The sequence below is a fragment of the Mesoplodon mirus genome (assembly GCF_964341445.2).
Source record: "Mesoplodon mirus genome assembly, chromosome: 3".
In the NCBI taxonomy this organism is placed as follows: Eukaryota; Metazoa; Chordata; class Mammalia; order Artiodactyla; family Ziphiidae; genus Mesoplodon; species Mesoplodon mirus.
The window spans coordinates 103361470-103429221 of NC_138978.1; the positions used below are offsets into that span (position 1 = coordinate 103361470).

A 67752-nucleotide genomic window follows, 5' to 3' on the forward strand; every position below is an offset into this window, starting at 1 on the left:
ACATGCACGGCAGAGCTGGGGGGCTGACACACAAAGTTCTCAGACAATGGGAGTTTTAAAAATCAAACCCAAAAGACAAAAACACCTTTTTTTCCCCAAATAAGCTAACCTAAGTCACATGTTTTCCTATTCAAGGGATGTGGAGTTTTCACCTCTGTTCCAGCTGGCCCTGCCTCTGTTCTCTAAGCAGGCAGCTCTGATCCCTGGACTCTGACAACAGTTTGGGCGAACTTACAGGATGAAAGCTATTTTAGGCCATATGTCCAAAGAGTCCTGGGCGAGCAGGCATAGCTCCTGGCCCCAGCTGGGGAATAAGAAGAAAAGTGCCAGTCTGGTACCCTTATGGATCAATCTGGTATTCTGCTCCCCCATCTCTTTGTCGCTTCTGCTACAGGAATACTTCTGAGAGGGAAGTCAAGGTGCAGAAGAGAGAATCCTAACAGTTAAAGATGAAGATCTGCAAAAGTGCATCCTTCCAGGCACTTCCACAGCCTACTTCAAACAGACAGCCTCATGGGGCTGGGTGGTTGGAACATGGGATTCTCTAAGAGTTCTTGGGACCCCAGAAGCAAGTATTTCACACTCTTCCTAACCTTGAATGTAAACCAGTGGGGAAAACGTTTCTTCATATCACAACTTCTTTCTTGAAAGAGCTGACCCTGCCAGAAACTTGCTGGGTTTCTGGATATAAGAAGGTGGGATGGGAGGAATTTAAGAAAAGGGCCCTGGGAAGACTGGAACACTCAGCAGAGTAGAGAGGAATCTGGTTTCCCAAAGTCAATCAAGGAGGGGAAGGTGAGGTGGAGGGATGGGAAGGGAGGAACAGGAGGAAGGGAGATGAAACGACCATGGGCCAGGGAGCTTTGTGGGCGGTGTGGCTAATGAGAAGTCCCGGGTGACAAGATAGCCAAAATAACTTTTCAGAACATTTCAGAAATGTGACTTCAAATTGTTTGTGGTGTGATGTAACCTCTCCCCTGTGGCCCACAAACTTTCATTAGAAGTTCTGCTACATGTTACAGCATTATTTTTGTGGTTGTTTTGGAATAGGGGTGCGGGTTGAAAGGAGAAGGGACTGTTTTCCATATTTGAATTGACAGCAGGAACTAAAGAAACAGCCACAAGACCAGAAGAGTGACTAAAACTTCAGATGAGGCAGAAAACTAGAGCCAGAGGTAACCTTGAAAGATCTAAGTCTCCCCAGTAATTCACAGAAATCGGGGGGGGGGGAGCATTGGACTTTCCACGGGACGTGGGAATTTCAGCCAATGTCATTTGAATGTCAAAGGACAAGCAACCTTAGCTGACATTGCCTTGCCAGCTGGACTAAAGCTTAACGAAACATAAAATGTATTACACACATCTGTACTATCCAGGGCCTTAGCACAGGGGTAGCACATAGTCGGGCCCAGTAATAGCACGTGAATAGTCCATGAATGCCCTGGTGCGGCCCTGGAAGCTGTCAGAGTATAATGCTTGATCCGGGGAGGGAGTGGGGGGGACACAACGACTTCTCTTCCCCTCCCCCACCCCTCCTTCTCCATCCTCTGACCCATCATTAGCCTTATCCCATCAGCTCTGCGGCACGAAGGTCCTGTAAACAAGCAAGGCCCAGCGGAGACGGTGGTGGAGGAGGTCACAAAGAGTTGTGCAGAAACCACACTGCTCTGGGTCTGTTCTACCCACCCTTATGGTGTCAAAGAGGCAAACGCTGCCTCTTGGGAAGGGGCTTCTGTTTCAAAGGGTCTGGGGAGGGGGCAGTGAGTGAGTGGGCTATCTTGGGCCCCGGAAGCTTCCTAGGACTGGCTGTAAGCTGTGTCATGTGGGGCTCTGGTCTGCTCACAAGCATCCCTACGCCCTTCTGAGACCGTTCCTGGAACCCTGCAGTCCACAGGCCCTCCAGCTCCGCGGCAACCTTGCAGGAACCACGCGCCGCTCATAAGGCTAATGGCGCCACCTGGCGGTACAAAGGGCCCGGCTCACCCCTGGAGCTTCTTCCTGAGCGAGCTAGGAAAAGGGGTGGCTTCGGCGGCCCAGTCCAGAGTGGTGACGTCATGACAGAGCGCCGTTTCTCCCCGCCTCTCCCCAGCCCGCCGGGAGCTGCCAGTACTCGACGTGGCGTCACCGCCCTCTACCCTTACTTTGCGTACGTGTTTGCGTGCGGCGGAGGTGGTGGCGCGGGCCGGTCGGAGCTTCGCGTTGCTTGCTTTTGGTGCTCCTGTCGCTGCCGTCGCTGTCCGGCTGTCTTGGACGGCTGAGCGGACGAGGCGCCGGCCCCAGCACCTCAGCACCGGACGCGGCTCGGCGCGGGGCCCCGGCAGGAGGGTGGGCGAGCGCGTGTCGGAGGGTGCCGCGCGGGTAGGCGGGCGGGCGCCCGTAAGGGAAAGAGGCGGGGGCGGCGGGTCAGCCGCGGCCCGGGCCGGCCGGGGGATGTCGATGCCTGACGCGATGCCGCTGCCCGGTGTCGGGGAGGAGCTGAAGCAGGCCAAGGAGATTGAGGACGCCGAGAAGTACTCCTTCATGGCCACCGTCACCAAGGCGCCCAAGAAGGTGCGGGGGGCTCTGGGTGGCGGCGGGGGTCCGGGCCGGGGCCTCGCGGAAGGGGCGCGAGCGAGCCCCGGGCCCGGGTCCAGCTAGTTCGGGACTTCAGGGGCAAGGTTTGAGGGACCCGGGACGACGGAGGTGGTGTGAGGGGTGGAGGGTGAGCGGCTCCAGGCCTATCCCGAGCTGGAAAGGCAGACCCTGACCTCACTTTCCTTTGTCCCTCGGCCCAAGTCCTCCGGGATCTTTTCGAAACCCGACAGGGCCGGGCCTTAAATTTGCGGCTGACTTTTCCTGGATGAAGGGCCTCGAAGACGGGAGTGGGAGGGGGTGAACGAAGTGACCCCAGTGACCAGTCTCGGGATGAGGGTGTACGGGAAATCTCCTCTCAGGTGAGTGTGAAAATCTGATAGTGCTTCTTTGGGAGCAGTGGCCGGCTTATCCAACAACTGCGTGCGATCTTGGAGGCAAGATGAAAAACATGCGTGGAGCTAGCTCTTTTATGCAGGTGAAAACGATGAGGGCAGCATGAAATTGAAAAGAAAACTGTGATTTTCATCTTCTGTGGTCGTCTAGTTTAGACATATTTAAGAAATTAACAATTGGAGGTTGGTGACAGCAGATACTGTCATGGATACAGGTTGATCGTAGAGTCATGTGAATAGATCACTTAGGCATCCCTTGAGAAAGGAGCTTGGGTGGGTTGGAGGAGTGGGTGGGAAGGAACGATTGCTCATTCTTTACTGCACTTATTGAAGCAGAACAAGTTTAGTCTGTTGTGCTGTGGGTTGAGCTCAAAGGACATCCTTCTAATTCTCTTATTGCGGAAGATTAAATGACAGCCTTTGGAGGTTTTAATCTAACCAGCTCTCTGAGTGGTGGAATTAGGATCCCTAGTGCTTTCTGAGCATTTTCTGCCAAACACATCTTGATTTTCTACATAACTGGTACCCAGTTAACAGTAGACCAGAGAACCTTTGCAGAGAGGTGACCTTTCTGAAACCAGTTAAGAACCTGGATAAATATTTCCCTCCTATATAAAGACAGAGTTTCAAGGCTATCTCTTCCTGCAGTGTTTGAGGGGATGCACTGCTTGTATAAGCTGCACAAAGCAAGGTTTGCAGGAATAGTTACAGTCCTTCAGGCTGAACTAGGTAAGCTGTCATAAGTGGGAGAGATTATTTTTTTTTTCTTTTAAGGAAATTAACCTACCAGTCCAGAAATCAAATGCAGGGTTGAAAAGACAGGTCACCATTGTGTGCTTTAGCTCTGTCTTCCCACAAAATTTAAATCTTACCAATAGAATGCCTAAAAAAACTTTGTAGAAGATCCCTTGATCCTAAGAAGTCTGACTGACCTTATTTTTAGTGCTCTCAGTTCAGCTGACTGCTTTGTTGGAGCAGTAAACCTTTGTAATCTGCACTATGTGGAGACAAAGTCACAGTCTTTATAAGCTAATGGAATATGGATAGTACCTGTGATGAGTTAGGGGAAAGAATGGGAAATCCCTGGTAACCTAATTCCCTGAACTCTTCCTCTCCCCATTAGTCTATTGTTCGTCTAGTTCTTCAGGGATTAGGCATCTTTTTTCTTACTTGCCTTTATTTTAGTAAGGCTTTGTTTCTGCAGGTGCCACTATTAATAAGACAAAGTTTGTATTGTAGATTGTAGACTCCATAAAGGCAGAGACTTGTGTTCACCATTTTATCTGTCATGCCTAGCTCTGTACCTAGCATATAGTAGGTACTCAAATAGTAATTGTCCATCTGGCTAACTAGTAATTGAGATGTCTTTATGGCTGCCTACCAGGAATAAATTTTCTTTTCTTCCGAGGAGAAATGTTGCTAATGTGAACTATTGTCAGGCCAAGTGCTAATGATTTTAGAGACTCATATTCCATTAGCTGAAAGGAGTGGTCTCTGCCAGGAATGTGGGGAGACCCTGTTGTAAGTTTCCATTTTCTGGTAAATGTACCCCTGTGTTTCTTATTAATCTTGCTCTTTCTGAGCTTTGTTGTTTAGTATTTACACAGCACTTTGTATTAAAGTGCTTTATGATGACTAATTACCCTTCCTGTAGTGATGATGGAAGGCATTTATCTAGTTAACGAATTGATTGAGGACTAGTCAAGGTCACATTGCAAGTCCTAAGTAATCTGTTTTTTCATAACTTCAGCTGAATCAGACAAAATGACTTAAGTCACTTTTGTACCTCTGCCATGTGTTGATAATGTGAGAAAGCATGAGCAAAGTAAGAGGAAAAAATTTTATCTTGGCTTGTATTGAATGGTGTGAGAAAAGGCCTCTTCAAATAGTGCTGTCCTTTGCCTGTGAGGATTCCAGCGTAGCTCTAGACCAAGTAATCCTTGGATCATTCCAAGCCCTGAGGCCCCTCAGGAAATGCGGACATTTCTAGTGCCAGTTTCTGGTGCCAGTCGGAGGCTATAGGTTACTTCAGGGTCACCTTGATGGTCTTCAGTCAGATCAGATTCCATTGTAACTAGTGAAGTTTTATTCACTTTAGGATAGACTAGATGTCGTTTAACTAAAAGCATAAATAGCAAGATTCTTCAACTGTAATCACAACTTACTCATTTTTGTATGCCCCGGGATCTACCACAGTACTGTGTACATAATAGGACTTGTTTTGGTTTGATTCAGAGCTTGATCTGAGTGTCAAAAAGCCAACTAAATGGGTACCACCTTGAGCAAATGAGCTTCTGTGCCTCAGTTTCCTCATCTGCCAAATAAGTGCTTTTTGTTTGGAACAAATGCAGATAGGTGTGTGTTGGGAGCTAAGATAGCAAAAGTGGTTTTTAAAAAGAAGTCCATTAGCATACTTACACTCCCTGTCTTTAATGAGCATTTGAGATGGCTTATAACACAGGACACACACAATATAGATGGGAAGTCCAAACTATAGAAAAAACTAAAGAAAACATTGTTAACCCTGAGGGCTAAGACAGTGGACGAGGCTGATCATCACATGCAACTCTAAGCTTCCTAGGAGCCAGAGGATAAAAGGAATCAGAATTACAGTCTCATTAGCAGACATGGGAAATGATACACACCACTTCCTCAGGGAGACAACTTCTGCTGGTAGTAAGTTCTAAAGGAAATTTTCACAGGACAGTATTAATAGCTATAGTATTGATTCCCCTGTTAAGGCTTGTTCATGACTGTCACTGGTGCTTTCAGATGGAATTGCCAGGAAAATTTGGGAGAGAAAAGGAGTCCTTGAGTTGTAAGGGCGTTGTACATTGTACCACAACTGAAGAGAATCCTTGTTTAATGTTGTCAGTTATCAATCAAACCAAACAAGTCAGCTAGTTCCCCATCGTAACTGGGTATTTATCCCTCTTTTTCTGGTACTTTGTGTTACAGCTGTGATATTTGTCCTTGGGCCTTTGGAAATTGACATTGTGTCAAGTTTTTTTTTTTTCATAGAATAAACCCAAGCTTGTTGATGAAACCTCGTAAGATAGACATGCTTCTCTGGAAGGTCTATCAGAGCATCTGTACTGTTGAACATTTGGGGTGACTTTCTAGAGTGATACATTAGGCATTTGACCTAGGATCTATACAGTCAGACCTTTACCACCAGCACAATAGGGGAAAGGAGGAAAAAAACACAACAGAACAGTTTTGTTTGTAGGATATTATTTGTAGGATATATTTGAATAAAGCATGTATAGCACTAATTCATCAGAAGGGTCAGCTGAGACTTAGGAAGCATACCAGGTAGAGACCCAGTGGTAATGCTTAGATGTTTAGGATGATCCTCTTCTTATCAGGATTATGTTATGGCTAATTCTTGGTGCAGTTTTTTTTTTTTTTTTTCCCTGTTTTTTGTTTTTTTGTGGTACGCGGGCCTCTCACTGTTGTGGCCTCACCCGTTGCGGAGCACAGGCTTCGGACGCGCAAGCTCAGTGGCTATGGCTCATGGGCCCAGCTGCTCCGCAACATGTGGGATCTTCCCAGACCGGGGCACGAACCCGTGTCCCCCGCATCGGCAAGCAGACTCTCACCACTGTGCCACCAGCGAAGCCCTTGGTGCAGTTTTATAGAATTTACACCTGTACTTCTTAGATTCACTGAGAAGTGATTTGATAGGTTGACATTTCCTATCTTCTCCACATCATTAGTATCTCTTACTTCTGTTTAGAATGACTACTGTTTTAGTGCCAGTCTTTGAACAGGAGTCAGAGGTGTAAGAAGATCCTATCAGAGGTGTAAGAAGATCCTATCTCTTTTAGATTTCTCCCCAGATATTGATTACCTCTCTTTTTCTTGTTTGATTCTGTTTAGTTCGTTAGGTACAGTTTCCATGTTACTTTGTTGTAAATTCCTTTAGATTTTTAACTTGTAACAGAAATCTGTTCATTGTCTAGATACTTTGCTGGCAAGATTATAAATGTGTACCTTTTGTTTCATCAGGAAGGTATCATTTGGATCCAGTGTGTGTTACCCAATATAATATTCTTGTAAAGTTGTTTATAAAAGATACTTTGATACATAGAATCATGTCGATCTTTAGTTGCCTGTGACTCCTAAAAGTTTACTCTGTCACCTCAAGTAGTTATAATCTGTAAATAAGCACCTTAATGCTCTCTTGGGGCTGTTATTTAAAGGAACTGACCAATAAAGGAGAATCATTTATACCTATCTGTTTCTCAAGTTTGGAATTTTGAATATTAAAATTTTACGAAGATGGGCCAACCTTATACTGGGTGTAATAACTCAGAATACATCACATTGAGGTGGCTCAGAGGCATCCCCCTCATGTATGAAGAACAGTACATTTGCATAGAGCAGAGTTTTTTCCTGAAATCCGAGAATCCAAAGTTAAAGACAGGTTCTTACCACAGATTTTCCTTCCAACTCTCGTCAGCACCATCAGTGCCTTGCATATGGTAAGTAGCTGAAAATTCACATTGAATTGTGAATTCTATTCTGATTCTGTACTTCCCTTTGACTCATTCAGGTAGTTCTCTTGCTATCCCACTGTTGTTTGGCTGTTACCTGAGACCTCTTTAACTTCCCCCTTTTTATTCTTAAAACTGTGAGGAGGAGGAGGAGTATGATGTGAGTTAAGCACTTGGTTTTTGGAGTGAGGTTTGCCTTCAGCCTCTACCATCTCAAAGTTGTGTGACCTTTGGACAAGCTGGGTGACTTAACCTGTTTGAGCCTCCATTTTTCTACCTGTGAAATCCTACAAGATTGTTGAAGAGACTAGCATTTAGTAAATACTAATTAGTGTACTTATTCCTTTATAACTTGAGTGACCATATGTCCTGGTTTACCTGGTACAATTCAGGTTTATGCTGTTATCCCAGCATGCTAGTCAATGAGTGCCTTCTTACACTCTGAAGAGTACCCTGCTTTATATAGAATTTCAATATATTCTCAAAGAGCCAAAACAAAGATGTTTCTATTGGAATATCTTTTCAACAGGAAATTTCCCTGACAAAAATGTTATTTTATGTAGAGCTTACTCCTGTTGAACACTAGACTATTTGTTGATTTCCAGGAAGTACATAGATAGTGGGAGAGTTTAGAGCTTGTGATGGAAATGAGATATGTTCTACCTGACCACTCCCCCACCTCATTCCCCATAATGCACAGTTTACCCATAGAATGTGGGTGTTTGTCAGACATTGGCCTGAGTCCAGGAGGTTATTTCCTCAACCTGCAATAGTTTGGGAGCCTTTCCAAACTAGAATCTTTGAATCACATGAAACAATTCCAAAGGCTCATCTGAGCTGTGACCTTATGTTTGTATATAGTCACCTTCAGATCCCAGGCCTGTGTACTCCACCTCCCTCACACCCACTCAGGTACTGTTCCTCTCTGCTCTAAACAGCCTGCTCTTAATTACGTGTAACTGATTTTCTCTTGTAGAAATGTGTGGCCTTTGCTCCATATCAGTTACAGATCTAGGGTGGAGCACCCTTTGCCTTTGTTAACACTCATACTGGTTTCATTTTTGTTCCTATCTCTGTTCAGTTTTTCTAAAGGATTCAGTCAGGTGCCTTAATCTCAGAATGTATATAATGATTGGTAGTGCTTAGCAATATACAGTGGGGCTTAATCATTTACTACCCAAACAGGACACAGAATAAAACAGTGTAATGAACTACTGGAAAAAGGTATTATTTGGAATGCTGGGGAGAGATTGGGAAAGCACTTTGACAGAACCGCAAATCTAGGATGGCAAAGCATGTTCCTGCTTTCTTGTCTTGAAAGCCCCAATGCCTCAGCTAATGTGCCTCTGTACTTAACTTCTAGGGCTTAATGGGCTTAAAGTGTTCTCCTTTACCAGCCCAAACCAGTTCAGTTCTTTCAAAATGGACACCCTGTACTTAGTTGCGTGCTAGCAGTCAGGCTTTAACGGGAAGGGTTTGGGACTGCTCACTGTTCCATGCTGTCCATCTTGGACCTGCCTCAGGTTTAGTTCTTTACAATCTGAAGAACTGCCCAGCTAGAGCAAGCCCTGTTGTTTATGTATTTTTCTCTCCTTTCCTGAGCCTGTGTGTGTACAATGGCATCAGTGGAATCCCACTGCGCCTGTGTGCTCAAGGTGCCAAGGAAAATGCTAATGTGCTGACCTGCAGTGTGCTCAGCCCTGTGAGCTGGATGGTGAACTGGTGAGTAGCAGAATGAAGGGGCTGAAGGCCTGGAGCAGATGAGCGTAACCATGTTCCTTTCATTTCGGCCTCCTGAGTGAAGCTGTTCATACCACTGTGTTGTGAGCAATGTCAGGAGTTTGGAAGTTCTGTTTTTAATAAATGGCTCCTACTCTTCTGGTACTTATTAATTGTATTAAGGTGAACCTTTGAAGGACAGATTTCCGTGGGTATTATAATGGGAATTACTTTTTCCCTTTACCCCAGGACTGGCTTGACTGCAAGTCAAAGTTTCTGGGCTATGACCTATTCCAATTATGGTTTTAGGATCCTGAAATCAAAAAGGAGACCTGTCAGGAAAGTCAGTAGGACAGATTCTGCTCTGCCCTCTTTGACCACCCCCACATTGTATCCTTACTCAAAGGCTTACCTTTTTGGGCTCTCATAGCTTTATTTTGGAGATGTAGGAAAGAGCTATTCGCTTTGAATTCTCAAAGTGCAACACACACACACACACACACGCACACGCGCACACACACACACACACACACACACACACACGCCCCTGGTCTCTGTTGCTAACTTCAGAAGGGAGGTCAATAAGTAGACAAATCTGTGTGAAAGGTAGATAAATAGGTTTCTCTTTTGCCAGTTTGAGGGAATGCTCCTGAGATATTCACTGGATTGGAGACTCCAGAACAGTGGTTCCTAATCTTTTGAGTCACAGATCCCTTTTTAAAAATCTTATAAAAATCACTGTTCTTTTCTTGGCAAAATTCAGGAGCACAAAAACTTGTACTTTCAGAGGATTTATGGGACTCCCTGAAACTCATCTCTGGATCCTGGCTTTAAAAGCCTTGATTTAGAAGGCCAGGCCTCTAAGCCATAGTATCTCTCTCCCTTACAGATCAAGAAACAGCTGAGATTAACTTTCCAGCTTGCAGCGTGTCCTTGGAACAAAGCTGAGGTTGTTGGTGTTCTTTTCACCCCCCTCTTTGGGATGCTCCTCAGCTTCCCAAGAGACTCATTATCAATGCCTTGAGGGTTCAACTGAGGAACTTAGGCACACTGAAACCAGCGTTTCAGCAACTTTTGGCAGTTTTTGTACTATCTCAGCCCCATTGCTCTCATAAGAACTGTTGGTACTCCTAAATCTCCAGAGTTGATTCCATAGCAGTGTTTAGAATAGGGGACTCACTAGACTGAGTATCAAAACTAAACAAAATAATTTGCTCCTCTGCGTCTCTCAAAAATAGGTTTGATTTCAATGTAGTACTTCTCAGACTGTTTTCAAGACTGACGGTGATATCTGAATCTTACTTTTCATTTGATTTCTCTAGACCAACAGTATTAAGGACAAGGACCATATCCCATACATATGTATAGTATGTAGGGCCTGGTACATAATACTGACAATAATTGTTTACTGAGTAAAGTATTTTGAGATGCTTGTCCCTAGGAGGAAGTGAGTTGGACTCACAAGGTGGCTTTGCCTCACTTTCCCCTTCAGCTGGCCAGTGTTGTTTTTCTGACTTAGACCCCCTCCCACGTGAGTGATAACAGAGTACCAAGAACTGCAGGTGAGAAATTGATGAGAATTTCTAACAGCTTAGTAGATCCCTTTATAATGCCAGAAATAGGTAAGAGAATCTTTGGGCTAAGATTTGAGAATCTTAGCCCAGTAGCATGAGAACCACAAAGCAGTAGGCCAGAAGCTTAGAGGTGTCCTTATGACATAATGGGAAAGGTAATTTGAATTTCCCACCAAGTTTTAAACCCTTAGCATTAGGGACACTGCCCACAGTTGAAACTGGTATTCTGGTTTACTCTTGATTTAAGCTTACTCTTCGGGTGTTTGAGATTTGGGGGCCAGTGATGAGTTGAACAGTTTCATTTTGGAATCTGTGTTGGAATCATAAAAGTAATAATCAACAGCTCTGCCTGGCAGTGCTGAGCAAACTTCTGATTCTTCTCATTCTGCAACCCTGGCGGCCTCTTCTGCACCAAAGGCTGAGCTCAGCACTCAAAAGCTATATGTGCCCTTGTCTTTGAAACACACCTTCTTCGGAGTCACAGTCTTCGGGGAACTGGGCCAGTGCTTGCCCTAATCAGGAGCTTGGGCTCTGGTTGGCGCTGAGAATTCTGTGTAGGTCGTTTCCCCACAGTATGTAACCTAGGCAGGATTCAGGGGAATGGGGGACCTCCAGAATTTTGCTGCTTTGGAAGTAGAAGTCTGTGCTTTGTAGAAATGGCAAATGTGTTCAGTTGTTCCGGTAACTAATTCAGTTTCCTGTGGGTGGCCAGGTGGCATCCAGCCTCTAATTCAGTACTTGAGTTTTTAGTGTCCAGAGCACCAGACTTCTTTGCAGGCAAGGCATGAAGATTCCCAGTGTTCAGCTCTTACAGAGAATAGCCCAGCTGGCTTGTCATGCTGGACTAGATGAATTGTGAATGTTAATTATACTGATCAATACAGTGGCCTTGGTAACAGGCTTGTAGCTGCTGTAGAATCTGTTTACTTCAGGTTTGTAACAGAGAAGAGACCAAGCTGGTTGGGAACATGGTGTTCTAAGTTTAAGTCCAAGGAAAATGCATACTGGATGGACTGACCCTATGGCACCCCTTCCCCGGGACTTCCCAGAGGGAAACATTACTCTGGTGGTGGTTTCTGTTCTTATTTGCCAGTTGAGAATTAATTGAGGTTGGAAAAGGCTTGGTTTTTAATTTGGTGGAGTAAAGAATGTTTACAAATCAGAAAGGTTAAGGAGGAGAGCACGGGGTGGGTAGGGGGGATGAATTGGGAGATTAGGATTGACATATCTACACTAATATGTGTAAAATAGATAATAAAAACCCTGCTGTATAAAAAATAAAATTCAAAAATAAAAATAAATTAAAAAAGAGCACCTATGTTGAGAAGGCACCTCATTTCTCTAGTTTGTAATTAGGAGTGGAGAGTTGATGGGATTAGTTTCAACCCTTGCATTCAGGAGAAGGAACCTCTCCTATTTGGGGAGTAGAGGGTTCAGAATTCTGCACATTCTTTTCTGACTTCACAGGGAGGGGATTAGCTGAGCACTGGGCATGTTTGGAATGAGAGCACCTTGCCAATTTTTACTGAATTTGGACCAACCCATTGTAAAAAATACAGTCTCTCTTCCTCAGACAGGCTCTTTGTCATGATCTCCTAAACCCTTGTGGATCCATCTGAATGATTGTCTGTAGCTGACAGATGGAGTTGGTATTAAAAGCAGATTTTCTACTTCCTTGGACTTATTTGTTTTATTTCTGTACAAGACTATCTAACTCATTTGTTTCCTGTGTTCCTTGAGTCACTTTATCAAGAACCTGGTAAACTCCATGTGCTTGTGTTTGCTTTTTCAGATCCTGCTTAGATTGTCTCAGATCAGTCCTCCTCATGGAGTGGGAAGGAATAAAAGCTAGGGAGCTAGCTAGGGAGTCACCTAGGGAGCTTTTTCAAAATATTCGTAACCAGGGCCCTAACCTAGACCTACTTAATCAGAATGGGGAGGGGTTGAGAGTAAGGGGCAGGTGGAAAATGGGGTGGTATGTGCATTTTGGAACAGCTTTCTCAGCTAAACTTGAGAGATCCCAGATTTAGAACCACTCTTTTAGATTATCTAGCAAGGCTAACCAAAATTATTGTGAAATCTGCTGTTTGGATGGTAATGCAGCCACCACCTATCTCGGATGACTTTGGCCATGAGGGAAATCTTGTGCCCCATAAAAGAGGTCCTGAAAATAGCCTGTACTTACTCTTCTTTTCCAGGGTATACAGAGTAAGCCATAACCAGAAATCATGCATCCCTCTCAACTGAAGGTTGAGCATCTACTGTGTCCCTGGACCTGTGCTGGCTGCTTAGGATACATCAGTGAACAAGACAAAGGTCCATATCTATCCTGTGGCATTTACATTCTTATGAGGTTATTATTTGGGTCATGTGAGTCTGGTGTAGTGGTCCCAACTGTTTGGAGTTTAGAGCCCTATCAGAGCTGTGCTTATCTTCCAGAAAAATTACATATATGTAACAATTTGCATATAAGGGGGAGTTGGCAGCCTGAAGCCCATCCATGGATCCCAGGCTAAAAACCTAGACAGCTTGCTTGCCTAGAATTGATTAATGTCGTGATTAGGATAAAGCAAGGTCATGAGTTTGGGTGTATGGGCATTTTATCTCCTAGCAGGACTGGGTTGTGGTTTCTTCATCTGTATAGCCAAGGCAATTTGCCAAGAACTCAAGGGTGTCTCTAGAAAGAGTATAAGGAATGGCTACACCTCCACTAAACCAATAGCATTTCTTTAGTCTGTGTTCTCTTTGAAATGTCAAGAATGATTTTGACTCTCTGTCCCCATCTCTAGTTTCTGGTTGGCTGAGCTTCTTGGACTCAATAGATTAAAAATCAGGTCAGAATATGAGAATTTCCTTAACATGATAATTTATATTGTGAATTCCTGGATTAAGATAGTAAAATTATAAAGATCATGAGAGGACTTTTTAGTGAAATTCTGGCTTCAAAACATAGAAAATCACAGAAGGAGTTGATTGAGGGACTGAGGAAATAGCCAAAGAGTAAAAGATCAGAGAAAGATGATAGGAAAAAACGGGCAGAGCTCAGAAAGACAATTAACTAAGCTGGTAAGCCAGGTAGCCAGGAGAGCAGTTTCCTCCTTAAGCCAAAGTGAATAGATTTGAGATCCAGACAAAAGATTCCTTTTTAGTCCTGAAGGGGTCTGTCACTATTGCTTTATTATCAAATAGACGTTAGGGTAAAAAGGGGAGGGCAGATAAGGCTTTGCTTTATTTATACCAATATTAGTGTGTCTCTATCCCTAGAAAAGTTGGTGTTTGACTTGAATGAATGGCAGAACCATTCCTCAGAGTTAGTACAGTGTGTAATATGTACTACAGAAATATGAATGAAATTTCATTTGGGGCAACAGGAGAAAAAATTATGTAGAAAAGACACAGCCAGATTTAGAGATTGGAGCACAACGAGCTTGCAGAGTTCTATGCCAGTTCTACCTTTACCTCCCTGAAATCTGGCCTTTAGTATAACCGCAGTCCAAGACCTCTTAAGGTGGTCTTTACAGGGATATTCTTGTTCCTCTGCCTAAGTCTAAGGAGAACTTTCCAGACCCACATTGAGGGGTTGCTGAATAAGTGCTGTATTCAAGGCCTTCCAGGCCAAACTTCTATAAATTCAGAGCCCATTAGAGAACAGTGCTCACAGTCCTCCCCATAGGAGCCAGGAGGCTCTAGATGGTTCCAGTTGTAACTGCTCTCCAGCATATGGAAAAACTATTTTGCTGTGAAACCTTACAACCTGCTATTTAATATAAAAGACATCTCATTGTTTGCTCAATGATGCATTAAAGTCAAAGCCACCTAATCTAGTAGAATATAATCATGCCACCAATTATCTTTATTTTTTATTTTTAAAGAAGCCCTTTAAAATGATCAAAGGAATTTCAGACCTCACTTCCTGGGTCTCTTTAGGTTTATTTTGAGGTTCTGTTCAGCTTATGAAGCTATATAGTTAAAACCTGTTGAGCTTTTGGGAAAATTCTACTGTTCTTAAAAACCATATAGCCAGGATTTTTTTCTTTGTTAATTAAATGAGTACTTTATATAATGTCTACCATGGATATGAAACCAAGATTCAGTAATCACATATTATGTCAGGTAAGTCCAGAATACTTCAATAAAATTAATAACCTTACAAGAACTTTTTTTTTAGTTGTAGCAGAGTCAGTTAGAGAAGTGGTACCAGAAAGTGGGAAAGCATCAGTGACAAAATGTGTCTTTTTTTTTTTTTTTTTTTTTTTTTTTTGCGTTACGCGGGCCTCTCACTGTTGTGGCCTCTCCCGTTGCGGAGCACAGACCCAGCGGCCATGGCTCACGGGCCCAGCCGCTCCGCGGCATGTGGGATCCTCCCGGACCGGGGCACGAACCTGTGTCACCTGCGTCGGCAGGCGGACTCTCAACCACTGCGCCACCAGGGAAGCCCACAAAATGTGTCTTTATCTAAAAATTTTACTGGGAGGTTCCCAAATTTACTTATAGCTCATTTTGAATTGGGAAAATCCAACCTCACTAGATCTTTCAGACATGTTATAAAGTGCAAGTGACTTGAAGTGGGTAGTGTTTGAGTGGTACACCACAGTTGAGAAAGGAACCTAGTAGAATGTTCTCAATTTAAGGGCATGTTTTCTAATTATACTAAGTGTTAGTGTGTGAAAGAAAAGTTCCCCCATCACTATTCTGCACAGGATAAATAAACGCTGATAAAAAGCACATTTAAAATATATTCTTCGCTGCATGTTTTAAAGCATCATCATATCCTGTGAAAATAGCCAGCAGGTTTCCAAGATAACCAGAAAAAAAAAAATCATTGGTCAGTTTTAACCATACCAAATTGAAAACCTCTGTGTATAAGTAAATACAGGTGGAGTTGTTTTTTTTTTAAGAAAACATTTTTAATCTTACAGTACAGTACCTTGAAAAGTACAGTAGTACAGTACAGCAGCTGGCATACAGGGGCTGGCATTGAGTGAACAGGCAAGAAGAGTTACTGACTGGAGGAGGTGGGAGATGGGAGAGCTGAAGGATCGTCAGCAACAGGAGACAGAGGGCAAGCTGCAATTTCACTCAAATGCCTGACGTTGATGGCACAGGTTCTGGTTCCTTGCTGGATACAATTCTATCTACCCTCTTGAAAAAACAATCCAGTGATGTCTGGGTAGTAGCTCTTTTTTTTCTCATCATAGGTAACACGGTAGCACTGGATTGCATTCTGAACATTCTGAAGGCTGCTGCAACCTTTGTGTACCATTCTGTGTTCGGGTCCTGGGCCTCAAAAACTAACAGTGCCTCGTCAAATAAAGAAAGTTCCCTTGCCATTTCCTGGGTTGTGAATCTCTTTGGTTCTTCTTCAGTTACTTCTTCCTCTTGTCGCTCCACTCTCTCAATTATTTTCACTTTTGTTTCCATCGTTATTGCTTGGCTCTTAGCAGTACCAGCTACATCACTGCTGCTTTTACACTTGCTTCTGGACATCCAGGACTTGAAATAAAGATACTGTACTACTGTACCTTATACAGTACTATACAGTAAAGTACACAAAAGCACAGCCACTGGTAGGGGATGCACAACGTATGCCAGACACGTGAACTAACTTGCGTGATTGGACAAGCAAACACGTTCACATCTTTGAAAGTTGGCAACTTGAAGGTTTGTATGTAGGGGACTTACTGTATTTTTTTAAGAGGCTCTGAAAGACTAGAGACACTAAGGATTGGAAGGTTTAAGAGTATCTAAAATTTAAATATTAAATCTTTCACACGAACTTTTCCTCCTTACATGAAAGGTACTAAATAAATTACATTTAAATGTCCTACTTATATATTTTTTAAAAGATCAGATATTTCTCATTTAAAAGAAAGCAGAAATTATTTAAAATATGAGCAGTAGGGATTTCTCTGGCGGTCCAGCGTTTAAGACTCCGAGCTTCCACTGCAGGGGGTGTGGGTTCAATCCCTGGTTGGGGAACTAAGATCCCGTATGCCGTGAGGTGCGGCCAAAAAAAAAAGGGTAGAGGGGTAAAGGATAAACTCTATATCCAATCCAAATTACATTAAAACCCAAATATAAAATATCAACAGAAGGGGCATTTTCCTAAAAGGAAGTAAATACTCACTATTGGGAGAAATCTACGTCGTAAGATATTTTCTTTGATACGGCTAAAAAAATAAAAATTTCATGTCTAAAATTTTAGGCTTATATAGTTGTAAATATGTAATTCAACTTTATAGGTAGTCAACTAGGGGAAATAAATTAGCACAATCATTTGAATTGGTTTATATACCAGGTGGAGTTTTTAAATTGCTTTTGATTCCAATGGGAAGCTCTGGGCTCATTTCTTTCATCATAGTGAAGTGTCAGGATTAGATTGCTTGTACATTCTCCTCCTCCCCAATCCATCCCCAAAAGAGAGTTGAAGCATATGCCAGAGTGGAGCTTTTTGCTTCCACAATGTTTGGACTCTCCTATTCTCTCTTCACCCTTTCCAAGTCTAAAGAGCAGTATCTCTCAATGGCAATTCATTGGCAACTTAATATTACTTTTCTTTGCATCATTTCACTTCTCCCAAAACCAGTCTGGATTTTGGAACTGAGAGTTCTTTTCCCTCCCCAAAGCTCACCATATTCAACTGATATTGTAAGTTCAGAAAGCTTTAGTGCAATAGTAGACTGTTCTGTAAACTAACCCCTTGAAAATAAAGGGGAACGCTGCTGTTTCCCCCAGCCTGTTACAAAAGAAGGATAATAGTACTGTTTTTGTAGGGGGGTTTTTTGTTTTTGTTTTGTTTATTATTTAACTGAGTTTGTTGTTCTTGTTGTTAATCTTAATGTTGGTAGCAAATTGCCTTGAGCAAGTCACTTAACTCCCACCCCTGTTCTGTTTTGTCATCTGTGAAGGGTAGATCCAGCAGTCAGAGGATTCCAGAATGTTTTGAAAATACAAATCCTCTATAAGAAAGTCTTAGCCACAGCCACTAATGTTGAAGCAGGTGCTTAAACTAGAAAGTCATGGAAATCTAGGCATTCAGGACCTTGGTTTTCACCATGCTAGCAAGTGTGGATTTCAAACTGCTAATCAGCTTTAAGTAAAAAGTCCTAATTGAGTGCTCTCGGGTGGTTTTACTTGCTCTTTGTATGCCAAGATTTAAACAAAAATGGTTTGAAAAACATTTAGATCAGTGATATTCTAGCAGTGTTACTGGTAAAATTTGCTGAATAACTTTTCCTATACAAGAGTTGATTTTGGCTTTTGGTTTACCATATAGCCAAAAGCAAGAGAACTTTATCCTTGCTCATCTGTCCACTTTACTCATTAGAATATGGCTAATCAGAAAGTCATAGACAGGAATAAAGACACGGACCTACTAGAGAATGGACTTGAGGATATGGGGAGGGGGAAGGGTAAGCTGTGACAAAGTGAGAGAGTGGCATGGACATATATACACTACCAAACGTAAAATAGATAGCTAGTGGGAAGCAGCCGCATAGCACAGGGAGATCAGCTCGGTGCTTTGTGATCACCTAGAGGGGTGGGAGGGAGGGAGACGCAAGAGGGAAGAGATACGGGAACATATATATATATATATATATAACTGATTCACTTTGTTATAAAGCAGAAACTAGCACACCATTGTAAAGCAATTATACTCAAATAAAGGTGTAAAAAAAAAAAAAGTCATAGGTCAGGAAAACCCCAACTTTTGTCTTCAGGTCTGGGAGGCAGCGAGAATAGGGGGATTGTACTGTATTCATTCTGGAACAACAGGTAGCTCTTATTTTTCAATAGCTCCAAAGAAGTTTCAGCCTACAGTTTCTCTCAACCAGCTTGTTTCTTTTTTTCTTTTTTCTTTTTTTTTTTTTTGCTGTACGCGGGCCTCTCCCGTTGCGGAGCACAGTCTCCGGACGCGCAGACTCAGCGGCCATGGCTCCCGGGCCCAGCCACTCCATGGCATGTGGGATCTTCCTGGACCGGGGCACGAACCCGTGTCCCCTGCATTGGCAGGTGGATTCTCAACCACTGCGCCACCAGGGAAGCCCCTACAATTTCTTTCAACCAGTTTGTTTCTTATAGGCTATCTAAGGTCATTATTTTATACTGAGACTTATCTAAAATTGAACATAAACACCTCAAGTTAGAATGTCAAGAAGGATGGCAAATACTGCCTCTCTAGAATGAAAAATACAATTATGTTTTATTTATTTATTTTTGGCTGTGTTGGGTCTTCGTTGCTGCGTGCGGGCTTTCTCTAGTTGTGGCAAATGGGAGCTACTCTTTGTTGTGGTGCGCGTGCTTCTCATTGTGGTGGCTTCTCGTTGCTGAGCACGGGCTCTAGGTACACGGGCTTTAGTAGTTGTGGTGCACAGGCTTAGTTGCTCCATGGCACGTGGGATCTTCCCGGAGCAGGGCTCGAACCCATGTCCTCTGCACTGGCAGGCGGATTCTTAACCACTGCACCACCAGGGAAGTCCCTACAGTCATGTTTTTGATGTGACTGATTATCTTTGATAGATTCTTGTCCATGTATTAGAAGCTTAATATTTTGTGTTTTGTTTTTAAGAGCTATGGAAACTAAAGCTTGCTGCAGGTGATCTTTAAAGTGGTTTCACCTCGTCCTTTGAACTTGAAAATATCCAGTCTAACTACAGAATGGATTCTGAAGAGTCCCCTTGACCCACTCATCTTTGGAAGCAATACATGTTACTACATAGTATTTAACATTAGGTCTTTAAAGTCAGATAATGTTATTTAATATTGAGTTTTGGTGGTTTTTTCCTCCCTTGAGCCTGTACTTGATGGGAAGCAGTGGATGGGGACTAAAAAAAAAAGTCTCATTAATCTTTGTTGAGTATTAGTCTAGGGTTCTGAATGCTGACCCTCGTGGACTCAGCTGCTACTTATTGGGAGCTACTTGTATTTCTTCTGCCATATCACAGGTGGGATTCACTCACTCAAGTGAATATGTAAAGAGGGTTTAAATTTCTAAGATGTAATTGGCTTTCAAGTTTATTTAAGCTAGACATCCAGATCAAGGAAGGAAGAATTGTTCTTATAACATCTCCAATCTTGTTCCAACTTGATAGGCTAAGAAATTACACAGATGGCATTTACTCAGTCTATGTGGCCACCTTCCAAAATGCCAGACTCCATCTTCCTTCTAGAGATATCCACTGATTACTTGCTTTCAGTGTTAACTTTTCTTCTCATAGCAATTTGTTTGAAGAATACAGATTTGCCTAATTTGTAAGCAGTTGACAAGTTTTCATCTTAAAGAATATCCCAGCATACTTTGCAGTAAGGTTTGCAAGTTTAACATCTTGTGAGCTTCACTTAAAATCAGTATTGGCTTTAAAGAGGACTGCAAATTAAGGCTAATGACTTTTTATTACAAACATGTAAGGTTTATATATATGTGTAACCAGGCTTGGTCTTTCCTGACATTCAAGAAATGTTGATTCTTGTACTCTCTGAACCAATACAAAGTGATTTCCAAGTGAAAAAAAAAAAAAAAAGGTGCAGAATATTTTAGCATGCTACCTTTTGAGTAAGAAAGAGAGGGAAAATAAGAATATAAATACATATTTGCTTTTCCTACCTCAAAAAATGAACATAAGAAGGCTAAACCAGAAACTAATGAAAATTGGGGAGAGTGGAACAGAGTTGGGGGGATAGGAATGGAAATGACTTCTCTGAGTATACCTTTAAAAATTTTTGAGATGTGTTTTTATATGTCAAAAAATAAAACTAAGAGAAGAAAAAGGAAATCTTAAAATTGCATATAAACAGAAACAAATAAACCTAACTACATATCAGGAAGATTACACAATCACCCAGAAAAAAGTACTTTGACTATGCATACTCTTTGTGAAATATATTCTAAGGAAAAAAACTTCAATGAAATATTGACACTTCACTGCATAGATTATTGTTAATAATAATATTAGTCTTGTAATTTTGAAATTATTTTATGTGTAGTATAGACTAAAGCAAATAAGTAAATATTGTATTGCTATTAGAGACCAAGATTGTCAGCATAAAAAAAGATACAAATAGGAAAATTAAAAGTTTAAAAAATGGTAATGTTACATTTGAAATAGAAGTATCAATATGAACTCCTGAGTAAAACAAAAAAGATTAATTTCTCTCTCTACTGAAAGAGCTTAGAAGCACTGACACCTCTCATAGCAATAGGCAGACATTATATCCAGATTTTAGTTTCTAAATACCTTTCCCCGCTGAAAGAAATCAGGGCTCCCTGGAGAAATGACTGATTCTAGGTCTGAAGCAGAGAAAGAACAAGATGAGCCTGGTATATCTTCTTATGTCGGAAAGAAAGGAATCATTTAAATGGGATCATGTCAAAAGAACAGAAGAGTCAGCTTAAAGGAGGCTCCCACTGGCCCAGTTTGGGACAATTGGAGCATTCAGTGCACTCATATAATTGAGTGTAACATACTGAATAAATAAAATATGAATGCCATGTAAAAAAAAAGTGAAAGAGAAAGAAGAAAAGCTTTTCTTTACATGCCAGCCTAATATATGTGGAAAGAATGATAGGAATCATGATTCTATAAACCCCCCTCCTCCCCAATATAATTGGCTCAGGCAAGGATTATGAACAGATGGTAAAGTCACTAGGGAACAGGACATTCACAGGCTGACAAGGATCACCCCATAAATTAACCTTTACTTGCAAAGGAGAAAATATTCCTTTCAAAGACTGATGTTCGTCACTTTAACCAAGGGTTTCAGGTTAGTGTCCCCAGTAGTGGAACAACCTGACTTTATGTGCCTCCTGATATGCTGCGAAGTAAAGTATACAACACCAACTATGAAATATTCTTGCCAAATTTTAACCTCTTTCTAATCAAACCCCAAAACTGACCATCCAGTTCACAGGAAGGAAACAGTCTGAAAAATTCAAAATATGGGAGATTCTATAAGGCAACTGGCTTGGACTCTGGGAGGAAAAGTCAGTATCACAGAGCGGGGTGGGGCGGGGACAGGGGCAGGTGGGAAGCAGGAGAACTCTTCTAGATTAGCAGAGACTAAAAGAACCTAACAACCAAATGCATTTAGTGAACCTTGATTCCATCCTGGGTTGGAAGAGTCGGGTTTACAACTATGAAGGATATACTTGAGAAAAATTAAGTAAATTTGAATACAGACTGGATATTTGATGATATAGAACTGTTGTTAATGTTCTTAAGTATTATAATGTTATAGTGGTTCTGCAGAAGAATATCTTTGTTAGAAGATGCATTCTGAAGAATTTATTATGAATTTTTATATTTGGAAATTTTTTTTTGCAGGACTGTTTGAAAGTATGCATGTGTATATATGTATATATAGAGAGAAAGAAACCTAATATGGAAAATGGAAAGTTTCAATCTAGGTGGAGGGTATACAAATGTTCATTATATTATGTTAATTTTTTTATGTTGAAAATGATCATAATAAAGTTGGAAAAATAAATAGAAAGTGCAACTGGTTCTGGGGGGTGCGGTGGGGGGAACTTTGGTGTATCAGTAAAGTCATGGGTATGTTCTAAGAACCTAGGTTTCTTCAGTCACCTGTACAAAAAACAGCAACGAAAAAAAAAACAACCCTAGAGTTAGTGATAATTCAGTGTCAGGAGAAAAAGAAGAATGACTGGAATGTTTTCATATAATATTGGTAGACGGATTGAGGATGAGGAAAGTTGGGACTGGCCAGGCAATTAGACAGGTAGATAGCTAAATAGGCATTGAAACATAGTCCGGTTGTGTGTTATGTTCTGCTGTAATTAGTGGTTTTCAAAAGATTAGGAAGCCTTTCCTCCTACTTGTTGCCTTTTTTTTTTTTTTACATCTTTATTGGAGTATAATTGCTTTACAGTGGTGTGTTAGTTTCTGCTTTATAACAAAGTGAATCAGTTACACATATACATATGTTCCCATATCTCTTCCCTCTTGCGTGTCCCTCCCTCCCACCCTCCCTATCCCACCCCTCTAGGTGGTCACAAACCACCGAGCTGATCTCCCTGTGCTATGCGGCTGCTTCCCACGAGCTATCTATTTTACGTTTGGTAGTGTATATATGTCCATGCCACTCTGGGGAGGGGGAAGGGTAAGCTGTTGCCATTTTTTAAACCTCTTAGTTTTACCTCTAGTTGGCAGTTGGAGGCCTAGATCACTCATTTTCACTAGAGCACTTTAGGAGATAATAGAAAGCCAATGAAGTGTGCTCTCTGATACGAAGAGAGGGGGAGTAGCTGATAAGAGTAAAACCACTCTTTGGCAGAGTTTTTCAAGCTTTATGTTCCTTCCTCACCATTTAAGTGACTCAGCAGTGTGGGCCCTGGTTTTGCCGCACACCTTGCTCCCACCAACATTGAAGAAAGATCAAGTTGAGTCCCATTTTGAAAGGAGTGTTTCTTCTGACAGTGGAATTGGATTCTAGCAGTGTGTGTGTGTGTGTTATATCCTGTTACTGTTGAGACACAGCCCGGTGGAGTGGGGGAGGGAGATGTGTGCTGTGATTAGATTGCCTACCCCCTCCCTCTAGAAACTCAGGCCCCATCTGGGGAAACTGAGAACTTAAGAAACTTGAGACAGGGAAGGAGGACAGTGAGCAGCCAAAACCTGCCGAGTCTCAGAAGACTGGTTTCTGCACCAGGGAATGGAAGAAGTGACTGGAAGTGGCTCTGGATTCGACTCTGTGGCCTGAGATTGATTCCCTTGAGATAAGCTGTTTTCTGTTGGTGTACCTGCGGGCCACGAGTTGAGAAAGGGCTGCCTTTCATTTGGGAAATGTCTTTTGCCTAATTGAAAGTCTGAAATAGTTCTTGTACCAAGAAGTTGGTGATTATTAATAACTGTTTCTTTGGATTCATCTGAAATGGGAATCAGACTGATCAGTGGTAAGTATCAAGAAAAGGTCTTGGACTTCTTTTATGCTGACAGCCATACTCTTCATTTCCTCTGAAAAAAGAGCAGGTGAGAGTAGAATCTGTGGAAGAAAGAATAAATTAGCCAGAAGATGTGTGAAAAGGGGATTAGAAAAGATGTGGTAGGAGTCCTGGAAGGAGCCCATAGGTCTTTCCATAGATCTTCCATAGATCTTTCCTGAAATAGCACTGAGTACTTAGTTGGTGCCTACTAGATGTATTGACTAAAGGAATGTAATACTCTGAATATTATCCTGATCACCCTCCACTGGCCATAGTGTCATAGCAGAATTCTTGTGGCTGTTAATTCTCTGATTTTAGGACCTAGAAGGCAAAATTGGGTGAGACCTGGGAAGGAAGTGTAATTAAGCTACTTAATCTGAGTAGATAGACCGTATGTTTGTGGAAGTAAACTTCTCAGCTTCTGATGGTAAAAAATATCAATTAAGATCAACTAAGCAAGTAGTATACGACTGTTTTTCTTCTCTGGAGTCTTACAGCTGTTATCTATTGCCTATGATTCCTTCTTCTTGCTAAGTTCTGTGGAGCAATTCTTTTAGCTCAGTCTGTCACTAGACTTAACACTAGGTGGTAGATGTACCATACGCCAAATTGTTTCTTCAGTAGAGCTTTTCTTACCATTCTCAGTATCACATAGAAGAGTCAACCATTGTATCCACCAAGCTATTTTAAAAGGTGCTCTAAAATAGCACATAAAATTGGCCTGACATTTAATTGAGTCGCTAAGGCACAGCAAGTACACTTCTGTATTTGGATGTGCTATTTGCAGAATGGGTCAATCTGATATTCTAACCTTTCTCATATATGATTGATATTAGTTCAAGAATAGAACACTGATGGGAATTCCCTGGCGGTCCAGTGGTTAGGACTCCGTGCTTTCACTGCCGTGGGCCTGGGTTCAGTCCCTGGTCGAGGAACTAAGATCCTGCAAGCCATGCGGCCCGGCCAAAAAAATAGAACACTAATGTGTTTGTTGTGGGTAAGGCTGTTTATATGGGGTGGTGAGTATTGAAACACAGAATAGTTCTTTTTTTTTTGGTACGCAGGCCTCTCACTGTTGTGGCCTCTCCCGTTGCGGAGCACAGGCTCCGGACGCGCAGGCTCAGCGGCCATGGCTCACGGACCTAGCCGCTCCGCGGCATGTGGCGTCTTCCTGGACCGGGGCACGAACCCGTGTCCCCTGCATCGGCAGGCGGACTCCCAACCACTGCGCCACCAGGGAAGCCCTAGAATAGTTCTTTAACATAGGACTTCTTGATTTTCAGACCTTTTTGGACTTCAACTATCTGCTTTTCTCTCCTCCTCATCCCCATCCTACATCATATTAGACCTGGCATTCCTTACAGGTCTAGATTTGAAGAAACATGAAATCATACCAATTAAGGCAATAATGATTGGAAGAAATCATGATAAATAGGAAGTAATGTAAACAGAACGACTTTGTAGTCATTTTTTGTATTTTGTTTTCAACTAAATGACCATGTTTCGCTTAAATGCAGTGAGTCCAACCCAATTAGAAGGCTATTTTGAGATCTAGCTTCACTAGAGAGAAAACTTGTGATATCTGTAAATTGCTTTTGGCAACGCTGTCTATTTACAATGTGAAGGTGAACAACACTCCAGGAGGTGTTGCACCAAGGAGAAGACAGAGCTACTAGCTATGAAGACGGCCAGTGGAGCTAGCAGGCCTGATGGAAACTAGCAGAGAGGCTGCATTTCACAGCAGCAGTTACTGATATGGGTTCTCTTCTGCAAGTAGCTTGGGGTGGGAGAGAAGACAAGGTTATCATGTATCTTTGTGTAGCTGAATCATTTTATTTATAAGCATTGAGATTATCAAAATGCTGCAAGAATAGACAGCGACCCATTTATGTCATGGCCTGGGTTAACTCTCTGCCCACTTCAAATATGGACCATATTCATTATCTGAGAGATGAGGTGCTGCAGTGATTAGTAAGCTGCTTGCAACAGTCTTGCAACAGTCTCATATTTTTAGATGGGAAAGATTTTGCTAAGCTTTAGGCTACTGAAGCCTAATCCCATTCTACAAGGTGGGATTATGACTATTAGTTCTTAGGTTGCTAAAGAAATACATATCTGTCTTGACACAGCAGGCTGTCTATATATTTTATTTAAAAAAACTGCAAATGTTACTGCATTCCCCTCCCCCACCCTTCCTACCCCCAGGTAGGTGGTGTCTGGGAATATACCCAGAACCTTTGGGGAAAAAAATAAAGATGAACAGGGAGAGAATCGTAACAGTCATTAGAGGAGAGCAACTTCCAAATAGGCTGCCTAGGCCAGGAGCAAGGAAGCTGATGGAGGAAGAGCTGCCTCTGGAGAGTGTTAAATGGTGTTGATGGTCTTTGGACTATCTTTTCTGCCACCAAAATAACTGCATATTGGGTTGAAAGTCATTACCTTGGTCCTGGATTAATCCCTTCAGTAAGTCTAGCTTTGCTGACTGCAGAAGTCATGTGAACATACAGTGGGAAATCCTATCTAGTAGGGCAGATGCTGACTTGTGGCCACTTCAGTAAATGGTTTTGGTTTGGGTTGGGTTGGGTTTGAAAGGCAGTTGTGTTTTTGACATTTAAGCTAATTAAAGTTTTAGCACCTAAACTAAAAAAGCTGCTTCTTCAGGTGTACGAAGGTACTTGTTAATCAAGTTCAGGTGTAGTGTTTGTGGTTTAGCTTGACTCTTTATTATTTACTTATTTATTTTTGAAATTCGATTGGTTTTATCTTATAGAAGAAAGAAATTTGAAAGGTTCACTCATTCTACAAATAATTATTGAACGCTTCCTATGTGCAAGATCCTGGTCTAGATGCCAGAATATGTAGCTCTCCTTCCCTTCCGTGCCTTTAGGATCTATCCTTAGACTTAAAAATACAGTCTGTGGACTCTGCCTCCTCTCTACTTCACAAAGTAACCTAAAGAAAAACTGCCCAGTTGGATGTTAAGCCAAGGTAGGTTTAAAATGAAAGTACACTGAAGTTTTTCTTTCAGGCCTGCTGCCCAGTAGTATTATCTATGACGTCAGCATTCTCTGCTTTGATTCTTGGTGTAAAAACACAAGTCTGTGTTCCCTTGATTACTGCTTCATTACCTGTAGAATCCTACTAATTCAGTAATCGCCTTGCTCATATTAGCTGCCTGTGCCTAGGCTGCACAGTTATGCCTGATTGTTACACTGCCACCAGATGCTACCCTAGCTGGAGGGTACATATGACAGAGGAGGGGAATGTTTAGCAGCTGTAGCTAATGGGCGTTTTACTATTCCTGGCTTCAAAATGCCTATAACCAGGTTGCTAGCATTATGGAGAGAAGATTTTAATCTGTAATAGGTTACATTTCCAGATATTATTTGCTGAAAACTTAGCTTAATGAATTCTCCATGGGAACCTTTTCAGATTTAATCAGCTTGTGAGGAGAAGCTTGATTCAGATTCTCAAACCATTCTGTTTTTCAGAGGAGGTCGAGGTTTATTTTATATTTCAAAGAAAGGGTTTATCAGAGTTTAAACAGGAGTTTAGGAGGAAGGTTTAAACCAGTTAATAGAAGTGTTTTCCTACACTTCAGAAGCATTAATTTAACTATAAATAATGTTAATTGTAAGCTATTTGCTATTTATTAAAGCCAGTCTTCCAAGTATCCTTCAAAAGTTATCTGTTTCTGCCTTATTTAAGAAAGTTTTTTTTTTTTAACATTTTAATTGGAGTATAATTGCTCTACAGTGTTGTGTTTCTGCTGTATAACAGAGTGGATCAGCTATGTGCATATGTATATCTCCATATCCCCTCCCTCTTGCGTCTCCCTTCCACCCTCCTTATCCCACCCCTCTAGGTGGTCGCAAAGCACCGAGCTGATCTCCTTGTGCCATGCAGCTGCTTCCCACTAGCTGTTTTACATTTGGTAGTGTATATATGTCAACACTACTCTCTCACTTCGTCCTAGCTTGCCCTTCCCCCTCTCCGTGTCCTCAAGTCCATTCTCTACGTCTGTGTCTTTATTCCTGTACTGCCCCTAGGTTCATCAGAACCATTTTTTTTTTAGATTCCATAAATATGTGTTAGCATATGGTATTTGTTTTTCTCTTTCTGACTTTCTTCACTCTGTATGACAGACTCTAGGTCCATCCACCTCACTACAAATAACTCAATTTCGTTTCTTTTTAGGGCTGAGTAATATTCCACTGTGTATGTGTGCCGTATTTATCCATTCATCTGTCGATGGACACTTAGGTTGCTTCCATGTCGTGGCTATTGTAAATAAAGCTGCAATGAACATTGTGGTACATGACTCTTTTTGAATTATGGTTAAGAAAGTTTTTAATACAGAGTTTACCAAGTCATTATTTTCTCCTTCCTTCAAATTAGTCCTAATTTGGGCTTCCCTGGTGGCGCAGTGGTTGAGGGTCCGCCTGCCGATGCAGGGGACACAGGTTCATGCCCCGGTCCGGGAAGATCCCACATGCCGCGGAGCGGCTGGGCCCGTGAGCCATGGCCGCTGAGCCTGCGCATCCGGAGCCTGTGCTCCGCAACAGGAGAGGCCACAGCAGTGAGAGGCCCGCGTACCACACACACACAAAAAATTAGTCCTAAGTAGTTGGAATTTACTATGGTATGTGTGTTTTTAAATTTTTATTAGAATATTCTGGTATTTTACTGTGTATAGAAGGTTCTGGCAATATTCCATTGGCTTTGTGAAGGATAGGTACATGATTGGACTCTGACTATTAGCACCCCAATGCCCATCACCATTTAAGGCATCTCTTCATAATTCTTTCAAAAAACAAGACCATTGCTAACTTCAGGATAAGAATGTGCTACAAGAGAATATTCTGAAATAAAAAACAAGCAGAAGCCCTAAGAGATTATGCCTGCTTTTTGATAGAGTTGAGAGCAAGGGTAAAGAGTTTAATGTCTCAGGGTTATAAGAGAAAAGAAAACTTTATGGAACGTGGGAAGGAAGACCTGTGAAATTAGACAAATGCTAAACGAAGTTGGGTCTTAAGCTCTCTCTCCTCCCCCTCTCCCCACAAAATTCTGCTGAAACCATCAGGAAGAGATAGTAATCGGCATTTTGGGAGGAGTCAGAGAATAACCTCCTCCGCCCTCATTTCTGGTGGAAGAATTGCTGGCTTAGTAGGAGCCACCTGATAATACTAGCTTTTAGGGGAGACAATGTATGGCCTTTAAAAATGAAACATTTCATAGAATCCTTGGTGTAAGTTTCAACTTTTTGTCTTCCTCTTATAGCAAATCCAGTTTGCTGATGACATGCAGGAGTTCACCAAATTCCCCACCAAGACTGGTCGACGATCTTTGTCTCGCTCTATTTCTCAGTCCTCCACTGACAGCTACAGTTCAGGTAGGTGTGAACTTCCTGTTCTCTCTGATCTCTCCTCCCTATTCCAGAGTCTTGATCTAGTACTCTACCCAGTTCTCTTCACGTATCTAGGATCTGAAAATACCTCATGTCAGGACTGCCTGTCTTTGTGCTGAAAGCTGATAACTAGTGGCTGGGCAATGGGAATGTTCCCAGCCAGGGTTGTAGCTGGAGAAGCTTTTGTCATCTTGAGACTTTCCTCCCCAGTGGTCTCTGTGTGTGGTCTGTGGCCAGTGCCTGGTTGGTAGTACTGGGCCGGTTCCCATTCCCACGTTTATTCAGCCACATTGAGAAGGGAGAAAATCAATGGTATTTTGGCTGCCGGAACTGGCCTTGAAGAAGAGGTGTACTTTGGAAGCATAATTTCTGATTTCTTTGTTAAAGATACACCCTGCCACCTATTTTTATTTCTTGCCTTTAAGACTGCTTGAATTGTCAACAACAAAAATTAGTGGGCTTCCCTGGTGGCGCAGTGGTTGAGAGTCCGCCTGCTGATGCAGGGGATATGGGTTCGTGCCCCGGTCTGGGAAGATCCCACATGCCGCAGAGCGGCTGGGCCCATGAGCCATGGCCACTGAGCCTGCGCGTCCGGAGCCTGTGCTCCGCATCGGGAGAGGCCACGGCGGTAAGAGGTCCGCGTACCGCAATAAAAAATAAAAATGAAAAATAAAAAATTAGTGTTTAGCTCTTTTTATTTACTAGGTTACCCTTTATGTTGAAATATCTTCCCCTGTTAACCTCTGGAGTGGGAAAGAGTCCAACTAATGTGGCTCCAGCTGTTTCTTTTTAGTTCTCCTCTCCTATCTTAACCCTATATAAGCAGTCTTTTTTTCTGCTTTGAACTGTGCCCTTCTCAACTTTAGAGGCGGGTATTAGAAAATTAACATGGAAAAGGATATAGAATCTTAGTTTGAGTACTGGAGGAAACGGGGCATCTAATCCAACCCCCTCATTGTTCAACTGAGGGAAACAGTGTTAAAAGATTAAAAGGCTTGCTCAAGGTCATAGATTGCTATGAATGTCAGCAAAGGAATTTGTACCAAAAGCCATTTATTTTCTTTTGCCATAATCTTGTTTGCATTGTATTACTAACATTAGGACTGGGCTTGAGGTATAAGGACTGTTTAAAAAAAAAAGAAATGGATAGACAATTTTTAAAAGCTTATTCTCTGCCCTGTGACACTGATAACCCATTATGGACAAGATAGGCAGACAAGTACAAATGGTGGTTTACAGGGTTAAGTACGGAAATAAATGAATATGCAGTCTCACTATGAGCATGTGTGCAAGAAAAGGTTCCAAAATATAATGGCTATCATAAGTGAAAAGGTGTCTTGGAGTGAGACAGATACAAAAAGTGATAGGTGACAAGCAGGCTAATTATAGCTAAGAGAAAAAAATTTGCAAGATTGAGTTATAAGAGAAAAAGCTGGGATGAGTAATGGAAGCTTTAAGAAGTCTTTAAAGATCTTGATGGCCATGTTTTATGAGGACCTAGTAGAGCATTTTTAAAAGCTTAATGATAGAGTTAAATTGTCCTAGCGGATAGATAACCTTTAGTAGTATTTGTGTTAGCTGGACAGAGGAGGATGTGTACGTAGAAGTCAGCGAGAGACCTGGTACACTAGCAGAGACGGTGATCGGGAAAATATTCAATGAGAGAAAAAAAGTGATTTGAGAGGTAAGGAGTGATTGTTTTATATTCTCCTGTGTATCTATCTGAAAGGACATTTTTAGCTTTTTGTGAAGCTGCTTTTTAAAGTTGAGCATCTTGAGTGATCTCAGGGCTGGCAATAGAACCAGTGCTGCTCATCTTTTGTGTCATTTCTGTGTTCCTTAGTGCAACCTAGTGTAAAATCTCTTCATAAGATTTTATAAGATAAGGTTATCTTACTGTTTTTATTCTTTTACATTAATGGTTCTCAAAGTATGATCCTCTAAACAGCAATATCAGCAGCACTTGGGAATTTGTGAGAAATGCTAATTCTTGGGTCCCATCTGAGACCTACTGAATGGGAGTTTCTGGCAGTGGGGCCCTAGCCATCTGTGTTTCAACAAACCTTCCATGTGATTCTGACAGAAGCTTTAGATACTTAAGTTTGAGAACTAGTGATCTATAGAAATAACATTCCTTATATGCCCTAAATTATTCTTCCATTTTTGCCATGTCTGGTTCCAGTCCCAGTTGGGACCAAGTGTCCCTATTTTGAGGGATTCTCTTGAGCTGGTGCAGGTTTGGGATCAATAGCTCCTTATCACAGGTACTAATGGCAAAGTCACCGGTTGCGGGGGTGGGGGTGGTAAAAGGGCCACAATACTGAAAGATCTGCAACAGTTTCAGGGCCACAATACTGAAAGATCTGCAACAGTTTCATTCATACCATTTCTTAGACCCTGGAGGAGTAGAACGGAGAGAGACGTAAAAGGTGGCTCCAATTAAGAGTGTTCGCTTAACTTAAACGACAGTCCCTTGGTGACTGCACTCTGTGGAGTTGGGGCCATTGAGGTTTTTCTTTCCTCATTTCTTTCTTTCCTGGCTCTAGCTGCGTCCTATACAGATAGCTCTGATGATGAGGTTTCCCCCCGAGAAAAGCAGCAAACCAACTCCAAGGGCAGCAGCAATTTCTGTGTGAAGAACATCAAGCAGGCAGAATTTGGACGCCGGGAGATTGAGATTGCAGAGCAAGGTAAAGAAAGGGAGTGGGTAGGGGACCAGAAGCAGCCCACTTGCTAGTCATCAGGATGCACAAACAACTTAAGGCTTGAAAGCTAACTTGAAAGTCTCCTGGGAAACTCCAGTATCCTGGACTTTTATATAAACAAATCTATCTGTATGGAGCTTGAGCCTCAAGATTCTTGTTCTTGTTCTCCCTGCTGCTTCCTGTTCTCAGCGTGTGGTAATTACACAGAGTAGTTTCTCTTTTCCTCCCGCATGATACCATATTCAAAGATCTGCTTGCAGAGTCAGCAGGTCCTGGATCAGTACATGGTGGTTAGTTCTGCGGGATCCTACCATAGCTGCCAATCTCAGAGACCCAGATTTCCCAGAAGCAGCAAATGTGGGTGGGTTTTCAGCTAAGGATGTGGTGACTTAGGGTCTCTTTTGGTCTTTGATCCTGAGCACCCTCTGCTGGAGCAAGAGTAAAACTGACTGACAATCAGTTAAATCTTGGTTTCTCTACGCTGCCTCACTCCCAATAATGTCTCTTTACTCTTGTTGTTTTCACATTGGAGGCATGTTCTATACTGGGCAGGAGTACAGAACTCAAAACAAACTGATAGAATAGGATTAGACAGCGTAGAAAAACAGAAGCAAGTGGCTTCTGCTGATGTAAAGTCTTTCTTCCTGGTCTGATGATTATAGTATATAGGAATCCATTAGCCAATGCCATAACTACTTCCCTCTTCTCCCAGATGAATGATGACACTCACCTTCCATTTCGATCACTTTTGAGAATTTGACTACATATAAGCCCTCTACATATAAGGCTGAAACAGTAGAGGAAGAGAGAAATTCCAAGTGATTAGATGACAACTCACTGCTGTTGTTCTGCAGTTGAAGCTGCCAGGCATCAAATAAATATGCTTAGAGGGAATTCCCTGGCAATCCAGTGGTTAGGACTCCATGCTCTCCCTGCCAAGGTCCCGGGTTCAATCCCTGGTCGGGGAGCTAAAATCCCACAAGCCACATGGCACGGCCAAAAAAAAAAAAAAATGTGCTTAGGGTTTTTTCTTCCTTACCTCACCATATCTCAACAGATCCAGACCAGCCCTAGATGTCGCTGGGGCAGGAATTAATGATATTGCTAGTGCAGACCTAGCTCAAATACTCTGTTCTTTCACAGACATGTCTGCTCTGATTTCACTCAGGAAACGTGCTCAGGGGGAGAAGCCCTTGGCTGGTGCTAAAATAGTGGGCTGTACACATATCACAGCCCAGACAGCGGTGAGTTTGTTGGGAGAAAAGTGATGGTCTTCTGATGGGAGTGGGGGTGGGGAGGGACACTTTTTCTTTTTTTTTTTTTTACTTGCTTTTCCTTCCCTATCTAACTTCCAAGTGCTAACTATTAAGTGGAACCTCCCAGTTACACAATAATGGGGTTTTCTACTTTGATTGTATAGATATAACCTACTTTTAACCAACCTAACTTAGGGAGATCTCGATTTGCAAAAATATGATTGTTATAAATATGTTATTAAGACTTTTGGGACCATTTTTGGGGGGTAAAGTTAGAGTCCAGTGTACTAACTAGTGGATTACACACCCTTCTGTAACTTCCCAGTGTAGCACCTGTTGCTGCTGAGTTGCTGGGCATTGTTCTCTTAATTACCACTCAAGTCTGGCCCTCCTCCTTCTCACTCTGTCTTCCTGTACATCTATATAGGTGTTGATTGAGACACTCTGTGCCCTGGGGGCTCAGTGCCGCTGGTCTGCCTGCAACATCTACTCCACTCAAAATGAAGTGGCTGCAGCACTGGCTGAGGCTGGTAAGTTCAGCTTTTTTCACCGACTTTGCTGCAAAATAATTATCTAAACATAATTTTTACATATCAGAATTATCTTTACAATGTCATGTATGTCTAGGTGCTATAAAATGCGGAGGGTAATAAAAGTGTCAACAGGAAGGAAATGGATAATAAAGGTCCATATGCATAATGGAATATTGTATAGTCATTTAAAATGATCTTTGTAAAGAATCTAATATATGGGGAAATGCCCAATTCTAATGTTAAATGAATGAGAAAGAACTTTAAACTATGTGAGCTGTGTGAGTATGAGCTCAGCTGGTCTCCTTTCACAAAAGTCTCCTCACTTTGGAGAGAACACAAGTAAGAAGTACCACCTATTTGATAGTTCATTAGATAATTTGGTATTCGATATTGCATTGAAAATATATGAACTACTTACGAGTTCAATTAAACATAAAGTAATTTTTATTGTTAAAATGTTCAAAGGAAAATCACTCTGAAGTTTCTTTAAGGTTCTCCCATCTTCCTATGATCCTCAGAAAGCAACTGTATAGTACTTTTGTTTTTCTTGTTTACTCTTTTCTGATGTTTATTGCAGAAAATTTAAGAAGTTCCCCAAAAAACCTTAAAATCCTGCTACACAGAGATAATATTTGACATATTTTTCCATTTTTCTGTTCACTTTTTACAGAGATGAAATAAGTCTCGGTATATATACAATTTTATAACGTAAATATAACGTTTTCAGAAGTAGTTTCCATGTCACTGAAAACTTCGACAGCATCATTTATAATAGTCATATGGCCGTGTGATTTTACTTCACTGTTTTCCTAATGTTGAACATTTAGGTTGTTTCAAGATATTTGCTAATATAAATAAGCCTGTAGTGAACAGCTTTGTTTTGATTCCCACTTCATTTTATCTCCTTAGAAGAAAGCTCCACGTATAAAATTGACCAAAGAGAATAACATTTTAAGGTTCTAAAATACTTTCAAAAACAAAAATCCCTTATATTCTTAACTAATTTCTGAACTAAAGGTGCTCTTTTGACTTCTTGCCCTCCGTAGGTTGTTTCCTTTCCAGCGTAATTTCTTTAGCCTTTTTCTCTTCACCTGGATCTCAGAGAGTGATGTTGGTATAGGACACTCCCCCAAAGAGGAATGAGCTGATTTGTTTCCATCTCTACAGGAGTTGCAGTGTTTGCTTGGAAGGGCGAGTCAGAAGATGACTTCTGGTGGTGTATTGATCGCTGTGTGAACATGGATGGGTGGCAAGCCAACATGGTAATAATGCATATTCATCCTACACTTTTGACAATGGATTTCTTTCCTTTCTTCCCTCAAAGCATGGTTCCCTAAATATGTTTCGGATGTTTGGTCTTAATGCACTTACTTTGTTGCCAAAATGGTTAGCTTGATACCTATTCAGGATGGGTCTGAGTACTGAATGGAAAGGCGGGGGAAGGGTAAGACCAACTGAACACATGTGGCTCATACACAGCAGAATGAAATAGAAGAAAATGATATGGTACCTCTGGAGTAAAATTCTGGTTTCTTTCCTTCCTGCCCCAGCTCTCCTTTTACGTTCCAAGGGGCTTTATATCAGGGCTCTAGACTAAAAAATGAGTCTGTGGTTAGCCTACTACTCTTCACCATAGCCTAGAACAAACTTAGGAATCCTTTTAACCATTTTACACCAACAAATTTGACTGTGTTTCCACTGTCTAAACCTGCTCTAAGGAGCTCTGAGGAGTGCTCTCCAAAACATACAGGGCTCTCTTACTAGTGCAGAAAGTGGGTTCAAAGTTCCCCCCAGCTCTAGCAGCCTGAATGCCCATAGAAGTCTTCTGGCTGTTCTATAGATCCTGGATGATGGGGGAGACTTAACCCACTGGGTTTATAAGAAGTATCCAAACGTGTTTAAGAAGATCCGAGGCATTGTGGAAGAGAGCGTGACTGGTGTTCACAGGTAACAGATTCTGGAGTAGCTGCCCCTTGTGTCCTTGCCTCAGCAGATTCTTCTGGTCTTTTAGGCTTTAGGGCTATGTTTCAGGCTTGTAACTAAATGGGAGTATCTTCATTAGATAAAACTTTTGAGTATATTTACCTTTGAAAAAAATCAAGGAGACCCTAAAAGGAAGTTATTTCAGATTCTAGTTCAGAGATTTTTCTCTCCCATTTATTCCACTGTGATTCTCAGTCATTGCTGGGAGGTAGGGAGTGAATATATCTTGAAAAACTGTATTCAATTTTGGATTATAATTTTATATCTGAAATACGAAAAAAATCTATTGTAAAACTATATGTTATACACATTACAAAAAATAAAACTGGGCAAAATATTATTTGCTTATTGGAGTACCTAAAAAATATCTGAGAGAGTGTTTCTCATTTGGGGGCACCTTGCACATGCTTAAACACACACATACACACACACACACACACACACACACACGGAACCATATCAGGATCATTGATAATCTTTATCAGAAGTAGGCATGGATTTTTTTTAAAGATTAAGAAATGCTGGTCTAAGGAAATGTATCCCCTTTTATGAAAGAGAAGTAAATTTCTTCAATTGAAAGGTTTTTTTCCTTCCAAAAAAGGGGGGCGGGAGTTGGGGAAGAGAAAATGAAAAGAAGTTAGGAGGGATAACAAGGAATTACCTTGTTTACTAATATTCTTGGGCAATAACTAAGACTGGGGAGGGCAGCACAGAGCTTTAAGAGAATTAGGCAGACTTTGCCAGCTACTGTGTTTTACCAGCTAACTTTGTTTTTGTTTTTGTGGCTTTCTTCTCCCTTTAGGCTGTATCAGCTCTCCAAAGCTGGGAAACTCTGTGTTCCAGCCATGAACGTCAACGATTCTGTTACCAAACAGAAATTTGATAACTTATACTGCTGCCGAGAATCCATTTTAGATGGGTAGGTTGAAACGTATAATTATTCAAATTTATAGGGGGTATATTTGGGTTGGGTTATAATGTTAGTCTGATATCCCTCCAGTTTTGCCTCCTGGTCTTCCTATGGCTTTAAAAGTTTGTTAGAGGTGTTCTATCTCATACTGAGCCCAGCCAACTTCCAGTTGAAGTTCTTATGGGGCTGAGCCCATTAAATTTTCAGAGGGACTGTATTTGAGCTAGTAATGTTTGAGTTGAGGCTTGTCTGTTTCCACAGCCTGAAGAGGACCACAGATGTAATGTTTGGTGGGAAACAAGTGGTGGTGTGTGGCTATGGTGAGGTAAGTAGCTGGGCCTCAGTGTCTGCCTTTTCACAGACTTGTTAGAAATTTTGAGTGAAGGAGACTTGTGCTGTCAGTGTAGAGTCACTGATGCAGGGTTTTAAATATGCTTTTAGATAAAGTGTCTCAAAATAGTAGCAAAAGTCCTTTATTCAGATTTATGAATAGAAACATATAGAACGAATTGAGTTTTCAGATTTCATCACTTTGTCTTATGGTATGGAATGTTGGCATCATTTCCGCCCAGTTATAACAGTAACCTTTTCATTATGAGACTTAATTCAAGTAAATATGTAGCATTTTGGTCCCACAGGTGACTTAGTGGAGTGAAGGGTAAAATCTGAAGTGGCATATAGTTGATTATCTCTAAACTAGAATAGATGACAAGAGATTTTATTTATTGTCATAAACAGTGACCCACAGAAGTTTCTGAGCTGCTAGGCTGTCCTTGAGTGAGATGCTTCTCAAGTGATAGTTATCAGGTTTTCCTGGAACAAGAAACTAGAGGTTACAGTTGCTCTTCCTTGGTCTTGTTTCCTTGATGGTGATACTTCTATTTCCTTAATCTCTTTTACTATCCCAAGCTCCAGCCCTTGCTAAAGCCCTTGAAATGTCTGCTAAATCACTCCTCTAAGGGTCACAACATAATCAGGATCTGTTTCTCCTCTGCTTGGATTGGAGCATCTTTTCAAGGACTTGCTAGATGATTGTTGGTTTCAGGGAGGCTAATTCCCATCTCCCAGAGAGCCTATCTGCCTAAATATCCATGCCTGAATGGACCTGACTTCTTTCTTATGCTCTGCAGGTGGGAAAGGGCTGCTGTGCTGCTCTTAAGGCCCTTGGAGCAATTGTCTATATCACAGAAATTGACCCCATCTGTGCTCTGCAGGCCTGGTAAGAACAGCAGTAATACCATTAGGTTCACTCCAGGGACTTTATGTTTCTAAGAGTTTGATTATTGTATTAACCATTCCTTGGAGAAATTTTTCAAAGAAGGAGAAGGCTAAGATTGCTTTGTTCCCTGCATTGTAATCATAGGGCACTCATAGAGCTTCTTGGTATTTTCCCTTCCTGGATGGAATCTTGGGGAGTCTGAAGAGCCCAGTGTGTATAGTTTAGCACAGCTTATTACTACCATTCCAGTGAGGTAGCCCTGGATTTAACTTTAGAAAGACATTTAATTGTCTCATTTTGTGACCAGCTTCTGTCCCACTGCCTCCTTGCTTTTGCTTATAGTGTTCCTTCCTTTTCTTCCAGCATGGATGGGTTCAGGGTGGTAAAGCTAAATGAAGTCATCCGGCAAGTGGATGTCGTAATAACTTGCACAGGTAAGTGTCAGTGCTTTGGTGTACATGGAGGAGTATAAACTCTGAGGTTAAATCTTGAAAATGATCTAATTGACTTTTATATAAAGTAGGTAAGACCTGTGTTCTGTTTAAAAGTCTGAGAACTAGAGTAAGCTATCAGAACCTTAACATATTTTCCAGAACAAAGAGCCTTTTTCCTTGGTGGCTTTTTATCCTGCTTGATCTTAAAACCAAATAACTGAGCCTAAAGAGCTGTTTTGCAACGCACACTTCTTTCCTCACAATGTATACATGCTCTTTAGTGCCAGCAGACCTCTCTCCCATGTTCTAACTGAAAGCCAGTCAGTACCTTTCCCCTCTAGGATCTGTTTCCCCAGCCACTCTCCTTTACTTTTAGGAAATAAGAATGTAGTGACACGGGAGCATTTGGATCGCATGAAAAACAGTTGTATCGTGTGCAATATGGGCCACTCAAACACGGAAATTGATGTGGTAAGCCTTCTCTCATTGATTTGTTGCTAGGCCTTTTTTTTGCTTCCTTCCATTATAGCCAGTCAACTGCGCTCTCTTCCTTTCAGACCAGCCTCCGCACTCCGGAGCTGACATGGGAGCGAGTACGTTCTCAGGTGGATCATGTCATCTGGCCAGATGGCAAACGCGTCGTCCTTCTGGCAGAGGTGCACACACAGAAGGGTTTGGGCAGTACAGCACAAGCAATATGGTTAGAGCCATCCGGGGAGGGGCGGCAGGGTAAACATATTCGGCCTATGTTTCCCTGAATTCTGTCTTTGGATAGAGGTATATTTCTCAAATAGCCTGGTCTCCAAAATAGAATCACTCAAAAATATCTACTTTTTACTAAGTAACATACTACTTCCTGACCACAGCTGATTCTTCAGTTTGTCAGACTCAGATGGACTTGCAGAAAATAAGATAAAACCTAGAGTCCTGATTTGGAACTGTAATTCTTCCTCTACTAACTGAGTCTAGAGGAGTATAAAGTCCTTTCCAGCATTTGCGTGACTTGCATGACATGACAGAGGGATAACACAACTCATACCAGGGCTCTGTTTCAACTTTTCAGGGTCGTCTGCTCAATCTGAGCTGCTCCACAGTTCCCACCTTTGTTCTGTCCATCACAGCTACAACACAGGTATGTGACAAAAGGCCGGCTTAGCCTGCACTAAGATGAGTGGAACTGGGCCTAGATCAGAGTTCCAATGAGTGTGCGCCCTCCTGTGTTCTTATCAACCTGTTTTCTTCAGGTTACCAGTTGTCAAGATTTCGGCTTTCTCAAGTGTAGAAAATAATCATTAGGCAGAGTCAGTGTTTGTGTCCCTTTGGTTGGCTGTTTTAATTTAGAATATAGTGTTTCAGCTCAGTTGTATTTAGTCTCTTCTTTTATTAGGAACTAAACAAAAGCACCAATAATCCTCCTATGATGTGTGCTGGTGTTTATTACAGTCCAAGTCCTGCGTGCTGTCACTGTGGTAGATCACTTAAATATTTACCCCAAGACCCTGTTAAATCTAGTTCTTTTGTTTTTGTTTCTTAATGTCCCTAAGAAGTGTCTTTGTGTTTTTTGACCCTCTTTTCCCGCCTTAGGCTTTGGCACTGATAGAACTCTATAATGCACCTGAGGGACGATACAAACAAGATGTATACTTGCTTCCTAAGAAAATGGGTGAGTGAAAACAGTAGAAACCTATGTTGATCCCCAGACTGTTGCATGGTTTGATAAAATGAATATCATGAAAAGCATTGGATTTAGAGTCAGGATTCTAATCCCTGTTCTAGCACTTAGTGGTTTTTGGACCTCGGGACAAGTTCTAATCTCCATGAGCCTCAGTTTCTTTATCAGTAAAGTGAGAATAATACTAAGTATATTGAAAAATTGTAGTAAGAATTACAGCTAATGAGTAAAGGTGCTTTAGCACAATGGTTTAGGGTAGATGCTCTTATCCTGAGTAGCTTTATGAAGTTTAGTAAACTTACTAACACTGATTACAGCCTGGGACCAAAATGGGAGAAACAGAAACAAATACAGTTTTTATTGTCCATCTTCTATGAGATATACGAACATCTTCTGTCATTCCAGAGGTCAACTGTGTTGTGTTCACGTGACATAATGCATCATCTTTAGTTCTTTACCTTTCTGAATATGGTGCCAAAACCTCCCCTCTCATTGGTCAGCCCAAACCCCTGTCCTCTTAAAGCTAAAAACCTTCTTGCTGTTGTCCCCTTCAACAGCTTACCTCAGCTTACCTTTGGGTTTTGGCTTTTGGTTTTTAATTCATATTCATAAAGGTAAAAGCCCAGGAGGCTTATCTATGGAAAACTAATACATTTGTGCCAGCTGCCTTAGAAATCCATGATCCTAAGATTTGAGGCCTTATGGATCTTATCGTAAGTAAATGTTGATGACTTAACTCTTTTGACCTTACTGGTGTCCACTTTGATTCATAATTTGACTATGATCCAGCTAAGGAAGTTGCTGCAGGAAAGTGAGAATAGTACATGGTATGTTGGCCATTGAGGTGAACCCAAAAGCTTTGCCAGAGAAGAATGGGGAGGAACAAGTCGGCCCATTTTGTCCCGCTGGCAAATGGCTTTCTAAATGCACTCTGGATTACTGAGAGAAATACCTTAAAGGCAACTTTGAGGGTTTTTTTTAAATTAAGCAAATATTCCGAGTTTGATTCTTTCACAGTTATTCCAAGCCTTGTCCTCTCTCTCAAAGAAGCTTCAGATGAAAATAGGGGGAAGTTATGCCCTGAGAGGCATATTTGAAATGGAGTCTGCCCCCCTGCCGCTTTGTTCTTCCTAGATGAGTATGTTGCCAGCTTGCACCTGCCATCATTTGATGCCCACCTGACAGAGCTGACAGATGACCAAGCAAAATATCTGGGACTCAACAAAAATGGGCCATTCAAACCCAATTATTACAGGTAACTTGGGAGAAAGTAAATGAAAAGCTCTTCTCCCCAATATTAAGCCATGCAGGCTAGCCGGCTTTCTTAAATAGTGTTATAGCTAATTTTGAAGAGTACAAGAACTCTGCCCCACGCTAACAAGGTAAACAGAGAAATTGTATATCTAGTAGTAGATGTAAAGAAGTCAGCATTTTCTAAGATTTTGGAGCTTGAGCCTCACCCCCAGAGATTCTAATAGAGTTAGTCTAGAATGGGGCCCCGGCTTATTTTGTAAAACTTCTTCAGATTATTCTAATGTATTGTCAGGGTTGAAAACCACTGATGTATAGTATTAGGGAGCAGGAGATACAGCTAGAGATGGCATTGCTTGAAATCCTTTGGAAGCGCAGGGAGGAGCAATCCCTGGGGAATTACTGCAGGCATCCCTGGCCTGGGCAGGGAAGGACCCTGGAGAGTGTTCTCTGTTTTGGATTCTTTTCTTGGAACTCTCATGTGGAAGGCACAAGTACTAAACAGTCAATCTCTTTCTTTACAGATACTAATGGACCGTATTACCAAGGACCAGCCCACATGAACCACACAACTCTAAAAGAAATATTTTTTAAGAAAACTTTTATTTTCTTCTTAATCCTTTCCTCTTGATTTTTTTTTCCTATAATTTCTTCCTTGTTTTTTCATCTCATTATCCAAGTTCTGCAGACCACACAGGAACTTGCTTCATGGCTCTTTAGATGAAACTGAGATTGAAGGTTTCTCACCCTAGTCACTAAAGAAGGATTTTACTCTCCCAGCCCAGAAAGGTGATTCTTTCTTTACCATTTCTGGGGACTTTATAGTCTTAATTGGGTACCTTATTAACAGGAAATGCTAAGGTACCTTCTATGTGGAACAATCTGCAATGTCTAAATTGCCTTAAAAGAGCCCATTTCTTAGCTGCTGAAATCAGTGCTCTTTCACTTCTTCAGAGGAGCAGGGATGGTACCTACCAGGCAGGTAGGTTATATATAGGTGGTGCATGTTGATTTCCCCTAGGTGTTCCAAGCCCTGTTTCCTGTGTAAAGGTGGTATGTTTGGTTCAGAGATGTGTACTAGTGAGTGTCGCTTGTTAAGATCTGGTAGGCCCACTTGGATTTAGTACAGCCCATCCTCCACTCCCACCAGACCCTCTCATTTTCCAGGTTTTTATCCAGACTGTACTCTATTAAGTTGAATTTTGTCCCCTAGCATTTATTTCTAGGTTTTTCTGTTTGTTTTTGTTTTGTTTGTTTTTTGGTTTTTGTTTTTTGGTTTTGTTTTTTTAAGTAAGAAAAATGTTTAGTCTTAATACTGAGGAGCTGCTTGAGTGGTTAGTTGTTAATCAGTTTATCTTTTGAACCTTTGGAGCTAAAAGTGCAGAGTTGAGTCTAGAGAAATGCAGATCTCAAACTCTGATAATCCCTCTGTTTCTAGCCCATAGTTGATAGCATCACTGAACTGGGGCCATAACAGTAAATTTTATCAGCTCTGCCCCATCAGCTTGTGCTGAAAGCAAATTTCTTGAGCCATTACTCAGTATACAGCACTGAGCTCTGTCTTCAGGATTTATCCTTTAAGAGCAAGTTTCTAATCAGCTGTGCTTCTGCAATTTAGAATACTTAAAGGGAGGTAGATGTGGATGGGAGGAGGAATGATAAATTGGGTCAGGGTGAGGGAAATTAGCTCTGTATAACTTGTCTGGGACTTTAGGACCCATGTAACTTTAGTTTTACAGAAGCAGTACCACTTGATTGACGCATGTCACAGAAAGTTTATGAACTAAGACCTTAAAGGGCAGTTTGTGCATAGAGAAAGTAATCAGTGTGTCCTGGCTCACACTCTGAAAGAATCCTCAGATAAGAGAGATGTATTCCCATGCCATGCACCCTGCTTACCAGCATTTCTGCATGGTCAGGTGAGCCTTATGCTCATGAGCTTTAAGTGTATAATTATCCAGGATTCTAAATTCTCAACTTGTTCTAGCTGGTGATCCTTCAAAGTTGGGTCAGGCAGTAGTGCTAGATACTAGATATTTTCATTTCCCTATTGCCATTGATGAGAGAAGACAAACATTAATTTAAAAGAGAACTATAAGAAGGAAAGCTTTCACTCTGTGACTTCCTAGCAGGGGTCAGTGATCTTGCCAAAACGTTTTTCCCTCTCCTGTTTCTCCGTAACCAGCCCATTCCCACTCCTTGCCAGTGTGACCATGCTTCCTTCTCTGTAGATGCTAATGGTTCAGGCCCTTTTTCCCGAGGCGTTTAACCAGCCAATCAGAACAGCACATCCTTTAGGGGAGGTAACCTGGCCAACAGTGGTATCCATCGTGTGAGTTCTGCTGGAGGGAAGGGGCCCAGGTCCTGCTGCCCTCTGGCCTGCCCCTGCTCCCATATCTATTACTGTGTCCATAGGAATACTAGATAAGGGCTCCGTCTCTGTCAAGCCATGTAACAAAGGACACTGTGGGAAGATGTCTGGCGTCAGAGGGAGCGTGTAGAGAGCAACTTGGGAGGAACAAGTTTATTTTGTATTGAATGATTTTTAATGAATGCAATATTAATCCTTGCAGATGAGCAATAATCATTAAAGTCAATTAAAATGATAAGACCTTATTGGAATCCTGTGTCATTCCTGGTTGAACAGCAAAACTTTCATTAGAACCTGTTTTCTAAGAAGGGACAAGTCAGGGGTCAGTTAGCAGTATCTAAGAGAGATTTGTTTAGGACCTAATATGTAGAAGAACAGGCTGGATGCGGAGTTCTTCAGTAATATCTTAAAATTTTGTATGCCTGCTCTGTGCTGAGCATTGGGCCTGGACACTTTCATTCTGACTTCCCTCCAGGAGCAGACTTGCTGCCTAAAATTCAGGGCTCCTCACTTACACAGTCCCCTTATAAGACCCTGTACCTAATTCTTTTCCTTAAAAAATGCCTCCGGGCCTCCCTGGTGGCGCAGTGGTTGAGAGTCCGCCTGCCGATGCAGGGGACACGGGTTCGTGCCCCGGTCTGGGAGGATCCCATATGCCGCGGAGCGGCTGGGCCCGTGAGCCACGGCCGCTGGGCCTGCGCATCCGGAGCCTGTGCTCCGCAACGGGAGAGGCCACAACAGTGAGAGGCCCGCATACCGCAAAAAGAAAAAAAAAAAAAAAAAAAAAAAAAGCCTCCAAAGTTATGTAAGCTTCAGCCCCCCCCATACCTGTATCCATCTCTGAAGTTGTCTCCATATGTTCTGATTTAACAATGTATCTGTTAATATTGTTCAGAAGTAATACCTTTTCTATTTTGTTAAATTGGTCCCAAACAATGTTGATGTTTTCAGTGCAATTCTGTGAGGTTTTATCCATGCACATAAATCCAAATTTAAGACAAACTTCACATTGCCTAATCAGAGATTTAACCTTTTTTTTTTAACTGTTTCCTGAATCTGATAACTTTATAGTTATAAAAAGTTAATCTCTTATGATGGGGAAATATCTTGAAGTTAAATCTTTGAATATAAAGAATTTAAATGAACTGTTGACCCTATAGTTTTATAAATTTTTCAAGGTGTTTTTTATTGCCTACCATGTGCTAGGATCTGTTTTAGGTATTTGGGATACATCAGTGAAAACCAAGATCTCTTCCTTTGTGGAATTACATAAAACCTCAACAAGACTCAGCCTTCCCCTTCCCCTTTTTTCCTTTACCCACAATTCCACCATTAGATGGGGAAGGCATCCACATGGGTTCCCAGCCTGGTGTGTGTGGGTAGGAGCTGGGGGTGTGGCCTAGTGCTGGAAGTCATCCTACACTTGGGATGGGGAGGGCATCCATGCAGGGGAGGGATGGCAATGGTGGATTGGGTAGGAACAGGGAACTTGATTAAATAAGCAGAAATATTAAGGATAATGGAAGCCAGCTTTCTCATTTTTAGAGGAGATGTTACACATCAGAAACGGAAAAGACTAGAATAAACTCTGGTATTGGGTTTGAATATAAGGGGTGTTGGGTTGGTGTGAACTCATGAATTTCAACATAAAGAAATATAGGGGAGCACTGTCTACTAAGTGAGCCGTGGAGCAGCAGTTCCCCTCTTCCTCCAGTGCAGTGCATACACCTAGCATCCAGATTCAGGCACTACATTCTCCACTTAAAGGAGCCAGGAGTCTTTGGAGAAATGGCTGATTCCATGGCTGGGCAGGAAAAGTACAAGATGAGCAAGAAAGCAAGGAAGTACTCAAATAATTGCATGTCAAAAGGACACAGAAACCAGCCTTAAGGGACTTACTGGGCAAATCTGGAACAATCTGAGCGTCCAAATAATGGCTTATAAATCAATGAATAAAAGAAAACTATGAGTCTATACTGATATGAATGAATGAATAGTTTAATGAAGAATGGGATATGTAAGTGATTTCAAAGTACCTCTCCATAAAATATTTTTTAAGTACAATGGGAAAAAGAGGAGTTTTAAAATGGAGAAGCCTGGCAGAGTTCACCTTAAGTGAACAAAATGGGAAAAATCTAAGTCTTCCACCACTTGGTAGGATGCATTGAGAAGAATACAGCATCCCTTCTGTGATATTTCTGCCAAAGATGCAAAACCTGAATGTAATCATGAGGAAGTATAAGATAAATCCAAGTTGAAAATTGTTATTTTACAAAATAACAGGCCGATAATCTTCAAAAGTGCCAAGGCTACCAAGGTCAAAGAACAAAGAACTGAAGACACATACATTAACTGAACGAACTGAAGTGGATCATTTTGCTATCAAGAACGTTATTAGAACAGTTGGTGAAACTAGTCTGAGGACTATGTGGTAGTAACGTCAGTGTTAATTTCCTGATGAAGTATTGGGGTGATGGGTCATCAGGTCAACGACTCTCAGATGGGTCAGGAGAAGATTATAATGTACTAACGTTTTTGTAAGTTTGATTATTGCAAAGATTTTTAAAAAATTTTAATAGTTCCAAAATCAAAAAAAAAAAATCAGACTTTGGCTTTATCGATTTAGAAAATTTTTTAAATCTGTTTGCTCCATTTAGGAACGTCTTAGACCAGATAGTACTAATAAAGGTATTAAGCCTTCTGGGTTAGCAAAGGAAAAGAAAGCAACAGAAAAACTATACTTTACACGCCTGCACAAAACAAAGTATTTCACTTGACAAGCTCAATGAAAGTAATACGTAGACCTGGATGGTTCAACAGGAAGGTGAGGATAAGGGGTGCGGCTCCACTCCGAAGTGCTCCCTGAACAGAATCTTACCTGCCAAATAACTTCTGAATGTGGGAAATTCCAGAGAAGTCTGAATTTTAAAAGAATGTACAATAAGGATTGACATCACTGCTTAACTGGTTGTGAAACCCTGAGTTAGAGCAGGCATCAGCAAACTATAGCCCTCCCATTGTTACCAAGTCCAAGCTCACTCTACTCGCCACATGACAGGCCAGTAAATCGAGAGACAAGGTGTTGAGGCAAGGAATAGCGACTTTATTTGGAAATCCAGCAGACCGAGAAGATGGTGGACTAGGGTCCCCAAAAAACCATCGTATCGGGGTCTCGATGCCAGTTTCTTTTGTAGAACGGGGAGGAGGTGAGGAAGTAAGGTAAAAAGACCATTTATCTTGCAAAATAGGAGGGGATGGGGACTTACTGGTGGTCCAGTGGTAAAGAATCCACCTTACAATGCAAGGGACTCGGGTTAGATCCCTGCTCAGGGAACTAAGATCCCACATGCTGCAGGGCAACTAAGCCTGTGTGCCACAACTACTGAGCTCACGTGCCTCAACTAGAGAGCCTGTGTGCCACAAACTATAGAGCCCACGCGCTCTGGAGCCTGTGTGCCACAACTAGAGAGAAGCCCGCGTGCCGCAACAAAGAGCCTGCATGCCGCAACTAAGACCTGACACAGCCAAAAATAAATAAATAAATCTTTTTAAAAAAATAGGAGTGGGTGTGTTAATTTCTTCTTTTCTGCAGCCATTCACAGGTGGGCAGGGTCAATGTCTCTATGAGCTGAACAAAAGCCTTTTAGTTTAACAGGCAGAGGGGCATCGTTCCCTGTGTCAGGCCATTATGTATGCTTACAGCTATAGACTGTAATTTGATTACAATGTCAAAAGCAACAAAAAGCAAAGCTTAAAGTAAAAGAAACAGATCCAACATGGAGTCAGAATGGGCTCTTCCCTGTTACACCATGAGCCAAATCTGGCCCACTGCCTGTGTTTGCACATCTCACAAGCTAAGAATAGTTTTTACATTTTAAAATGGTTTTTAAAAATCATGACTAATATTTGTGACTTGTGAAAATTATATGAAATTTAAATTTCAGTGTCCATAAATGAAGTTTTGTACACAAGCCACCCTGATTCATTTATGTAATGTCTATGACTGCTTTCATTCCACAATGGCAGAGTTGAGTAGGTGCAACCACATGGCCCACAAAGTCCAAACTGGCCCTTAGAAGAAGTTTGCTGACCCCAGGCATAAAGGTTGTGTTAGGTATAAAGGGAAAGGTGTCCAAAGGCATTTGATTTGCATTCTAGTAGGTAAGAAGAGAAAGTCTCAGAGCAGAAAGTGAGAATGAAAACATTGGAAAGTAAAGAATATCAAAGAGTATTCTAGTCTAAGTAGCACATGCTAAATCCACCTGCATCCTGGCTAGGAGTCACTCTGGGATTAGGAAACCTCAGCAAACTGATAAAGCAATTTAAAAATATTTTAAAATTTATGATTCCAATTTAGAGTCTGTAATCAATTTAGACTTAGTAATCAATTTTAAGTTACAATCAATTTTTTGTATATATACAGTATTGGAAGCTCTACACTATTGGAACTTTTAATAATGGCATTTTGTTTATTTTATTTTATTGTTTTTGTTTGTTCTCCACTGCAACCACCAGATGGCGAGTTTTCTCAATCGTTGTCACACAGGGTCTCTGGCCAACAAAGGATAATAAAATACAGGTTCACACTCGCTTCTCTGAAACTCCTGTGTTTTGAAATTGAGAACATTTCAGATTTTTAGGAAATACACAAATATACAATTTATTATGTTACACCTATTCTGGGGCTGCGGAGCAGCATTCCATAATCAAACATGTTGATATTTTTTAAGTTTATTAATACAGAATAAGGGATAAATACAGACTAACAATAGCCTCCCGTCAGTTAGATCAGGTTTTGCTGCCAAATTAATTTGTGCCAAACTTTAGGGGAAGACTTTTTGATTTTTAGTATTCTTTTAATTTTGGAGTTGTAGATAAAGGTTTGTAGATCTAGAATAAGAATAACAGTGTTTGCTGTGTAAGTGGCTTCATTTTAAATGCTTTACATAATTAGCATACTTGAGATCACCTCACAATAACCCCATGGGATAGGTACGACCTTTATCACCATTTTATGGATAGGGAAATTGAGACAGTGAGGTGAAGTAACTTGCCCAAGAGTATACAACTCCTAAATTGGTGGAGCTGAAATTTACCCAGGCAGTCTGGCTCCAGGGTTCATGCTTGTCTCTAGGTACTACCAATTCTAGGAAACAGCCCCAAACCAGGATTCTAGTATCAGAGTCATATGCTGGGCTGGTTAAAAATAGAGATTCCTAGATCCTGTCTCAGACCTACTGAAACAAACCCTCAGGGCTATAAGGAAGTCAAATATCTCTCCAGACTCACAGTGCAGTTGATAGGTAGAGTTAGGATTTGACCCTGGTCTTTCTGGCTTCCTGTGGCCCTTCTCTGGAGTCACCGTGGAACTCCCCAAGGGTACTTTCAGGCAGTAATACCCTGGTACTCATATCTCAGCAGAAGAAACTTAGCATGGGCATGAAGACCCAAACTGCAGGTGCCATGACTTCCCTAATACTTCCTGAATGCAAGCCCTGAACACCTAAGGAACCTGCTGCATCCTAGTGCACCAGCCTCTGCTTCTCGAAGCTAGAGCCAAATTGGGGCAGAGTTACCTACTCTTGGGGCCCCAAAGATTCACTGATGAACATTTGGGCCCTTGTGCTCTGGTTGTTTTTAAATCACGAAAGTTACCACACATTTCATTACTGATTCCTCTATTTCAGTGCTTAAACACCAAACAAAATGCCCTTCTCTTCAATGATTCTCTTGCCTTTGTATTTCTATCTGGGCAAATTACTTCCCAAGGGCCATTTAGAAGTGTTTTTTAGTCAGTGGAAGTGTAATTCGGAGCTGAAGGTCAACTGAGAAGCCTTCTCTGAGGTGCACTAGCTCTCACTGCTTGCTTTTACGCAAATTTGTCAACAGAGGTGATTGGTTTGTGTAAACTTGTTTTCAAGGAAAGACTAATTTATCTCAAGTGTAATGGTAAGATATGAGAAGGAGAAACCTCTCACACAATGGGGAGCAAACCAGCACTTGCGGCTTTTTCCTATCTGTGCTGTGGGTTTCCTAATGTCCAGCAAACAAGCTCTTTGCTCTTTTCTAATTTTCCTCTCAAAATCAAATGAAACAGGGACTTCCCTGCTGGTCCAGTAGCTAAGATCCACACTCCCAATGCAGGACGCCCGGGTTTGATCCCTGGTCAGGGAACTAGATCCCACATGCTGCAAGTAAGAGTTCACATGCTGCAACTAAAGATTCCACATGCCACAAGTAAAAGATCCCACATGCTGCAACTAAGACCTGGCACAGCCCAATAAATAAATAAATTTTAAAAATTAAAAATAATAAAAGCACCTTTTAAAAAATCAGATGAAGGGGCTTCCCTGGTGGCGCAGTGGTTGAGAGTCTGCTTGCCGATGCAGGGGACACAGTTTTGTGCCCCGGGCCGGGAGGATTCCACATGCCGCGGGGAAGCTGGGCCCGTGAGCCATGGCCACTGGGCCTGCGCATCCGGAGCCTGTGCTCCACAACGGGAGAGGCCACAGCAGTGAGAGGCCCGCGTATCGCAAAAAAAAAACAAAACATGAAAATATCACTAAATAATACGAAAATGAAGATGCTGCAACCCCTACTACTTTTTCCCAGAAATATTTATAATATTTATATTCAACTGATTTTTTAATTAAGTCTTCCTTTTTCATTGTGGAAAAATACACATAACAAAGTTTACCATCTTAACCGTTTTTAAGTGCACAGTTCAGTGGTATATATATTCACATTGTCGTGGAACCATCACCACCATTCATACGCATAACTCTTCATCTTGTGAAACTGAAACTCTATACCTATTAAACAATAACTCCCCATTCCCGCCTCTCCCCAGCCCCTGGAAACCACCATTATACTTCTGTCTCTAAGAATTAGACTTCTCTAAGTACCTCATATAAGTGTAATAATACGAATTTGCATTTTTGTGATTGGCTTATTTCACGTATAATGTCTTCAAGGTTCATCCATGTAGTAACATGTATCAGAATTTCCTTCCTTTTTTATTTATTTATCTTATTTATTTTTGGCTGCATTGGGTCTTCGCTGTTGCGCGCGGGCTTCCTCTAGTTGCGGCGAGCGGGGGCTACTCTTCGTTGCGGTGCGCAGGCTTCTCATTGCGGTGGCTTCTCTTGTTGCAGAACACAGGCTCTGGTGCACGGGCTTTCGTAGTTGTGGCACACGGACTCTAGAGCACAAGCTCAGTAGTTGTGGCTCATAGGCTTAGTTTCTCCACGGCATGTGGGATCTTCCCAGACCAGGGCTCGAACCTGTGTCCCCTGAATTGGCAGGCAGATTCTTAACCACTGCACCACCAGGGAAGCCCAGAATTTCCTTCCTTTATAAGACTGAATACTATCCCATTGTATGTATGTACCATATTTCGCTCATGCATACACCACAATTTACCTTCCAAGTTTTCCCCTGGAAGTTGTAAGCGTTCAACAGACTCCAGAGTTCCAAAATAATTATATCAGACTATTCTACCAGTGCAAATGTTGTCTAGGTGGGGAGCCAGATTCCTGGGGCTTCCTACTCCACTGTATCTTCCCAGAATCCTCTCCCACAATTCCTACCATTTTACCACTTAAATATCATTTGAATATGTTCCACCATCTCCCCCCTTCCCAAGTCAAGCCTCCAGAGAAGACCACAACCTTGACCAATAGCTTGACTCTGTAACTTCAGGAGAGGCCTTGACAAAGACTCTCCACTTAAACAAACTCTAGTCAGGCTCTCTGACCCTTCTTCTTGTCTAAGCCTTGACCTTGGCCCCCATCCTTGCTAGGTCTGCATAGCCCAGTTGTAGCAAGAATCCTGCTAAGTCACTTTAATAAGAGTCCCCTTACCCTTGATATCTGATCATATTCCTCATCCCCTACCCATGATATCTGATCATCCTGGCCTGCCTTCAGCAAGAATCTTATTAAGTCAGCTTAGCAAGAATCCCCCTACCCTTGATGTCTCCTCTTAAGTAATTTTTCATCCACTGACCCCTTCATTCCACTTGTTGGCTACAAATTTCCACTTGTCTTTGTCGTATTTGGAGTTGAGCCCAATCTCTCTCACCTATTGCGATAGCATTGACACCTATCACAATTGTCCCGGATAAAGTCTTCCTTACCATTTTAACAAGTGTCAGAGTCATTTTTTCTTTAACAGCCTTGAGCTAGGGGCACCCAGATAAGCCATCCCCAGATTCTTGACCCATAGAAACTATGAGATAATAAATGTTCTTTGTTTTTTGTTTTTTGTTTTGTTTTGTTTTGCGGTACACGGGCCTCTCACTGTTGTGGCCTCTCCCATTGCAGAGCACAGGCTCCGGACGCGCAGGCTCAGCGGCCATGGCTCATGGGCCCAGCTGCTCCACGACATGTGGGATCTTCCTGGACCGGGGCACGAACCCGCATCCCCTGCATCGGCAGGTGGACTCTCAACCACTGTGCCACCAGGGAAGCCCTGTTTGGTTTAAAAAAAAAAAAAAAAAAAAACTTCAAGTGTTTTTATCTTTTTATTATTTATTGATTTATTTATTGGCTGCGTTGGGTCTTCATTGCTGCGTGTGGGCTTTCTCTAGCTGTAGAGAGCAGGGGCTACTCTTCCTTGTGGTGCGTGGGCTTCTCAGAGCGCAGTCTCAGTAGTTGTGGCGCGTGGGCTTTGTTGCTCCACGGCATGTGGGATCCTCTGGGACCAGGGCTCAAACCCGTGTCCCCTGCATTGGCAGGCGGGTTCTTAACCACTGCGCCACCAGGGAAGTCCTAATAAATGTTTGTTTTTTTAATCATCTAAGTATTAGGGTAATTTGCTCCACAAACTAGAAACAAATGCATGATGTATCCTGGATACTATGAGGCACTGCTCAAATTCCCCGTCCAGGGCTGGGGCTCTCATTCTTCTACTGCCAGGAAAGCTGGGTGCTGGTAGTTCGCAGCTAAGTCCTTCTCCAGTTATTGCCCTTGGTAAAGAAAGCTACCATGTGTAAAGATAAGCATGCCCCTTCCCTAGGGACAGTCTGCCATCCATGGATCTGTCCGTGTAGGTATATAAAGGCCCGGCCCCTTAGCCTCCAGTGCGGGACAACTCTGAGGGATCATCTCAGTTCTAGAGTGCCCTGAAGGACACACTGAGACCTCTGTTGCAGCTGTGCCACAGTTCAACTTCTCCCTCCACCCAATCCTGTTTCTTTCACCTCCTGGTAGGTGTTATTACCAGGAGCACAGGGACGGTCCCCAAAACATCTCCGAACTGCAGATCTCTGCCTGAGGACCTGCTTTCTGGGGACCGTGACCCAAGACACTATGTGACCTGGAGCAAATACTTTAACTCTATGTGCCTTGGTTTCTTCATCTCCAAATGGGAGAAATACCAGTGTCCATCCTATAGGGTTGTTGTAAGGATTCAATGAGGTTAAGTCCTTGGCATGGTTCCTGCCATGCAGTAAGCACACATAAATAGGTGTGCATGCTGTTATTATTACTATCTGTACAAAGACATTCCAGGCTTCTCCTTCCCCCACCCCTGCTGTCACCCTCAGAAAACCAGCAGGTGCAAAGGCTGTGAGGTAGTAGCAAGCTTGGCATGCTAGGGAGATAGGATGGAGGGCATGAGGCTAAAGGAGAAGAGTGGTAGCAGATGAGGTCAGAGAAGAAGGCAGATCCCTGTTGGCCCCATGTGGGCCTTGCATGTTAGGGTAAAGAGTTAGGATTTAAATCTAAGTGAGGTGGGAAACCATGGCAGATTGAGAGCAAGTGAGTGACACGAGTTGGTCCGTGGCTCTAAAAGCTCTGGCTTCAGGGATAACCAGTTATAGGGCAGCAGGAGGGTAAGTGAGGAAGGCTAGCGTGACAACGATCATGAATAGGGAGCTCCAGGATATGTTTTGGTAGGAGAGTCATGGGTGGACTAGATGTGAGAGGTGAAGAAGAGAGGAATTAAGGATGTCTCCTTGGGGACTTCCCTGGTGGTGCAGTGGATAAGAATCTGCCTGCCAATGCAGGGGACATGGGTTCGATCCCTGGTTCAGGAAGATCCCACATGCAGCGGAGCAACTAAGCCCATGTGCCACAACTACTGAGCCCTGTGCCACAACTACTGAGCCCGTGTGCCACAACTACTGAAGCCCACTTGCCTAAGCCCGTGCTTGGCAATAAAAGAAGTCACCGCTCACAACCACAACGTTGTGAGAAGCCCACACACTGCAACAAAGAGTAGCCCCTGCTGGCCGCAGCTAGAGAAAGCCTGCGTGCAATAACGAAGACCCAACGTAGCCAAAAATTAATGAATTAATTAAAAAAAAAAGATGTCTCCTTAGTTTTGGCTTGAGGAAAAGATGGGTGGTTGGTAATACCATTGATTTAGATAAGGAAAAACAGGAGAACAGCAGGCTTGGGGCAAGACAGGGAGAATCCAGAGTTCTGTTTGTAACATGTTAAGTTTGAAATGCTAATGGACATCCAAGTGAGATGTCAAATCAACCTTTTGATGTATGTTTGGATCTTCTTCTGACCAAGCCATACTGTATGTAAGAGGCTAGGAGATTATAAATTAATCTGACCTGAGACAGAGTTAGGCTAACTGATTCCTTTGGAAGACAGGATTAATATTATTTGCCTTATTTATTAATTTACTAACTAACTAAAACATTATTAATCTTTTCCTCTTCTCATAGCCATTAATGAAGAGAACTCCACGTGGCATTGCAACTAGAGGTTAAGACCTGGCCCGTAGATGCTCCAGGGGTCATGACTTTAACATTGAGCACTTCAGAGACTAGCAATATCTTGGCCAGAGCTAAGATGGAAATTGCCAGAAATAGGTTCACTTTGCCTCCCATCATGCATTTAGGGGTGGATGGATGTGAAGCATCTTGCCCAGTACCTGACACCCTATAGACACACAGTATATGCCAGTTTCCTTCTACAGAGCCCAGCTGGAAAAACTACCATGTTTTTGTTTTGTTTTTTTCTCCAAACTTGTAATGCATTTATTTATGAATTAGATACATATAATTTTATGTACTCCATGTAACATAAATAAAATTAGGATCTGAAACAATAAGGTTAAAAATAAACATTCTAAAATTTTATTTTTACATCTTTAATGGCTTTCTTGCACAGCCCACTTGAATCCTGCTCTAAGGGAGCCTAACGAAACAAACAAAAAAATGATGAAAAGGAAATTAAAAAACACCACTGATGGGGAAATAAAAGTGGAAAGCCTTGAAAAAGTTATTAAAACTACATCTCAAATGGAAATGAACCGAGGCCAACCACAAATAATTCTTGAAGTCACTTCTGGAAAGTTTTCTCTGAAAATGAATTTGGAATATTTTCACTGTGATGAAAGAAAAATGAAAATGTTAGTTCTACACATTTCAGGTAACGTATGTTTTTGCTTTTATCTTTAAATTGTCCTCTTTTATGTTAATATTATAAGCCATTAAAAATCCTCTTAAATGTTTGTAAGACATAAATTCTCTCTAAAATGTTAGAGATTTTAGAAAAGCCATCTAAAATAGGTCCTATTTTCCATTTTTCTTACTACAAAATTTGAGTTATTATCACAAAATTAAAGACGTTTGCAGGAGGAGGATAGGTTGCATGCCAAATGCTTTAATGGTGAGAGTTCTTAGAAAGTACACTCAGAAGTTCTCAAGTCATTCATTTTCAATATATTTTCCAAGCATAAAATTTTTCCTCCAATTTCACATTCTTGGTTCTATTCTGGAAAAGTACTTATGTCACCTTCCTTTTACAATATATTTAAAATACAAAGAGATAATTAGCTATAATTTGTTATTGACAATTAGTCCATACAACTTATTAAAATGAGAAAGATTTTTATCAAATTAGTATGCTGAAGACAAAAATTTTGTGTGGAAGAATTAAAAGTGCTGAAAACTTTTATTAACAAAAATTCAGTCTGATGACTACATCATTAAAGAGATAAGACTTACTAGGATAACGGCTTAGCAGTACAGGTAGAACATCATTTTATTAAAAATAAGTCAAGAGACCTCCCTGGTTGCACAGTGGTCAGGAATCCGCTTGCCAATGCAGGGGACACAGGTTCGAGCCCTGGTCCAGGAAAATCCCACAGCCGCGAAGCAGCTAAGCCCGTGCGTGCACCACAACTACTGAGCCTGTGCTCTCAAGTTCGTGAGCCACAAATACTGAGCCTACATGCCACAACTAGTGAAGCCCACGCGCCTAGAGCCCGTGCTCCGTGACAAGAGAAGCCAACGCAGTGAGAAGCCCGCGCACTGCAACGAAGAGTAGTCCCTGCTCACCACAACTAGAAGAAGCCTGAGCACAGCAAGAAAGACCCAACGCAGCCAAAAATAAATAAATTTAAAAAAAATAAAAATAAGTCAAAAAAGGGGAAGTTTGCCACAAATATGACAAAATTTTCATTATCGATATAAAAATTCAAAAACTGATTTAAAATGTACTAAGTTGCCAATAGAAAAATAGGCAATAGGTATAGACAAGTCATAGAAGATAGTAGGTAACTAATAAACATATATTCCAAGTTTAATATCAAGAAAAATCCAAGAAGTGGAAACCAAAAATATTGGCACAGTATGAAAAGGCACTCACATGCTGCTCATGGAAATGTAAATTGGGGTCACCTTTCTGGAAAAAAAATTGGCAATATGCTTTGATCTAATAATTACATTAGGAACTTATTTCAAAATTCAGAGAAAGATTTGTGTAGGAAAATGACATGACATTATTTTCTTTCTGCACAGAAATATACTGGATAAAAATGTTCTTTACGGGCCTCCCTGGTGGTGCAGTGGTTGAGAGTCCGCCTGCCGATGCAGGGGATACGGGTTCGTGCCCCGGTCTGGGAGGATCCCATATGCCGCGGAGCGGCTGGGCCCGTGAGCCATGGCCGCTGGGCCTGCGCATCCGGAGCCTGTGCTCCGCAACGGGAGAGGCCACAACAGTGAGAGGCCCGCATACCGCAAAAAGAAAAAAAAAAAAAATGTTCTTTATGTTAACAGCAGTTGTCTCTGGGTGGTAGACTATGCATGATGTTTACTTTCTTCTTTATAACAAGCAAATTAACTTTAGTCCAAAAAAAATTAAATTTACTTTTTAAAATTCCTTTAAACAAATATCACCCAGCTCTTTTTATAGAAACAAATAATAAATGTTTGCTATTTCTAGTCCAAATGGACAGGGCTCCTATTTTAATTCTGGATTTTTACCTCCCACTCACCAAAAACCCCCCATAGGAGCACAACCAGTAAGGCCCTCTAGTCAGAGAGAGATCTAAGTTCAAATCCTAGAAACACCATTTATGGCTGTGTTACTTTGGGCAACTTTTCTAAATCTCAGTGCATTCTTAAATAAGACTACACAATTTTAGAGATTAAGATAGCTCCAATACCACAGAGGGCAGCTCAGAAAGGGTATAAAGATGAAGGTTCAATTTTGCAGGGAGGGAATAGGCTTGGACTATAAAATGAAATTATAAGAATACAGTTTGGGATGCATCCCAAAGAGAGTCATGGGGACATATAATCTGACATGATAAGCATGAGGCTAAAAGAGTAAGTTTTTATTCATTCTTCTGTACTGAACACTTCCTATGTGTTGTACACTAGGGACACAGCAGTGAACAGTATAAACAGCAAACAGTATAAACAAGATCCCTGATTCCTGACCACACATTCTATGGCGTCAGGGATGGAGGGTAAGGTGGGGGTGGAAGCCAGGCAGAAATAGACAAATCCAATTAGTGATATGTGCCATAAATAAAAAAAGGTAATAAGATAGATGGGGGAGGGGTGCTTTTTAAATAGGGTGGTCAGGGAAGGCTCCCTGCAAAAGATGAACTGAGAATTGAAGGAAGAGGAGCCACGGAAGATCTTGGGTCTGAGGGCAGAGCAAGTGCAAAGTCAAAGATGGGAACAAATCTGACAGCGTTCACAGACAGCAAGAAGACCACTGTAGAAGGAGATGAGACTGAAGCTAGGAGGGATCAGATTTTATGGGGCTGTATGATGAAAAGGAGTTTGGGTGTTATTTTCATCGTGACAAGAACCCATCGATGTTTTCAGCAGAGTAGCATGATCTGGTTGCGTTTTAAAAATTACTTCGGGGAGTTCCCTGATCGTCTAGTGGTTAGGATTCAGTGATTTCACTGCAGAGGCCCAGGTTCAATCCCTGGTCAGGGAACTGAGATCCTGCAAGCTGTGCCGCGCAGCCAAAATAAGAAAATAAAAATAAAAATTACTTTGACTGATCTGTGGTGAGAGAATGCTAACGACAGGTTGCTACATACCTTGAACTAGTTAGGGGTGATAGCACTAGTGGTGGCAGAATCGAGCAGAATTCCCACAGAGGTTGATTTCAGCTCTTTCTTTCAAACCAAGCATAAAGGTCTCTTGTAAAACCGTCCGTGGTTCCCCCAGCTCCACTGTGCCACCACTGAACTTCATACACAATCCTAATCAAGTACTGCAATCATGTATTTACATAGCTGTCTTTCCTGATGGACACATTCTAGGAATGGAGGCAGGAAGCATGTCTTATTTATCTTTGATACACCTAGCCAAGTGCCTGGCACATAAAGAACGCTCCTTTAACATCTGGTGATTGCAGTAGCGAACAAATACATTTCAAACATTTGAAGCCATTTGTATTAGTCTCCTAGGGCTGCTGTAACAAAGCACCACCAGCTGGGTGGCTTAAAACAACAGATATTTATTCTCTCTCAGTTCTGGAGACTAGAAGTCCAAAATCAAGGTGTCGGCTGGGCTGTGCTCCTTCTGAATGAAGGCTTTAGGGAAGAATCCTTCCTTGCATCTTGGTAGTTTCTGGTGTATCCCAGCAATCTTTGGGGTTCCTGGCTTGTAGCTGCATCACTCCAATCTCTGCTCCCTCTTCAAATGGCCTTCTTTCTTGTGTGTGTCAGAGGTTCTGTGTGTCCTCTCCTCTTCTTAGACAGACTTCAGTCATTGGACTTAGGGCTTGCCCTAATCCATATGACCTCATCTTGATTGCGTTTGCAAAGATCCTCATTCCAAATAAGGTCACATTCTGAGGTTCCAAGTAGACATGAGTTTTTGGTGGACACTATTCAACCCATTACAGCTTTCAACACCGAAATGGATTGCCTTCTAAAGTGGTAATCTTCTCATTCCAAAAACGGTCAAGCAAAAACTGAGTAGACAAAATCAGGATGTTCAAGAGAAGAGACTTCTGGATTACCCAGTGTGTCCTTTAACCTCCTTGGTTTCAGTTTACTTATCTGGATGTTGAGGAGGCTGACTTCCACAGACTCTTCTAACATTGATGTTCTATGATTCCAGATCATAAATATTAGAGCAGAAAGTGTATCTTCTCAGCTCTGAAATAGGCAAAGTATTTTTTGTAAACAATCTGCCTCCAAACTCACTTCATTGTTCCATTAAAAATGCAGTGCATTCCTCCACTATAATTCCATTTTAATAAACCACTTTGAATACCTACTATGTGCCAGTGAATAACTCTTTCTGACCAATGTATAATAAATTATTAGCTAACTAGACCTAATTTTTTCATAATTTTATTTCTACTTAAATAATATTCCACCTGAGAATGTAAGTTACTTTTTTTTTAACATCTTTATTGGGGCATAATTGCTTTACAATGGTGTGTTAGTTTCTGCTTTATAACAAAGTGAATCAGCTATACATATATATATATCCCCATATCTCCTCCCTCTCGCGTCTCCCTCCCACCCTCTCTATCCCACCACTCTAGGTGGTCACAAAGCACCGAGCTGATCTCCCTGTGCTATGTGGCTGCTTCCCACTAGCTATCTATTTTACATTTGGTAGTGTATATGTGTCCATGCCACTATCTCACTTCGTCCCAGCTTACCCTTCCCCCTCCCCGTGTCCTCAAGTCCATTCTCTACGTCTGTGCCTTTATTCCTGTCCTGCACCTATGTTCTTCAGAACCTTTTTTTTAGATTCCATGTATATGTGTTAGCATACGGTATTTGTTTTTCTCTTTCTGACTTACTTCACTCTGTATGACAGACTCTAGGTCCAACCACCTCACTACAAATAACTCAATTTCGTTTCTTTTTATGGCTGAGTAATATTCCCTTGTATATATGTGCCACATCTTCTTTATCCATTCATCTATCAATGGACACTTAGGTTGCTTCCATGTCCTGGCTATTGTAAATAGAGTTGCAATGAATATTGTGGTACATGACTCTTTTTGAATTACGGTTTTCTCAGGGTATATGCCCAGTAGTGGGATTCTGAGTCGTATGGTAGTTCTATTTTTAGTTTTTTAAGGAACTTCCATACTGTTCTCCATAGTGGCTGTATCAATTTACATTCCCACCAACAGTGCAAGAGGGTTCGCTTTTCTCCAACCCTCTCCAGCATTTATTGTTTGTAGATTTTTTTATGACAGCCATTCTGACTGGTGTGAGGTGATACCTCACTGTAGTTTTGATTCGCATTTCTCTAATGATTAGTGATGTTGAGCATCCTTTCATGTGTTTGTTGGCAACCTGTATATCTTCTTTAGAGAAATGTCTATTTAGGTCTTCTGCCCATTTTTGGATTGGGTTGTTTGTTTTTTGATATTGAGCTGCATGTAAATTTTGGAGATTAATCCTTTGTCAGTTGCTTCATTTGCAAATATTTTCTCCCATTCTGAGGGTTGTCTATTCATCTTGTTTATGGTTTCCTTTGCTATGCAAAAGCTTTTAAGTTTCATTAGGTCCCATTTGTTTATTTTTGTTTTTATTTCCATTTCTCTAAGAGGTGCGTCAAAAAGGATCTTGCTGTGATTTATGTCATAGAGTGTTCTGCCTATGTTTTCCTCTAAGAGTTTTATAGTGTCTGGGCTTACATTTAGGTCTTTAATCCATTTTGAGTTTATTTTTGTGTATGGTGTTAGGGAGTGTTCTAATTTCATTCTTTTACATGTAGCTGTCCAGTTTTCCCAACACCCCTTATTGAAGAGGCTGTCTTTTCTTCATTGTATATTCTTGCCTCCTTTATCAAATATAAGGTGACCATATGTGCATGGGTTTATCTCTGGGCTTTCTATCCTGTTCCATTGATCTATCTTTCTGTTTTTGTGCCAGTACCATACTGTCTTGATTACTGTAGCTTCGTAGTATAGTCTGAATTCTGGGAGCCTGATTTCTCCAGCTCCGTTTTTCTTTCTCAAGATTGCTTTGGCTATTCGGGGTCTTTTGTGTTTCCATACAAATTGTGCAATTTTTTGTTCTAGTTCAGTGAAAAATGCCATTGGTAGTTTGATAGGGATTGCATTGAATCTGTAGATTGCTTTGGGTAGTAGAGTCATTTTCACAATGTTGATTCTTCCAATCCAAGAACATGGTATATCTCTCCATCTGTTTGTATCAAATTTAATTCCTTTCATCAGTGTCTTATAGTTTTCTGCATGCAGATCTTTTGTCTCCTTAGGTGGTGGGCTTATTCCTAGGTATTTTATTCTTTTTGTTGCAGTGGTAAATGGGAGTGTTTCCTTAATTTCTGTTTCAGATTTTTCATCATTAGTGTATAGGAATGCAAGATTTCTGTGCATAAATTTTGTATCCTGCTACTTTACCAAATTCATTGATTAGCTCTAGTAGCTTTCTGGTGGCATTTTTAGTATTCTCTATGTATAGTATCATGTCATCTGCAAACAGTGACAGCTTTACTTCTTCTTTTCTGGTTTGGATTCCTTTTACTTCTTTTTCATCTTTGTTTGCTGTGGCTAAAACTTCCAAAACTATGTTGAATAATAGTGGTGAAAGTGGACAACCTTGTCTTGTTCCTGATCTTAGAGGAAATGCTTTCAGTTTTTCACCATTGAGAACGATGTTGGCTGTGGGTTTGTCATATATGGCCTTTATTATGTTGAGGCAAGCTCCCTCTATGCCTACTTTCTGGAGGGTTTTTATCATAAACGGGTGTTGATTTTTGTCAAAAGCTTTCTCTGCATATATTGAGATGATCATATGTCTTTCTCCTTCAATTTGTTAACATGGTGTATCACGTTGATTGATTTGCGTATATTGAAGAATCCTTGCATTCCTGGGATAAATACCACTTGATCATGGTGTATGATCCTTTTAATGTGCTGCTGGATTCTGTTTGCTAGTATTTTATTGAGGATTTTTGCATCTATGTTCATCAGTGATATTGGCCTGTAGTTTTCTTTCTCTGTGACATCTTTGTCTGGTTTTGGTATCAGGGTGATGGTGGCCTCGTAGAATGAGTTTGAGAGTGTTCCTCCATCTGCTATATTTTGGAAGAGTTTGAGAAGGATAGGTGTTAGCTCTTCTCTAATTGTTTGATAGAATTCGCCTGTGAAGCCATCTGGTCCTGGGCTTTTGTTTGTTGGAAGATTTTTAATCACAGTCTCAGTTTCAGTGCTTGTGATTGGTCTGTTTATATTTTCTATTTCTTCCTGGTTCAGTCTCAGAGCATGGTGCTTTTCTAAGAATTTGTCTATTTCTTCCAGGTTGTCCATGTTATTGGCATATAGTTGCTTACAGTAATCCCTCATGATCCTTTGTATTTCTGCAGTGTCATTTGTTACTTCTCCTTTTTCATTTCTAATTCTATTGATTTGAATTTTCTCACTTTTTTTCTTGATGAGTCTGGCTAATGGTGTATCAATTTTGTTTACCTTCTCAAAGAACCAGCTTTTAGTTTCATTGATCTTTCCTATTGTTTCCTTCATTTCTTTTTCATTTATTTCTGATCTGATCTTTATGATTTCTTTCCTTTTGCTAACTTTGGGGTTTTTTTGTTCTTCTTTCTCTTTTGTTCTTCTTTCTTTAGGTGTTTAATTACATGAATTGCTTTAGGTGTAAGGTTATGTTGTTTATTTGAGATATTTCTTGAGGTAGGATTGTATTGCTATAAACTTCCCTCTGAGAACTGCTTTTGCTGCATCCCATAGGTTTTGGGTTGTCGTGTTTCCATTGTCATTTGTTACTAGGTATTTTTTGATTTCCTCTTTGATTTCTTCAGTGATCTCTTAGTTATTTAGTAGTGTATTTTTTAGCCTCTATGTGTTTGTATTTTTTACAGATTTTTTCCTGTAATTGATATCTAGTCTCATAGCATTGTAGTTGGAAAAGATAATTGATATGATTTCAATTTTCTTAAATTTACCAAGGCTTGATTTGTGACCCAAGATATCATCATCCTGGAGAATGTTCCATGAGCACTTGAGAAGAAAGTGTATTCTGTTGTTTTTGGATGGAATGTCCTATAAATATCAATTAAGTCCACCTTGTTTAGTGTATCATTTAAAGCTTGTGTTTCCTTATTTATTTTCATTTTCAATGATCTGTCCATTGGTGAAAGTGGGGTGTTAAAGTGCCCTACTATGATTGTGTTACTGTCGATTTCCCCTTTTATGGCTGTTAGCATTTGCCTTATGTATTGAGGTGCTCCTATGTTGGGTGCATAAATATTTACAAGTGTTTTATCTTCTTCTTGGATTGATCCTTTGATCATTATGTAGTGTCCTTCTTGGTCTCTTGTAATAGTCTTTATTTTAAAATCTATTTTGTCTGATATGAGAATTGCTACTCCAGCTTTCTTTTGACTTCCATTTGCATGGAATGTCTTTTTCCATCCCCTCACTTTCAGTCTGTATGTGTCCCTAGGTCTGAAGTACGTCTCTTGTAGACAGCATATATTCGGGTCTTGTTTTTGTATCCATTCAGCCAGTCTATGTCTTTTGGTGGGAGCATTTAATCCATTTACATTTAAGGTAGTTACCGATATGTATGTTCCTATTATCATTTTCTTAATTGTTTTGGGTTTGTTATTGTAGGTCTTTTCTTTCTCTTGTGTTTCCTGCCTAGAGAAGTTCCTTTAGCGTTTGTTGTAAAGCTGGTTTGATGGTGCTGAATTCTCTTAGCTTTTGCTTGTCTTTAAAGGTTTTAATTTCTCCATCAAATCTGAATGAGATCCTTGCTGGGTAGAGTAATATTGGTTGTAGGTTTTTCCCTTTTGTCACTTTAAGTATGTCCTGCCACTCCCTCTGGCTTGCAGAGTTTCTACTGAAAGATCAGCTGCTAACCTTATGGGGATTCCCTTTTATGTTATTTGTTGTTTTCCCCTTGCTGCTTTTAATATTTTTTCTTTGTATTTAATTATTGATTGTTTGATTAATGTGTGTCTTGCATGTTTCTCCTTGGATTTATCCTGTAAGGGACTCTCTGCACTTCCTGGACCTGATTGACTATTTCCTTTCCCATAGTAGGGAAGTTTTCAACTGTAATCTCTTCAAATATTTTCTCAGTCCCTTTCTTTTTCCCTTCTTCTTCTGGAACCCCTATAATTCGAATGTTGGTGCATTTAATGTTGTCCCAGAGGTCTCCGAGGCTGTCCTCAATTCTTTTCATTCTTTTTTCTTTATTCTGCTCTGTGGTAGTTATTTCCGCTATCTTATCTTCCAGGTCACTTATCTGTTCTTCTGCCTCAGTTATTCTGCTATTGATTCCTCCTAGAGAATTTTAAATTTCATTTATTTTGTTGTTCATCATTGTTTCTTTGCTCTTTAGTTCTTCTAGGTCCTTGTTAAACGTTTCTTGTATTTTCTCCATTCTATTTCCAAGATTTTGGATCATCTTTACTATGATTACTCTGAATTCTTTTTCAGGTAGATTGCCTATTTCCTCTTCATTTGTTTCGTCTGGTGGGTTTTTACCTTGCTCCTTCATCTGCTGTGTTTCTCTGTCTTTTCATTTTGCTGAACTTCTGTGTTTGGGGTCTCCTTTTCGCAGGCTGCAGGTTCGTAGTTCCCGTTGTTTTTGGTGTATGCCCCCAGTGGCTAAGGTTGGTTCAGTGGGTTGTGTAGGATTCCTGGTGGAGGGGACTGGTGCCTGTGTTCTAGTAGATGAGGCTGGATCTTGTCTTTCTGGTGGGCAGGACCGCATCTGGTGGTGTGTTTTGGGGTGTCTGTGACCTTATTATGATTTTAGGCAGCCTCTCTGCTAATGGGTGGTGTTGTGTTCCTGTCTTGCTAGTTGTTTGGCATAGGGTGTCCAGCACTGTAGCTTGCTGGTTGTTGAGTGGAGCTGGGTTTTAGCGTTGAGATGGAGATCTCTGGAAGAGCTTTTGCCATTTGACATTACATGGAGCTGGGAGGTCTCTGGTGAACCAATGTCCTGAACTCGGCTCTCCCACCTCAGAGGCACAGACCTGACACCCAGTCAGAGCACCACGACCCTGTCAGCCACATGGCTGTGAGAGCTGCCATGCACTGGGGCAGCTGAAAAGCACAGAGCTGGAGCTGAAGGTGGTGACTCCTTGGCGGCTGAAGACGTGTTCTCTACCATGTTTTTAATACAGCCCCTGCAATGCTATTGTGACCCAAATATGAAATTTCATTTCCTCTGGTCTCTTTTTTGTTTTTTGGCTGCGAAGCTTGTGGCATTCTAGTTCGCCTACCAGGGATCGAACCTGGGTCCCCTGAAGTGGAAGCGCAAAGTCCTAAGCACTGGACCACCAGGGAATTCCCTTCCTCTGGTCCCTCTCTCTCTCTTTTTTTAAAAATATTTATTTATTTATTTATTTTATTTGGCTGCGCCAGGTCTTAGTTGCGGCAGGAGGAATCTTTAGTTGTGGTTTGCGGGATCTAGTTCCCTGACAAGGGATGTAACCCGGGCCCCCTGCATTGGGAATGCAAAGTCTTAACCATTGGGACACCATCTAAGTCCCCCCTTCCTCTGGTCTCTTGAACCATGTTTGCTTCTGGCAAAGGAAGGGCCTTCTCATCATAGGCTTCACCTCTTGGTAATAATAATAATTCTCTTTTTGAAAACAGTGATTTATAGTTTTTAAAATGATTTCCTATAAATTAGCTTACTTGATCCATAGCCTCAAAGAGAGGTGGGATTATCCTCATTTTACAGGTGAGGAAAGAAGAAAGAAAAGAGAAATGCATGAAGGCACTTCTACAGCTTCCACCTTCTACTGGGTTGTAATTTTCTGAAAGTTTCTTAGCCAATGTGGGGAGGAGGAGGGTGGGGAGTGGGGAGGTGGGGAGTGAGTTCTCCAGCTGTGCTTCAGCTCCCTCACATCTGGGATTCCTTTTCCTACCAGGTGCCACATGGAATACAGTCCAAGGAGTTTTTGCCAGGGTGAAGTGAGGACTCTCTGGAGCTCAGAAGTGGTGCCAATTTAAGCAGCTCTCCTATTTAGAATTCTTGAGCTGGTCACAGCTTGGAGACCTTGCATTTCATTCAGGAAAGATTTCCACACAAGCAGAGACAATTCTTATAAAAAAGGCATGTTACTCCTTTTTTTTTTTTTTTTTTTTTTTGCGGTACGTGGGCTTCTCACTGTTGTGGCCTCTCCCGTTGCGGAGCACAGGCTCCGGATGCGCAGGCTCAGCGGCCATGGCTCACAGGCCCAGCCGCTCCACGGCATGTGGGATCTTCCAGGACCGGGGCACGAACCCGTGTCCCCTGCATCGGCAGGTGGACTCTCAACCACTGCGCCACCAGGGAAGCCCCGGCATGTTACTTCTTGATATTAAGTTTGAACAAGTGAGAACAACTGGAAACAACCCACATGTCTATCAACAGGTAACTGGATAAACAATGGAATACTATTTCTGTACTATTTTTTAAATACATTTATTTATTTTATTTTTGGCTGTGTTGGGTGATAGAACTTGTGGTAGTCAGTCTTAGAACTTGACCAAATCTTCTAAGCTTTTGGTCAGCCTTAGAACTTGACCAAACTGTGGTCACTGAAACTAGATGTCAGATGTTGGGCTGCATGGGATTTGCAGGTATTATCTAAAAAGCCTCTCAGCATTGGTCCTTTTCCTGCAAATTCCTTAGTTTTTCCTATCAGCTTGACCCAGCCCAGCTTGGATGAAATGCTAATTTATAAAGTGTATTATTGGATTTGAGAAGGAACAGGGGCAAAAGATAGGAAGATAGGTAGGAGGAAGTGCCAGCACAGCAGCTTTGGGCTTATTCATTATTTTGCAACAAAGACTTTTAAAGCACCTACTAGGTGGAACCTTGGCAGAAATCATGCAAGAGTTGCATCACAATGACTTTACAAGAATTGAGCTGGGGGTGTGGAGCAGCCAAAATGTAGTTCTGGAGAGAGAAAGATGAATAAAATGCCTTTAAGGATTTCACAACATAGTGACAGGTAATTATTACACATCACCTCTAAGATGTCAAATGGACATCTCAAACATGACACGTCCAAAACAGACATCTTGATCTTACCCCTAAACCCATTTTTCTTTCTCCCAGACTTCTGTGTTTTAATAAGCAATACAACCACCCACCCAGTGCTCAAGCCAAAAATCTAGGACTCATTCTTTATTCCTTTCTATCCTGCTGATAGGATTCCAGTCTTTCAGCAAATCCTGTTGAATCTACCTACACAATATAGAAATACCATATCAACCCAATGATCTGCCCCGGTGTAAACCACCATCATTTCTACCTATACAGTCTCTTAACCTGTGTACCCTCACCTATTCTTGCACCTACTCTCCCAATCCCTTCTCCAAAAGCAGCCAGATTGGCCTTTTAAACATCAGACCATTACACCTGCCTGGTTAACACCTTTTGCTGGTTTTCCATTTCACTTAGAATAAAATCCAAACTCCGATCCATGCCTTTCAAGCCTCTGTATTTATCTGGCCCCTGCATTTACATGGCCCTCATCTCCTACTATTCTTTCCCTGGCTCATTCAGTTCCTGCCACGGCACCTCGGAGCTTCTGCAGTTAGCTGGTCCTTCTGCCTGTGTTGCTTCCATGGATCTTGGTGTGGCCCTCCCTCACTTCTTTGAGAACTCATTCAAAATCGCACTCTCAGGCATGCCTTCCCTGAGCAGCCTATCTAATATAGCCCTGCCGCACCTCCCCCGCCCCCATCACTGTCACCTTCCAATCCCTTACACTTCTTTTCATTTCTTCTCAGCACTTATTTGTCTAACTGTGACCGCATTGTCTGTCTCTCCCACTAGGCTCTATGTTATGTACCATTAGTGCAGGAACTTGATTTTGTCCCCCATTCTATCGCACTGCCTGGAGCCTAGGAGGCATTCATTAAATGTTTGTTGAATGAATGATTAATTAATGTTAAAACTGTAATTGTTTCATTGATTTACTCATTTGTTTCCCACATCACCCCCACATGAATGTAATCTTCGTGAAGACTGGGATCTTGTCCATTTTGTTCACTACAATACCCCCAACCTTTGGACAGGGCTGTAAAAGTGACAAGTGCAAAGCGATGTTAAAGGAAGGGGAGGGGCACTAAAA

At 41.5% G+C, this 67752-nt stretch overlaps 1 protein-coding gene and 1 long non-coding RNA gene across 3 annotated transcripts; one reads left to right on the forward strand and one right to left on the reverse strand.

The window, feature by feature from the left end:
* Positions 1-2143: 2143 nt before the first annotated feature.
* Positions 2144-43684, forward strand: AHCYL1 (adenosylhomocysteinase like 1; the record flags this gene model as incomplete). 2 transcript variants are annotated; one of them, XM_082616184.1, is made up of 17 exons in its annotated part: positions 2144-2550; positions 28979-29090; positions 31652-31795; positions 32954-33054; positions 33494-33596; positions 34767-34861; positions 35440-35546; positions 36385-36501; positions 36754-36817; positions 37623-37711; positions 38075-38145; positions 38522-38616; positions 38703-38801; positions 39209-39277; positions 39730-39808; positions 40952-41072; positions 41593-43684. In XM_082616184.1, exons 1-17 carry the CDS (start codon positions 2431-2433, stop codon positions 41597-41599), a joined length of 1593 nt encoding a protein of 530 aa, XP_082472310.1. In that variant the 5' UTR covers positions 2144-2430. The 2 variants fall into 2 exon arrangements, with proteins under 2 accessions (XP_082472310.1, XP_082472311.1); XM_082616185.1 differs by lacking the exon at positions 41593-43684 and having other exon boundaries at positions 40952-41076.
* LOC309801380 lies at positions 41887-44802 on the reverse strand. Its single transcript, XR_014293575.1, has 2 exons — positions 44233-44802; positions 41887-44003 (listed from the first exon to the last, which is right to left on the reverse strand). It is a non-coding gene; the product is annotated as an uncharacterized lncRNA (long non-coding RNA).
* Between the last annotated feature and the right edge of the window lie 22950 nt (positions 44803-67752).